The sequence below is a fragment of the Lygodium microphyllum genome, chromosome 19 (assembly GCF_053477565.2).
Source record: "Lygodium microphyllum isolate KBCC chromosome 19, Lygodium_microphyllum_v1.1.10, whole genome shotgun sequence".
Lineage (NCBI taxonomy): Eukaryota > Viridiplantae > Streptophyta > Polypodiopsida > Schizaeales > Lygodiaceae > Lygodium > Lygodium microphyllum.
The window spans coordinates 72,537,789-72,609,877 of NC_141153.1; the positions used below are offsets into that span (position 1 = coordinate 72,537,789).

At 40.4% G+C, this 72,089-nt stretch overlaps 1 protein-coding gene across 1 annotated transcript; it reads left to right on the plus strand.

Annotated features, from left to right (window-relative positions):
- The first annotated feature begins 19,708 nt into the window (after nucleotides 1-19,708).
- Nucleotides 19,709-56,185, plus strand: ABCD1 (peroxisomal ABC transporter 1). Its single transcript, XM_087700296.1, has 26 exons — nucleotides 19,709-20,091; nucleotides 24,700-24,821; nucleotides 25,010-25,128; nucleotides 26,605-26,878; nucleotides 27,040-27,264; nucleotides 27,374-27,571; nucleotides 27,689-28,143; nucleotides 28,232-28,449; nucleotides 28,536-28,774; nucleotides 28,883-29,187; nucleotides 29,279-29,378; nucleotides 29,543-29,704; nucleotides 29,813-29,912; nucleotides 30,042-30,150; nucleotides 30,243-30,333; nucleotides 30,823-30,947; nucleotides 31,551-31,700; nucleotides 31,810-31,882; nucleotides 53,586-53,766; nucleotides 53,873-54,031; nucleotides 54,264-54,449; nucleotides 54,590-54,832; nucleotides 54,915-55,072; nucleotides 55,160-55,212; nucleotides 55,298-55,376; nucleotides 55,456-56,185. Exons 3-26 carry the CDS (start codon nucleotides 25,067-25,069, stop codon nucleotides 55,567-55,569), a joined length of 4,059 nt encoding a protein of 1,352 aa, XP_087556422.1. The 5' UTR covers nucleotides 19,709-20,091; nucleotides 24,700-24,821; nucleotides 25,010-25,066; the 3' UTR covers nucleotides 55,570-56,185.
- Nucleotides 56,186-72,089: the final 15,904 nt, after the last annotated feature.

A 72,089-nucleotide genomic window follows, 5' to 3' on the forward strand; every position in this document is an offset into this window, starting at 1 on the left:
ACTCAACGTGGTTGTCGAGTGGTAGAAATTAAGGTTCTAAATGCTAGAAAAGATTCTATTATAAGTGTCCTTCCCATCTTGTTTTTACCTTTGAATGCTTGTAAGTCATACGAAAAATCTAGTGGCATATTTCATGCCTTTTTGCAGCCTTTAAATACTGAGCTAGAAGACCTTTATGTTAATGGTTTTGATTTTTTTATAATTACTCACTAAAATGTATATTTGGAGATCCGATAGGCCATTCTAAAACATGTAGAATTGGTGCAATGTTAATGATGGTTTTACTAGGGGACCATCCTATACAATGTAAAATAGGTTCAATTAAAGATGGTGGTCAATTCTTTTGTCATAGAGACAAAGTTCATGCAAGTTTGGATGTTAGCAATCCATCCTTTCAAGGTAGATACATGTACGATTTAAATAGGTACCAGGTTAGATACCCACCAATCAAAGGAAAAGCTAGTGATATGCTCATAGCCTTATCTAAAGCAAAGAGAGCTTCAACAATAGGTGAGAGGGAGAATATACTAAAGATAGAAGGGTTGTCTAGAGAGTCATCACTTTGGAGATTATACAACTTACGTGGATTAGATTTATCATTGGATTTAGTACATGATACAATGCATATTCTATCACTTAATTTATTTATATAGCAAATATGTATTATCTCTAATGAAAATGTTATCAAACAAGACAAAGAAAGCCATTGACAACTATACAAAAATTATCTATAAGCTTGCTCCTCATTCTATTTGATATGGACGGTAGCCACATACTCCAAGTAAATACTATGAAAGCTTTAAAGCACAAGAGAATCAACTTTTTATACAATGGTGCTTGCTATGCATCATAAGCAATGTAGAGGGTATTCCAAAGGAATTTAATGATTTAGGTATTCTTTTAGTGGATATAGCACATGCATTTTATAATTATAATAAAGAAAAATATTGGTCTAAGAAAAGCATAGAAGTAGTCTGCACTTTGCTTGCAGCTTGGCATATTCAAAAATATGAATATTTTGGTCCAACCTTTTCAACACTAGAGCATGTAGTAGGAAATTGCGAGTTATTAGATGATGCTTTGAGACATGGCTCACAAGACATTTTTTGGTGTTATACTTTTGAGCGCATGGTATCGTCATATATAGGGATTAAAACAAATGGCCCAAAAAATGAGATATCTTATGTATCTCTTCATACCATAAAGTTATTTACATTGGCATTTAAAGTGCTACATGAGAAAAGTGATGGCCTTTTACTAATAGAAAAAATACTTGTTCAATGTCACCAATGTATTTCACTTTCTGATGGTCTTGTGATTGCTAATCGTGAAAGTTCTATTTGGCATCCACTATATGAGGATGGAATATTAGAGCTTTCATGTGTTGCAAAGGCAAATAAATTTTGGAAAGTATTATGTAGGGAACATGATAGATCATTGTGTTTCAACATGATTAAACACGAAGGAGTTTTAATATCTCCAAAAAAAAAAAGGATACATAGAGGACTTTCATATGAAGAGAAAAGGTATGTTCTACAATTTTTGTCCTTAGAAGATGGTTGCTTTGATGAGACTATAGCTACATGTTACCAAAAAAGTACTTTATAATGGAGAAATTTACAAAGTTGCAGATTATGTAGTAGTTAAAATAGATAATACGTGTGAAGATGTCCCAAGCATAGGTCAATGGAAGGCTCGAATAACTAATTTCTTCTCTATACAATTGAAAGCGGTGAACTTTAGTTTTGTAAGTGGAGACTATTACAAGCAATGCATAATAAGAAAAGATAATATAGAGGAGCTATTAGTCGATGTTAATACAACGATGAGTGTGTTACAACCAGAAAGGCTTAGGTTTGATTGGAATTGCATACAACCCACAAGCTCATTGCTACACAAGTTTAATCCTATTTGTAAGGTTAATAAAATTATAGCTTATGAGACAAAAGATTTATCCCAATGCACTAGATCACTAGAGTTAGGGCAACTTAGCTATGTACCTCCTTGGTTATAGAAAGATGATATCGTCATATGTTAAAATAAAATTGACAAAAATACATATAAAAAGTATTTTCATACTGTAGTTAGAAAGTAATTGTGGAAACAAGGGAGTGTAGGCTAGCTATGTTAAAACGTGATTGTATACGCCCAAATATTCGAAGAGTAGATGTTGAAGAAATAACATTGAGACAATGGGACACTTGTATAGCATTAGTCTTAGGCTTTGAAGTTACAAGTAGAAGAAAAGTAATCTTGCCGAATGGTGAATTGTGTTCTCTTCCTATGACATGGAGTTTCTTAAACTAGAATTATTGTCATGTTCTTTTGATTAAGTCTTTGATGCATATATCACATCTTTTGGATTGAGTCAATTATATGCATATGCATTGCATTGTTCTTAAATGAGTAGAGTTTTTGAAAGCATTTCATGTTACATGTCAATCTTATCAAGTCATACACATGTTTAGGCAACATCTTTGAGATGGCATCTTCTAAGAAGAAAAAAATGATTGCCAACCACCTCCACATAGTGGTATAGGATCGATGAAGAATAGCAAATCACAAACATTGATTCCTAGAGGAGGCAATGTGGTTGTGTTAGAGACTCCTTCATATGAGCAAATCTTTCTCCCTCACAAGTTGGACGATTGTGACGAGCAAAAAATATAAAAATTCATTTTTTTTGGAGTCTTGTAGACACAACTAAAATGTTATTTATTGTGCAAACCATAGAATAGCTAAAAGTTGGCTAGATGGCCATAATATACATTATGATTTGCAACCCAATAAGGAAGAGAAACAAAAGCTCATGGATATAATTGATGCAAATTGTCACACTATTTTACCTCTTAAGTTTTCTAGAGCTTCTTACATATGGAAAAGAGAAAATATATATGTTTATCTTCGCAATGCTTTGGCCGTACATTGAAAGAATCAAAAGGCAAAAACAAAAGCAATGGGTCTATTTCAAGTAAGTCATTTATATTCTTACTTCTATATTGTGGTTTCATAAGAATTGAATTTCATATTTAATACACATTTTCCTTATACATGTAGGAAAAGTCTATTATGATACCCAAGGTTCCTATGTAAAAGAAAAGCTTATCAGAGAAAGTAGAGACTAATATTCATGAGAAAAATATATTAAATGATGAACTTATCCAAGAAAGTGTGAGTGATGTTTCTCATATTTAAATATATTAAATTTATTCATTCTATTAAAAAAAGTATACAAAGCAAACAATTCTCGTTATGAAGTAGTTACGTCCCATGAGACAAAGGAAGAAAAAAATATGATTGTAATGGTGTGTGCTTTCTTTTATATCTTTGAATATTCAGCTTGTAAAATGTAAACATGTCATACAATGACTTATATGAAATGATAAAAATATATAGGATGTAGAAGAGGATGGGTATCGATCACAATTTGAGGATCAAGTTGTTTATTATAATGAAGTACAACCATTTTTAAAATTCATGAGGATAATATTATTAAGAATTTGCAAAATGAGAAAAAGTAACCATACACATAAGGTAGTTTTACATTTCTAAGTTGAATATTGGCTTTTATCTTTGCAAGTCTTTTACATGAAGTGTATTTATCTAAAATATTAATGGTATTTTGAAGATGACTAAAAAAATGCAATTCAACATTGAAAGTAGAAAGATAAGTCATGAGATTAAAAAGTTAAAAAAAAGATAAAGATGTATGCTCTTGTGAAAATGTATTATTCTTTTAGTTGAGATTAGACTTATTAATCATAATGTAGGGTCTTCGTTCTATCCAAGATTCTGGAAGATCTCATTCTTTGTCACAACACAAAAAAGTTCAATTATTTCATCTTATGACTACTTCAATATATTATAAATGTTTACTATTAAATTTACTTTATAAGTAAGGATTATAACTACTAATTGCATGGATAGCATTTTGAAATTGTTTCTCATTTACACATAATGGTTATGTAGTATAATTTTATCCTTATATTAGAGCATTTATCAATTATAGATTATAAGTGATAATATTGGATTGTGTTTCTTACGCTTTATGTTTCTTCAACTTATGTAGGTGGAAACATATGATAATGAAGATCAAGAGATTATACTTATGAAGTTTTTTTACATTCAAAATATTGATGAATTATATTTATCATTAAAATCATCTTTCAACATCATAAAGAGAGATGCCACCTTTCTGCAAGGAGATTGTAGAGAGCAAAATCCTTTTGTAATTAAAAAGCTTATTGTGCAAAAAGTGCGAACAATACACTAAGTCTTGATGACGTACTCCTATTGGAGTGAAACGTTTATATAAAAACCTCTTATGAAAACTTTAATTTGTGACGTGTAAACTTGTTTGCATCATTTCTGTTCATTGATTATTTAATATTCATGCCTTATACAATTGATTGTATTGATACATTTAAACTAAGATCATTTGTATGGTGATTAATCATTTCCATGAACTTGAAAAGAGGATTTTATTAGATAGATAGAGTTATATCTAGTTAAAATCAATAAAAAAATATTGTTTTGTTGGTTTACGTAAGTAGTAAAATCTATTTAGATTTTTTTACTAAATAATAAAATTATGTTATTAAATTACTATATAGTTATTTGAAGAAGTGATAAATTGTAGGGAATTGCTAAGTAGCAATCTTTGCAATTTTGTTACTTAATCAAATAGCTATGTTGTAATTTTTCTAGATTGATTTTTCTATCTAGTAAAGATTTTACTATATATACATATCTAGCAAAACATCTATTTTTTACTAGTTGATTTGACTTTTGCTAGATATGCTCTAATTTATCTAGTAAACTTCTCTTATTTTACTATATAGCAAATGGTTTAGAGTTCCTCATGAGAATTGTGTGCGCATGCATACATCGTTAATCTGTCATATATTATGTAGTGGCTATCATCAGGATATGAGTATAGCTTGTAAAGTGTTCTTATCTCTACCGCTAGCTCACTGGGAGCTAATAGGGATAGTCTAGCATCACCGCCCTAGATGGAGTTATAGTATCTACATGCTCCTTCAATGGTAGATGAAGGGCACCATGATAGTTGTCCTTTAATTTATGCAAATGAGGCAATCAAGCAATGTGGCATTCCTTCATTCCTCACATCGTTTGTGAACGAGACCCTCAGATCTCTCAAATGGAGACTAATCTTGTATGGGTTCATTTTTTATAGCTATGGAAAACCCTAAATTACTTTTCCCTTCTAGTGTACCTTAGGAGGGAATCCAAGGTAAAAGATAAGTTTTGATTTATTTCTTTTTTTTAATCTTTGCCTTTTGAGCCAAGCCAAGACATTATGGTTGGATTCAGATTAGTGATGACAAAGACATATCAAAGGGGTATGCTTTTAACGTGGCATCCTCCAAATGGCTAAGACTTCCCTCCTCTTTACATGGAACCCACCATCTTTCGACTAACCCCTCCCCCTCGAAAGAGGCTTGGCACTCTCTTTTATACCTCCTTGTGGCACATTGTGCCTCCAACTTCACTGTTCACACAAAGGAGGCAGAAGGTTATTCATGGTTTATAGTGCTGCCACCTCCATTTGAACACAGCCTGTGGGATTGTAAGGTTTGAGGTAAAGGGGAACTTAATTTCATTGATTCAGGAGTCAAATTACAAAAGTAGCATTAAGGGGTACTATGAATTCTTGTGAGTGTGTGTGTACGCGCACGCACACATGTACGAATGTGTGTGATGTCTTGTTGTCCTTTTTTTTTTTAAATTAAAGAAAATTTATTCTTCAATGCGTGTGTTAGATCAAAGTGGTAGCAATTATAAGAACTAGAATTAAAAGTACATCGCAAATAAAAAACCTATATTTGAATGGCATGAATACTTTGAGTAATACTACACAAAGCTGAAAATTACATCCATATAAAAGAGGGCCTATGAAGAGGGGCACATGAGAAACCATATTGACTAAATCATTGTTGTCATGGAAGGAGCAACATAGCAAATAAAAACATGTGTAGATGTTGGGCTTGGTACCTATTGCAAAATCAGCTAATTGTTCAAGTCATGGTGATGGTGATGATGATGATAATTAGTCGTCTCAACCACAAGGCCTTTCTACAACAATTCTGGCAAAGAGAAGCGTGTCTACACAGAAGCAATGTAAAGCATTCGGTGCCATGCAGGTTGGCACATGAGGCGAAAGCTGCCGCCAATAGGTGTTAGGGTTTCCCTTCATGAACCATGCACAGGACACCACCATCGCATGCTCCATGAGGGAGGCGACTCAAGAAGGCAACACCAAGCAGCTTGAGCCATTACATAAGGTGTCACAGGGCAACCCATAGCTATGAGCTGTACACGGCCTATCCATACCAGCACATGCCTCGAGCATCAATATACGAAGAATTATGGATCGATGCTTGCTTCACTTGTTTAGTACCAGGCTGCATGTGGACCTTCAGACATGACCTTCGAAGGAGGCATGGTATGAATCCTCCACGCTAAATGAGCCACAGGCCTTATACGTGATTGCATATTATGGCCAGAAGCGCCGACATGGAAGCGCTGACGATGTCCGGGAAAGGAGAGCCACGACTGAGAGTTTTAGAGGATGTGGCGGGAGTATAAGAGACTTGCCCCGTACGGCGGGATGCCGGGCTGCTACTGTGGATGCGGCCATGGCGGACTGGGAACTAGCTGGACGGGCTGCTACTGTGGATACGGCCATGGCGGACTAGGAGCTAGCTGGACGACGGGCCAGCGATGAGACACAGTACGACGGCCAGCAGTGAGAGAATTAGCATGGCCGTGCGTTGCTCCTGGAGGCTCATATATCGCATGCGGGCGGACATAGAGAAGGCGTGTTTCTTGCTGTGTGGAGCCGCTTGGCCGACGCCATGATTGCAGTACTGGTGGAGTCGTAAAGCCGCCTGATATGATAGGAGTACGTACTAGTAGAAGACACACACTCGTGGCATGAGAGGAGACTGAGTGTTGCAGCCTTACTAGGGAAGGTGCATTTATGAAAGATGTGGGTTGGTGTTTGGGTACGCCAGCGGGGAATACACATGTCACACTTGCTATTGACCATGGAATGATTGAATCCCTTTCTTTAGATTATAGCAGCATCGTAGAAGTATAGAGCTAGGAGAGCTTGTAAGAGCTCGGTTGCACCCAAGGTTAGTAGTGTGAGTGGGGTGAGCTTAACCCCACACTCACCCTACTAGCACCAGTGAAAAGCAAGGTGCTAGCACAGGGTTAGCAGGGTGAATTCCATTTGCTTGGATGGCATGAGAAGGTGGACAGATGTAGAGCCAATGAGATTATCGTATTTTTCCATTTGCAATAATTAATACCGATTGTCGGCATTGTCTTTCTAAGCACATCTATCATCTTTCTACATTCCATCTTCCGTTTTGGAGCCATGGTGTGACCTTAGGATTAAGATAGGAAATGTGTTAGCCATTCGCCCCACTCACCCTAGGACGACTCGGCTCTAAAGTAGGAACTTGTAGTGATTTTGGGGGAGAACCTACGGGATAGCTACAGCATGCACATTCTAAACATGCCCCAAAAGGAGTGTTACATGGCAAAGTAGTGTATGGCAAAAGATACCTTTGTGCGTGCGTGCGTGCGTGTGTGTGTGTGTGTGTGTGTGTGTGTGTGTGTGTGTGAGGGAAAACAAGTTCTCAATAATCGAGCGATCTAGAGGTGGATAAAAGTTGAGGGGCATGAGTAGGTAGGAGGAGAAGGAGGAGATGGGGGAAAGTTGAAGACAAAGCAAATGTCTGGAACCTAACTCCACATCTAAATGTAATTTTGTTTCATTCAAAAGGGAGATAAATCAAAATCAAAGTTGCACCGATGTCATCACCTATAAGGTGTTTTTTAAGTAAAAAATGCAAGCATGCCATCATAAAACTCGATTACATTAAAGAATTCTTCTTTTCTTTTTTCCACTTTTTCTTTTCAATTTCCTTTTTTTTCACAAATGAAAACGAGCCCCTGCACTACACAAACACAATGGTGCTACTTTTGCAGACCCAATAAAATAGCGATATTAGAGCTTTTATATAGCTAGAATATTCTTAAAGCTTGCTATAAATGCTAAATAGTACATATATGCCCTGGTCCATTTTTTAGTACAATGTATAGTTTAACTAACTTCCATTTTTTAGTATAGTTTATAGTTTAAGTAACAAATAATACCTTTGTATAGAGTTTCAATAAACTAAACTCAATGACTTTTCATCTAGAATTGAATTTTGATTTAAAACATTAAAAAGCACTACATATCTTATGATCATTTAAAATTTGCTCCATTATATATATTGAGTAATATGTAGTTTGGCCAAGCCAATAAACATTTATCCTATGAGTTAGATGTGTATGTGTTTTATGCATGCAAATGGAGAGCACATGGTTTCAATGTCAAATTTGTTTTGGGAAGATGCAAAAGATTTGATTTTATTCTAGATATAAATAAGGCAAACTAATTTGCTTATAAGTTCTTCTATACAATTTTATGTGAGATCTTTGTATGTCAAGATGGATGTATGTATGCATATGTGTGAGAAACATGAATCATGACAATCAAAATGTACATTTGTATGTCCATACTAGGATAGACATGCTAGTAAAAATATTTTTACCAATGAGATTAATATAAGTTTGTCTTCTTCACGCATATAACATTTTATCAAAAGTTTGAGATTGGGTTTAGAAAGGTGAGGTGTCAAAAGTTTTAGGAAGCATGAGAAGAAAAGAAGACAATTGCATAGTAGAATGCACTTGTCTCAAGATGGAGGTGTGAGTTAGTACACACAAGTACAATGTGGTGAGAGTGGGTGTGTACTAAGTGCATGCTAGTGCACTAGGTGAAGGTTCGATGCACATAGTATGCACTAGGCAAGTGTAGGGCAATGGGCACACAAGAATGAGTGGAGCCATTATGACCTCTAAGATGTGTGTGCACTAAGTGGGCATAATACAAAGTGTAGACTGCTCAAATATAGGGCATTGGTGCAAGGTTGGTTTGAGAGAACTGTCCAATGTAGAGTGCACGGTGCACGGTACATGGGTGCATGATGCACATGTGCAAGGGTAGTGCACTAGGGCACCTTGCAAAGTAGACCAAGCGGACAAGGGAGGATGCTTCTCAAGTATTGTTTGCATAGCCCAAGGTGTATAAGGTAGGAATTGATGGGGAAATGGAGGTTGATTCATATGCTTCTCAAGTAAAGGGGAGAGCTCTCAATCTACAATATGTAGTCTAAGCTTTTGCCTTTGATATGCTCAAGGTTAATGATGCAAAGCACTAGGCTTTTCTTTTGACTTCAAAGAAGGTTCACAAAGTTGAAACGAAGCTTCCAATACAAAGCTATCTGGTAGAGACACTAAATTTTGCCCACAAATGAAGAGCCCTCTAAATAGTTTCCTGATATGTATCATGCACATTGTAGTATGGTTTACTATAGGTTCGTTGGGAAAGGCTTTCATTAAGCATTGGTTGCTCAAAAGCTAAGAGGAATTGGATCCTCTCTTGCTCAATTAATTTTAAAAGCAACCTTGCAAATAGTATGCCATGGTCAAGTGTTGCTCTTAAAATGTCCTATATCAGTTTATTTTCCCAATTTGGATATGATTTTGAAGCTAAGGTATGTGCTACTTTGCTGTTCTTGCTAAGGTTCTTTTTGTTTCTCCTCTCTCTTCCAACCATGACAAAGAGAGGAGAGCCTACATTTTATGGGATAGCAGGATCAAACCTCTTGAGATACTTGAGATTCATGACAAGTGAAGCCTTAGTTTGCTATGTGAAGTATGCTCTTCCAATTTCCCTAATGTATGCTATCGTTGCCAACAATGTGATCATTTTGCCAAGGCCTGTCCTCAGAATATGTAAAAAAAATGAGCCTTGCAACTTAACTATAATTGTGAAGTAAGATGGAGATGATATGCAAAAAGACAAGGCAAGTACTTCCAATGACATGCAATCCATTATCCAAAGTGCCCAAGTAGCATAGTTGCAATGGAAAAGAAAGAAGTTATTGTTCAATTGGATAGTAAAAGAGGTAATAAACTTGATGTGCCTAGTAACTCTACTAGAATGATTTACCCTATTGACTGAAATAAATGTAGAAATACTAAAGCACACAATAGAGGTATTAGTAAGAAGAATATTAATACAAAATGCCTTGGTGACAAATGTAAATGATCCAAGAGCAATAAATTCTCCATTAAGAAGTTGGTCAAAGATATACACGCTTTCATGAACATTTATGCGCCTCTAGCTAGTTTTGTTGATTCACAAAAAAATAGTTATAAGGGAATGTAGCAAATCTCTAGCAAAGTTTCAATTCTTACGTCGAATGATTGTGGCTTGTATTCAAAGGAGAGGCAAGTAGAGTTGCAAACATTGTTTTGAAGAAGCGAGACTAATGTTACATACATTCAAGAAATCAAGCTAGGCTTTGATTTAGAATTTAGCTTACTTGGTTATTGCTCTTTCTTCAATCCATGTCCTTTGAGGCAAGGAGATATGCAACTATTGGTTAAGGAAAGATGGAAAACTTTGCTTGTTAATGATGATGATGATGGCTTTGTCATTGATATTAAGATTGTTGTGAGTAGGGAGATGCTGGATTACTTTACTATCGATGTAATGTATGTGTCATGCATGTGGGTTAAGAAATGGAATTGGATGAGATCCTATGTTTCTAGTGAGGCCACCATCCTTTTTGGTGATTAGAATATAGCATGATATCCAAATGATCAATAACATGGTTATGGCAATATGCTTGAATGCGAGAAGGATGCATGGAAAGTTACTTGTGATCATTTGAAGTTAGTGGATGTATCTTCTATGATTGTTGACAATTCATGTAGAAATATCACTTGGCATAACTAGCACTCTTGATAGTTCTTAGAGAGATGCTCAAATTGACATGTTTTATTTTTCTAATGAAGCCTTGCGGGCTTCTCCTGATCTCAAGATCACCTTTTTGCAATTTTTTGTGCATGTCATAATCATGATCACTTGTAGACTAATCTGTGTTAGCAAAGAACTCTAAAGCTTGCCCTCCCTTTAAATTGAAGGTTAGTTTTCTTAATTATCCTAGATTCATTGATGGTGTCTAAAATAGGTTGATCATCGATAGAGGCTACAGAAGAGGATTTGGTAGTCAGCTGGGATAAGAACATGCAACAAATTACTAGGTGTTATAAGAACTATGAGAGAAATCTAGCTAAAATGGAGAGAAGACAACTTGATTACACTACAAGATATAGGCCTCATACCAATGTTCAAAGCGACGAAAATGTTCATCAAAAAAATTGCCCATCTTGTCGCTAAACACATCGATATTAGCGTCTCCATAGAATCATCGCTATTTGCGTTGTTGTTAGCATCGCTATTTAGCAATGTTTTGTGATGCACATTGCGATGACAATAGCGAAGTGTGCAGTAAATTTGTGACACTAATAGAGATGGTTACAAAGAAAAAAAAATTGTGGCAGGGCAAGTAGCACTATGTGTTGTATTTACATTCTACAAATGGATTACATGTAAAGTGTACAATGTCATCAAAATGAAGGCAAAATGTACTTGAATCCACAATACTTATACATAAAATAAATATAAAATCGTTGAATGAAAGCTCATGGAATCATTGCAAGATACAAAGGATGGTAATAACATAGTGCATAGAAAATGCCTACATAAATCACAGGACCGAAAAAGAAGAGGATGTGCGCTTTACGAATCCAAGTGCGAGCCATAGATCCTTGCCATCCGAAAACATCCCAATGCAAAGGAGCATCGAATGAACTTTGCAAAAAAAAAAACTACACATCAGTCCACCATACATAATGCATTGTAATAAAAAATGGTAACTACAGACAAGAAAGATGAGTAACTTACTGGGCCGCCGCGTGCATACAGTTTATTGATCAATGTAGTGAGACCGTGTCTCTCTGCATATCGAGTCTCTAGGTTAGTGGGATCATGGTTTGTAATGGAGTGCTCCAAAGAAAACGAAATATAACTGTTAGAAACACGATTATCAGTAGAAGCGATATTGCCAAAAAAAAGAAGCAAGAAGAACAAAAGAAAAACTTACAAAGTCCTCCAAATAAGTCATGTGGCCGCCACTCCCAAGGTGGTGGACCACCCCTGCCTCTAGTTGTGCCCTCGCTGCTTCTTACTGTTGTCTCCAACATCTTAGAGAATTGGTAGCCTCCTCCCTAAGTCTGCGCTGCGCGCCAGTCATCTACGTCTAGCTGCTCAAGCTTTGAGGCGCCACTCTTAAGTGCCTTGCATACGTCCAATCATCTGTGTGACATGTATGTACGCATGCACTCCATCATCCAGTCTGTGAAAAACCTATATATCGCAGTGGGTACTAGAAACTCCTCATGCAAGGATGCTACTATGTACTCCTTCTCCCCTTAGGTATGTTCTTCCAACGGTCCAAGATGTTGTGCCGAAAAACTTGTTAGCACAACTCTCTCATACAAGCCATCACTCTCCTCCCCTCATCATTCATGATCACGGCTCCTGTCCTATCATCTAAAAGGTATCTATACCCCTCCGGGGTATGTCTAAGATGTGCCCTCTCCCACATGCGACCGTGCTTCTAGGTGTATCCAGGAGACCTCTATACATATGGTGTGCCCACGAGGGTGGTATCTCTCAGAGTAGCACCCATAGGGGTGCCACTTACGAACGGCTAAGCAAAAGCTGGAGTCACTGGAGTAGACATTTCCACAAGTGTGACAAATTCTACAGGTGACGCAACTCCACCAAAATGACGAGACAGAGACACTGCATTGATACCTCCATAACAACCACTTGAGCCACCCTCTCTCGAACTTGCACAAAAGCGAGGAGTAGCACTTGTATCTCGAGCCGACCGTAGGCTCCCCCAGAACCACTCCCTCTAACTGGCCCAAGTCTGGAGCGTCGACCTCGTCCTACTGGAAATCGAAGCATCAAAGTGTGCCGATGTAGATCTAACGGAACGGCTTGATGGTGTCTAAGACAGCTCCCACCATATCTTTGAATCAAGCCATCTGATCTAGAGACATACGTATAAATATATCCTACAACTCCTTGTCGCTCATCCCTCGACTCATCGTGCTCTCCAAAATATCGTCAAAGGTAACCTGCACAAACAAAAAGTGATGTTAGCATAGTCAATATAAAGATTCAAGCAAAGCATGGTAATACAACTCTGGAAAAAATGATGTTACTTAAAATGCATATTCTAGAGTACCCTTATAAGTGATTCATCAATGAATTGTGTAGGTAGATGTTGCAAGTATGACATAGCCTATGGTCCCATGTCAATCTCCTGGCACAACTCCGCATAGACTAGAAGCTCGATAGACATGTCACCACAAAAGGATGAGTCCACCTCATTCTCAAAGAATTCTTATCCTCCCGTCTCTCCGTCATCCTTACCTAATTCTCTCTCCTCTACATGTACCAAGCCATCTTCAACCTCCACCCCTTGCAATATCGACCCCTCCATCTACATACTGTCCTCATCTACGCTGGGAATATTTCTTTCATCATACACTCTCGCACTTCGGGAAGTTGAAGGCACAACATACCACCATCGAGGCTGTCGGGGGTTTGGATAGAAAATTACATGTTCAAAATTACATACAATAGAGATTCAACATTTGTGACGTGTACCATCTCGTAATAAAATTTAAAAAAATAGTTCATGCACCTATTCACAATAGGCCGGCAAGACAAACGTGTCGTGTAGATCCGTTTATCTTTTTTCAGAATCTATTTCGAGAAATTCGGATGGACCTCGTCGAACGGTTGCCCCAACTCCTTCCAGTACCACTTTAAAGCACTGTACATTGAATATGATCACGGAGAAGGTACGGTAATCCATCATGATAACACTTTGCAAGTTTCCAAAATACTCCATCTCATCTATAATGGTGTTTGGATCTGTGGCTCACTGTTGGCTCTCTTGCTTGAACTTTGCCATGACACCACAATCCATTGTGGAGTGCATTTTGTCAATGTGCTTGACGCGGAAATGCCGCTTGTGGTGCAACCATGCTGCACTGTATATTTTGTAATGTATATTGAGACGGTTAGATTATTTATCACATATAAAATCTAGATACGACAACTTATAAAACATGTGATCACCTTTGGACTACATCCCCTCGAGAATTCCCACTCCTCAGTAGAGATCTTCACCCCTTTGCGAGAGGCTGCGATCAAAGCTCCATGTAACCATCGCATAGACATAAACTATGGCATCTCCTCCATGCCCTCGGGATATCGAATCGGTCGATGGCGCGTACTATTGAAATTCCGATCATGTTTCTTTCCGATCTTTCATGGCTTACTCGTGCTTAGTAAGCCATGTCTCCATGGATGCATGGTGCAACATACAAAAACGATTCACTTTCTCCTCCATTGCAGCATCCATTCTTTTTCCTACCCAATTTCCAACCACCACATCTCCAATTAGTCTATCATCATCATTTAGCGACCATAGCATACTATTGTCTAAATCGACCGTTGGTATCCACTGTGAAATATGCACTAATGCTTTAAACACCAACCAACCTTTAGCCATGCTACCTTCTAGCCGAGATTGTTGTCGCACAAAGCCTTTCAAGGTTTTCATGAAGTGCTCCAAGAAGGATATCCATCGTGTATGGATAGGTCCCGCAATCTCCACTTCATCTACAAAATGCACCAGGAGGTGGGTTTGTATCGTGAGCATGCTAGTGGGCAGGTACTTCAAAGAGACAAACCATCTCCACTACTCCCCACCTTGCAGATTCAATAGAGGATGTCTTGATCTCTTCTATGAGATCCATTACACTAAATTTGACAACCTGTAAATCGCCCCACATATTTCTAGAGTGAGGCATCCTGCGATCGCGATCGGTAATATAAACTGCCACAAATGAAGAAGCATTACAAACACCGACTAGGCTCCAAATAGCAAAATATGCAGGCCACTTCTCAAAAGTAGGATGGCTTTTGCCTACGGTCTCTCTAATAGGTTGCTCATGCTCAAATAAGTCTTTTCTAATGCTTTTGAAGGGTGTTCATTGCAATAAATTTCCCTTTCACTTTAGGATAATGGAACAAAATTGATTCAATATTCAGGTATTGTTTGTGGATCCTTGATGATGCTAAAGGTTGGCCTCTAATCTTTTGGGACTGATTAGCCTCCCCTATCCCAGAAATTGGAGACATCCTTGGACCTCAAGTCATGATTGGTTTTTTAAACTATGAAGAAGATGGCTAAGGGATAGCCTTGGGTAATTATTTTAGAGTTTTGGATCTCTAACACCAAGATCTTTGATAAGATTTAGCCTACTACAGATGGTTTGATATTATTTACTTGATTGGACAATTACAGGTTGCACAACAACTAATTGATGCATGGATAGATGTTGTTCCTCTTTCACATTGGTAGGGTGTTGATAGAAACAAAATAGGCTACACAATTTGGCTTAATGATATGGCCTATGATAACAACTTCATTTCAATTGTTGTTAATTCTATGTCACTCTGTCACAAGCTCCACTTAAAAGAGGTTGCATACGACATATATATTTGGTATAGAGGACAATGTTTATTCCTTCCAATTGAACAAATATTGGCACAATTTGGTTTGAATGCTTAGGAAGCTACATGGATACAATTATATCTTTCAAAGCTCAAACATAAATGGCCCACCACCTAGATTATAGAACGAAACAACGTGCTAGAGCACTCGGTTAATCTGGGCCATAAGCCTCTTACTTTCCTAAAGAAACGGGTGACTTTAGAAAAGCTAAAGTTTGATGGTTTCATACAAAAGCACACTTATGGCCAAAGGAGATCCCAAGGGCACAATGAAAACATGAAGAAAACATTTAAAGAAAGTGGAAAAAGAATTTGAAGAAAGCTATCATAGTCCCACAAGCTAAATATTTTAATATGGAGAGTGGAAACTGATAAATTGGCCACTTGGAACAATAGTGTAAGTTTGGGAGAATCTCCCAAATGTATGTTCTCTACAAGAAGGAAGAGAGAGTATTAACGACTTATTTTGAGATTGCATTGAGGTTCAAGCCCCATGGAAGTGCATCAAGAAAGGATTTTGCACCACTTTGTCAACTAGAAGCGGATGATTTTAGGTGATAGGGCAATCAACTTAATTAAAAATTTGAAAATATTTTGATTATTCGTAAAGGTTTGATTGCTATGCAATTTGGACTTTCAGAGATGATGTAGTCTTTGGTTGGATTAGAATAGCTAAATGTACACTAGCTAATTATAGCACTAGCATCTTTGCTAATTCTTATGCTTTGTTTAAGAAGCTTGCTAAAAAGGATAAGGCTTTTTTGCCAATATGCTAGCTAGTAAAAGCCTTGACTGAAAGATCTATAGATAGATCTTGCTTTACCCTCTCTTTTTTGGGTGATATGAAGATGTATTTCAATACAACATGCATGCATTACAATTTTTAAAAATCAAAAGGTCAAGTTCAAATTCTAGTACATACATTGATTATATAATTTGTGAATATATTAAAACCTATGTCCTTTTAAAAGATTTGTAATATCAATATTGAATGTGTGTGTGTGTGTGTGAGAGAGAGAGAGAGAGAGAGAGAGAGAGAGAGAGAGAGAGAGAGAGAGAGAGAGAGAGAGAGAGAGAGAGAGAGAGAGAGAGAGAGAGAGAGAGAGAGAAGTACATTGAAACTCCCAAACTATCCTATTTATATGCAATACATGTATAAATGTTTAAGCACATACATCACAAAATTCAATCTAATTGATTGAAAGGTTCTACTAAGAGGATTTGTTCACCATCAATCCCTTGTGTGGAGTGATGGTTTGTTTGCCTAGTAATCAATAGTCGCCTATAGAGAGAGGGAAACAGAGAGTTAATGTTCTTGAAATGAATGGAGCTAATAAGTACTATGTAACAATATAAATAATAAATGTTCATTTTACAAGTGAAGGTCAGAAGTACTATACAAAAATATATATATTCTTTTAAAGAGTGGAGATAAGAAGTATTGCATAATAATCTTATTACTATATTATTTTAATTATAGGTTCAAAAAGCCCCAAACCTCGAGAGGGCTTCCCAAACTTACCCCCTTTTCCAAACCTCCTTTTCTCAATCAAAACCCCCTCCCCTCCCCTCTTTCTCACATGTAATCTCTCCTTTTCTCTTCCTCCTCCCTTTTTTCATTAAAAGCCCCATTCTCCCCCTCTCTCACACTTATAATCTCTCTCTTTCTTCCTCCCTCCCTTTTTAATTAAATTCCTTCCCCCTCCCCCTCCTCTCTCTCTCTCTCTCTCATGTGTAGGGCCTAGGTTCTCTCTCTCTCTCTCTCTCCTAGTTAAATAAAACTTCTTTTTAAATCAAAAGTTTCTCTCTCTCTCTCTCTCTGTGTGTGTTAGATCAAACATTTTAATTTAAACTTTGTTTTAGTTAAACATTTTTAAAAGATTTTTTAAATTTAAATTTTTTCGAACATAATTTTTCACACACTTTGAGAGAGAGAGAGAGAGAGAGAGAGAGAGAGAGAGAGAGAGAGAGAAGAAGAAGAAGAAGAAGAAGAAGAAAAAGAAGAAGAATGACAAAAAAAGAAGATGGAGGGGGGGAAAGAGGAAAGATAATTTTTAAATTAAATATTTTTATTCTCCCTCTCCCCCCTCTCTCTCATATATAGGGCCTAGGTTTTCTCTCTCTCTCTCTCTCTGTGTTAGATTAAAATTTTTAATTTAAAGTATTCTTATTTTTTTAATTTAAAGTTTTTTGGACATAGTTTTTTACACACTTTGAGAGGGAGATAGAAGAAGAAGAAGAAAAGCATAAAAAGAAGAAGAAGAAGAAAGAGAAAAAGATGGAGAGAGGGGAAAAAGAGAAAACAAAGAGAGACATAGAGAAAATGCATAATTTGAAAGAGAGAGAAAATAGGGGGAGAGAAAGAGAAAGAGAGAAAAGAGAAAAATAGAGAGAAGAAAAAATATATAGAGAGAAAAGAGAGCAAGAGAAAGAGAGAGGAAAAGAAAAATGAGAGAGAGAGAGAGAGAGAGAGAGAGAGAGAGAGAGAGAGAGAGAGAGAGAGAGAGAGAGAGAGAGAGAGAGAGAGAGAGAGAGAGAGAATATAAAAATTAGAAACAAAGAGGAAAAAGAAGAGAAATGGATTGTTGAGCGAATTAACTTTGCTTGTCGCTTCAGGGCAGCGAAGCGAGTATACATAAAAGAAGGAGCATTAGGAAAAGAATCGAATGGAAAAAAGGAGGTGAACAAGAAGACAACTTAAGACCTTTAGAGAGACTATAACACTTATGTCCATAACTCATCAAAAGACTAGGTAAAAGTAATGTTTGCACCCATTCTCAATAAGAATGGGCTATAGAGAAATGTTGTGAATAAAATATGCAAAAAATAACCCCAAGAGAGCCTAGAAAGAGATGGAAAAAACTTTAAATATTTTTAATCTTAAAATTGAGCCAATCATATTATGCTACATAATTGTTTAAGTCTTAGTTATAGTTAATGTTAATGAATGTGGTGACTTTGGTCCATGTAGAGGCAAGTGATGCCTCTCTCTTGCTTTTTGGAAGAATCAACACACTACACTTCCACCATCACATTTTTTCACTACAAAGGTGAGAAATAACCAATCCATACCTTACATGTGAATAAAAAGAGAAGCTACGAAGAATCAATTAATAAGCATTATAATCGTGGAGTATTACATGGTCCCCTTGTATACAAAAAGCCTTCAAAGTATCAACACCTACAAATCGCACTTTGTAATGAAAATAAATCATAAGTATACTTGCAACATATAGAAAACTTGTTCTTAAAGCACATTGCAAATTTTGAGTTGAGTTTAATGTTTTCAAGATGTTTGTGATGCAAAATATATATTTGAAAGATTTGATTAAGCTAATCATGAGAGAGAGAGAGAGAGAGAGAGAGAGAGAGAGAGAGAGAGAGAGAGAGAGAGAGAGAGAGAGAGAGAGAGAGAGAGAGAGAGAGAGAGAGAGAGAGAGAGAGAGAGAGAGAGCCTTGGTTAACTTTCAAATTTGTACATTGAGTGGTTAGGGCAAGGAGGCCAAAGATGGCCCCTTATTTTGTGAGAAAGGTTATGTCTCTTCAACACTAAGTTTGAAATGGAGCATGAATTATTCTAATGCAAGCTCAAAGCAACCTTACATAAAAAACTAGGTATACCATTGGTCACCACAATATGTTGGATGAGTGCATGTATTGCTGGAGGCAAAAAGCTTGCCACCAATTGGTCGAGTGTTCCATGTGACCTAACTAACTATTGTTGGAAAGGCCAAAACTATGAAAGCACCTAATGTGACCCAACTGATTGTTGTGAGGCTATCATCTAGGGACGAGACTCGACTGAGGAAAGAACTTATGTATGGAAACTTTTAATATTATCACGATGGTTTTGTAAGGATGCTAGGCTTCTTAGTCCGGCCTCTCTCAGGAGCAAGGCTGGAGTCTATGTATTTGGGGTGAGAAACCCAAGAGAGAAAGAAAGAGGAAGGAGATACAACAAACAAACGATTAACATTAATAATGATCGTTAATCATGCCTAATCTCCTGCTAAAATAATTGTCACGTTTTGTTATAAATGTTAAAAAACGCAAGCCAAAAATACCGAAAATTACGAGAGAGAGCGAGAGAGAAAACAAGTCGGCTGTGATTTTGGAAAACACAAAGCTAAATTCAGCTATAATTGAACGTTCTTTTAGAAAAATTCACGGGGCCTGAAGAAGCAGCTAGCAGCCTGGTCGGCCAAGCCGGGGAGAGAACAGTGTCTCTCTCTGTCACACACACACACACACACACACACACAGATATATGCACACATTCTCAGATATTTTCCTTTCCTCTCTGCCATTAGAGATTCTCTACAATTCTCCATTCCGAGAGAGAGAAAAAGAGCAGTCCCCTGCTTCAGCGCGCCTTCCATAATGGATCGATTTCACTGTACAAACACGTTCGCCTTGATCCCGATTGATCTGCTGTAGAAGGAAGTCTTTTGGATGAGAATTGTCTCCCTCACTGGCTGTATCAGTTGCCGCAGGTAAGAGCTCTCTCTCTCTCTCTCTCACGGATGCCCACGCCCTCACACACAGACGAAGGCAGGATCTTGTATGATCAGTTGATTGAAGTGGATTCCTTAGCATTGTCTTGTCAGTTTGGCTTCTCTTGCCTCTTAATTTAACATGTGCGTTGTTATAGAGCAAACGCAAGGTGCTGGTAATTGTGTGGAACAGCATAAAAACTGAAGTTTATGTATGATGGTTCCCCTCCTTGTGAGTTTTTTCTTTAAAAAAAAAAAGCTAAGTCATCAATAATAGATTCCTGAAGATTGAGAGGCAAGTAGATCTTGAGCTGTTGGTGAGCTATCAATAAAACGATGCAAAAACAAAGACAATTTGAGGGAAAGGCACTTCTGTCTACAATTGAAACGAGGGAGCACACAAAGGTGTGTGATGATGTCGAGTAATGAAAGGTTTTGATCGAGGGGAGATTGCATAGTTGGGATGCTGCCCCCAGAGACTGAGGTTTCATGTCAAAACTCATTGTTGGACACAAGCTTTGCAATAGATAAATATCCTTCCCAACACTTACACCCACACATCAACTTGTTTTTTCTTACTCTCCTGCAAGGAAACAAAAAAGAGCTGGGAAAGAGCTTGGTTACCAATGATAACAAGTTTTGGGTTCTAGTTCATGGCATTGGCTTCATATCACTCCTAGGTTGAGTGTGTTGCAGGTCCATGTTGGAGGTTCTTCATGTTTCCAAATCTTGTTTTGATGTTTTATTTGTATATGATGATACTTTGTCTAAATACAAAATTTACCTTCAACAAGGAGGAAGTGAGACACGCAAACTAGGGTCTAGCAAGCCACATTAGAGTGGTTGTGGACAGGTGCATTGTAAAGCCTTGTAACCTAGTTCCATAGTCTTGACCTTTTTCGAAGGTGCTTTAGCATGCACGGAGGCTAGCAGAAGCTGTATGGTGCAAGGTTTGGCTCATTGCCCTAATTGCTTATGGGGCAACTGCTGTCATGAATCTTTTTCTTAGGAGGCCATCTAGATTCCACAGAGCCACTTCCTCTTTAGAGTTTGTTCACATGAACCTTTATGGCTGCAGTTCTCTCAATTATTGGGCAAGGTGGCTCAATGGAGTGGCCATAGGAAGGTGTATTGTATACCCTTATAAACCTTGTTTCTTGGTCTTGATTGTTTTGAAGTCGCTTTAGCTTGATTGTTTTGAAGGTGCTTCAGCATGCTTACTATTCTTTTTGAGACCTTGCAAAAGGCTAGTGGAAGCTGTTCGGTGAGGGGTTATCACATGCATTGAAATATCATATTTGGACAAAACCAGTTTTGCAGGTGTGATAGTTGGCTGAGTCTTGTAAGTATTTTCTCAAGTTGAAGACTACAGCAAAACATAGGGGTTGAAACACAGATCTATAAGGAAGCTACCATCCATCCAAGAGTAGGGATGTCACTGTTTTTGTTGTTTTCCCAGCCTTCATCTGATCAAGGTGAGGCTGTCTATGGCTTCTCCTTCTATGGATGAGATCATCTACTACCATAACAATTATCAGGGGATCTCTACATTGCTATTCCTTCGCCAGCCATGACTTGTGCAGCAGTATTTTGATGTTGTGTAGTAATATTGGGCATGGTTTTTGCTAGAAGAGGCTGTTTAGAGCGTTGTTTTTGATGTTGCAAATCCATCCTATTTGCTTTTGGACAAGGTGGGCTAGTTTGTTCGCAGTTTCAAACATTCTGCTACAGCACTTCGCCATAATTCTTTTCCAAAGGTTGTTTGGAGGTTGTCCAAGCTTTGTTATTCAAGGCAAGGTTATTTTGCTCCATTTCCAGCCTTTTTGGTTCCATCTCAAGCCCTTCTAGGCTGATTGTTTGCTAGAGATATCTTCCGTGAGCTGTCTAGAGTCTGAATTCTGTGTTCTTATTCATTTGACATTTATTTGATCTATTTGTGGATGTAGGTTGATTGTGCTGAAGGTAATTCACTCATATTGAAGCATGTGTGATTGGAAAGCTTCAGATAGCTGTAAATGCCGTAATGAGTCTGTATTGCTGAGTTATGAGATGAAATCCTTGTATGGATGAGAGCATTGATTAAAGGGGGCTTGCCCAAGAGGGATGGGGTTGTGGAAAAAGAAGGATTTATCAAAGATTTAAAAAGGTTTTATACTATTGAAATTATACTCAAAATGTGACCTTTTTAGTCTAATTGTACTTGGACCAAAAACTTTTAAATAGAGGAAGTTGATCTCAAGTTAGAGAGAGAGAGAGAGAGAGACAGAGAGACAGAGAGAGAGTTCAAAATGGTGAAAAAAAATGGGGCTAGTGTTGCCCATTTAGTCATATGATACACATGAGACACAAGAACATATGAAGGGCCAAAGTGGCCGGCCAAAGATAATTTCCTGATCTGTAAGAGTTGACAGAGCTCCTAATATTCCCAATCTGATAGGGTTCACAGACTAAGAGATGACTACACAAAATAAACATTAAAAAACTCCTTTTGCATAGCAATGAATGAATCTGTATGGAATCTTGATACAAATTTGAAGATACAATGGCCATATGAGGGCACTTGCCACTGATGAGGGAGGGAAACGAATCAAGAGCCTGAAATGGGCAGTGAATAATGGGGCTATGGTTGCATATAGAACACATGGACGGCCAAACTAGCTGACCCAAAAGAGGCATACTTCTAAAAATGAATAGAGCTCTTTTATCAATGATAAGGCTCAGGCAAGACATGATCATGCATCTATACCCTGTTACATCCAGGATGTTAGTATTGATGCATCTTTAGGCGATGCTCGACAGATTTGAAGATAGAGTTGATGACCAGGATGAATGGGGGAGCCATGTGTCATAGCTACTTGGAAACAAATCTATTCAAAAGGTTTGTCCTTTCAAAGCAAAATGTCCCCTTCAGATGAGGGAGTTCTTAGGGAGAAATGGATGGCACAGGTGAGAGAGAGAGAGAGAGAGAGAGAGAGAGAGAGAGAGAAGGCACTGCAAAACGCAGGTTAAAGTGAGCCACCTGCAGGTTGCTGCAGAAAACACTTTTTTTTAAAACTGTGTGCATATGCTTAAACGTGCTAGAGTGGTTGTCACACCTTGATCAGTGAACTAAGTTATAATAGTGCTCCCAGACAGCAAAAATGCAGCAGTTTATTGCCACCATGAACAGGCCCTGAAGTCTTGGGAATTGCCGAAGGTTGCTCCACATGTAAAATTGCAAACACGATCAGTTGGGTGAGCACTCCCCCCAATAGTGAAGCTCTACCTTTTGGATGAGCTGCAATGGCAAGGATAGGGTTTGTGCTTTGATACCATAATGGGAATGGAGACTTGTCACATAGAATAGTACACAGTAGTAAAAGATGAACACAAACAGAGTGGGGGCAGGAGGAAGATTCACGACAAAAATGAGAACTATTAAACAGTATAACCAGAGTCCAACAAATAGGGCGAAAATGCTGAACTGGTCCAACCTGGATACTGGCTGATGAGAAAACTGATCAGTTCGCCCAGAAAAATAACTAGTGGCTGAAAAACAGGGTCCAAAGAGCATCAGGAAAATACCTAGAAAGGTCCCCAAAAATGGAGCTGGACCCAACAAACAGTAGACAGATATGCTGAATATACCTCTGCAGAGAGCTCCTAAGCAGCCTCATTTAGAGACCATAGAGGGATATAGTTGTGTTTTGCCAATGAAGGAGATGGGCCTCATGTACCTTAGTACCTTGTTCCTGTGTCCACACTGTTCACATGTATGTCCTTTCTTTAGTTTGACTTAAAAATTTAAAAACCTGTCATGCAACCTCTGTGGTGTAGTGGCTGGACTCTTCTTTTGCAGAGGCAGTTCATGGGGCCATATTTATCTCTGAGATGGCTGCATCTAGCTAGTTTATGAAAGACCTGTTGCAGTTTCTTCCATGAGAGCAAAAGGAGGATTCAGCAACTAGACAAAGGATGGCAATCGTTAAGTTTTTCAAATCGACAATACGAAGTGATTCTTTTGAGCTTTTTTGGCATCTCTAGAAGTTTAATCCTCTAGGCCAGAGCTTTTACAAAAAGCAAGGATGGATATGCTTGGCTTGGTACTGATAACTTTATTTGTCATAGTGACACCAACCAAGCCACTTGTGAAGGAGTGTATGGATTCTGCCCTTAATTCTGAGTTAGAGACAGAGAAGCAGCAGGCAAGGACAGAGGAGTCTTAAGTAAACTAGCTTCCTTTGGATCATTAGGAAGAGTTGCTGAAGAACAGTGAACAACTTACTCCTTAGCAGATGCACGAGTACATCCAAGAAGGAAAATGTTTCCAGTCTGGGGATAACACACATGTAGCTTGTTCTTATCTCACAATCAAGGGTAAAAACTGGATAATTGATGTACATGTTGCTGAATGGCTAATCTAACACCGTGGTAGACCAATTACACATGCTTTTCAATGGTTCTACCTCTATGCTGGATTGCTGTGACTTAAGCACCCTATCCTTGGGTGAGTCCATGGCAATGACCTTTAGTATAGAGAGTGGATTTGGAGGGAGCAGAGGCAGGGAGAAACTGGAGTGTGGAAGGATAGGACACGTATAATAACTATTTTGTTTGATGTTGCTGCAGGTTGTTGAAGCAATTTACAAGCATTACATGCAAGTATTATTACACTGGCGCATTCAGCCTATTAAGGCTTTGACATGCTTTCCTTTTAACGTAGAAAAGACATTTATGTTCACATTTTAACGGTACCTCCTCACCAAACATTATCTATCCCACCAGCTCGTTCCACTTTATTTACAAGTATCGTTATTTGAGCACAACTTTGAATATTAACACTTCACTGTAGGAAGACATTTTGCCATTTATCACACTTTTTGAAAAACTGCAAGGTAATGAGAACTTCTGGAATGCACATATTTTGCATCTGTGACAGGGCCCAGTAAAGCAAGTTCACTGAGACCAAGGTTGGATTTTTTGCAAGGACATAGGCATGGCGTCTGCTCAGCTTTCAAAAGTGTTTCAGCCGGGTGGGCTTCTGTCCACTCGCAAAAGGTAAATTGACACTATTCAACAAGTTGGTACTTTCTTCAGAATATGTTCCTTTGGTATTGTCAAAACATTATGGGGGTCTTCCGACCATTATCATATCAGCCAATAGATGGAAGTTTATTTTCAAGCACAGAGCTGAAAGCATCAGGTCTCACATCATTCATGCAGCTAATCTCTGACATTTCTTCATGATAATATGCGATGTTGCATGGGATTCAAAGCCTGCAACATAGAGAGGTTGCAATTCAGAATCTCTAGTATATAGCTTCTACTAACACCACAAGAATCATATGTGAACAGCTCTTAAGGAAGGGGTGGTCCCTATCTATGCCACTAGATAGAGTTGAATTTACAATCTTCAAGCCTTGACCACTAAGCTATCACTTTAAACAGCAACAAATGCATGGTACTATCCATTTATTTTGGTGTAGAAAAAAATGTGGACTACAGAGAGTCAGAAATGGAATAGACAGAGAGTCAGAAATGGAATAGATAGAAGTGATGCTGTAAGATAGCAGGTGAATATATAAATTGTTCCAACTTGTGTTTTCTCTGTTTTCATGCTCCCATCTGGCCGGTTGTTGTTCGCCAAAGTAGTTCACATCCCCGTTCCAATGCCACTATTCATTCCATTTAACGTGTATTTCTTACAGTTCAAACCCAGTTCTATCACCTTAACTAATGGAAGGATTATATTTTTCAGAAAAAGAACCTCCTTGAAATCTTTTTCTTGATCGCCAATTCTTTCCTTGATGACATGGGCAATTTGGGTTTCCTGAGAAATCTTTGTGGAGGTTAACTTTCTTCATGTCTTTTTGGGGATTTGCAATTATCTTTGGTCAGTGTCATACTTCTGGCTGGATAAACTGTCCTTGCCATCTTTTTATTGAGCAGCTCTTTGGTGAGTAATTTCCGATGCACTCATTCTGCTGATACCCTACGGCACATTTGTTCTCTGTTTATGCACACCACAGGAAATAAGGGAGGTTTGAAGATGGCTGAATGCAGATGCCTCATTGTCTATCAAAGTAACCATGGGAGATATCTTTCACTTTAGGAGTTGATTACAAAATTGGTAGGTACTAGGCTTCCGTGGACATGCCTCACAGCTAGAGTATGCACCTGGTTAGCAAGTCACCTTGGATTTGTAGGACTTTGGATTCAACTTCCAAGGAGCAAGGGAGAGCAATGGAGGAGCCATAATGATGAAAAGATGAAGATTGGCCGGGTTGCACAGAATTTATAGGGGATTGGTGCATCTGGTTGATCAAAAGTCTTACTTTAGTGATGGTGCCCACTGGCGTGATCTGCTTTTTGTATAAGAGTATCGGAAAGAGGATATAAAGTTTCTATTGTTTGTTGTTGTGACATCTTTTCTTTGGATATCACATGCTTGGTGTTACCACTTTTAATTTATGTAATGGTGTTTCTTTTTTTTTTTTGGTAATTAAGGGAATCTAATGCCTTTGTTGGCAACAGGAGGGCCCTGATGATGGCAGCGGCTGTTCTGGTTGCTGGGAATGGCCTTGCATATGTACACTCATCTGTAAATAGAAGAAGGCAGGTAGCTCCATCATCTTCTTCTAATGCTGAGAATGGGAAAACTTCAGAGAAGTCAAAGGGCATCAAAGGTGCTGGTGGGCAAGCACAAAGAAAAAGTGGATTGAAATCAGTTAATGCACTGGCTCGTATTCTGATTGCCCAGCTGGGTAGCAGGGGGATGAAGACATTGTTATCTATGGCTGCTATAACGGTATGGTTTATCCCACTCATGATGCACCCCAGGGACCATTATGGATCGTGTGCTTCAGTGTGCATGCTGTGTATAAAAATGCCTTCATCATCAGATGTTTCTACATTCTTAGCCATTTCACTAACTGCTTGAGTTCTCACTTCCGATGCTCTTTTCTGCAGGTTCTGAGAACAGCATTAAGTAATAGATTAGCAAGAGTTCAAGGTTTCCTTTTCAGAGCTGCATTCTTGAGACGTGCCCCACTTTTTATTCGCCTTATAGTGGAGAATTTGATTCTTTGTCTAGCTCAATCAGCCTTATTTTCAACAACAAAATTTCTTGTGGGGACCCTAAGCTTGCAGTTTCGAAAGATCTTGACTGATCGAGTTCATTCTGATTATTTTCAGGTGCATGATCCCACTCCTTTCAGGGTCTAAGATTGGATTTTTTTTTTTGCTTATATAAGGAAAAATCTACATCATGGAAATTTGTTTATTGAGACAAGTCATAATGCAGAACATGACTTTCTACAAGCTGTCCCATGTGGATAGACGAATTAGCAACCCAGAGCAGCGTATTGCAAGTGATATACCAAGGTTCTCATCTGAGCTAAGTGAGGTTATTCAAGATAATATGGCAGCGTTTTTTGATGGAATTCTTTATACATGGCGTCTTTGCTCCTATGCCAGTCCCAAATATGCACTCTGGATACTGGTACTACAACTAGAGAGATTTCTTTCCCTTTGCTTTATGTGTATGCATCTTTATGATCCAGAGAATGTCTGGTTTGTGATTCTAATTGTTCTAAATTTTCTGCATGTTTGTTTTTAGGCATATGTTTTTGGTGCGGGTTTTGTTACTGGTTCTCTTTCTCCTCCTTTTGGAAAGTTGATGTCCAAGGAGCAGCAGCTTGAAGGAGAGTACAAACAAATTCATGCAAGACTCCGGACACATTCAGAGAGCATAGCATTTTATGGAGGACAAGATAGAGAATCCTCACTTGTTGAGAATCGATTCAGAGCCCTGGTCAAACATTTGAGTAGAGTGATACACACACAGTGGTGGTTTGGAATGATTCAAGATTTCACACTAAAGTACTTGGGAGCTACAGTGGGAGTGGTTTTAATCATTGAACCTTTTTTCTCTGGAAGTCTTAAGCCAGACCATTCCGTATCAGGGCGTGCACAAATGTTGAGCAATATGCGTTATCATACCAGTGTTATCATAGCCTTATTCCAAGCACTTGGTACTTTTGCTTTCAATTCACGCAAACTGCACAGGATCAGGTTTGCTGTTCTGGACTTTCACTTCTCTGTGTATCAATTGGTTGTCTGTTTTGAGAAGTACTTTTGCTTACTCGTATAGGCTGTGCAGTGGCTATGCAGATCGCATTAGAGAGCTGATGTTAGTTTCTAGAGAGTTGCGAAAAGCTGGGGATAGCTGTGCAATGCAAAACAAAGATAACGGGGGCTTTTTTGTTGAGGCAAACCACATTGAATTTAAGGGGGTGAAGGTAGTGACTCCTACTGGGAATACATTGGTTGAGAACTTGACTCTCAAGGTGGAACCTGGATCAAATCTGCTGATTACAGGTGATCTGCAGTTCAAACTGTTTGGATTTCAACATGATGGCCCAGGTTTTCATGGTTCATTTTTGGCTGTTATTCATGTATTTTAGGTCCAAATGGGAGCGGGAAGAGTTCCTTGTTCCGAGTTCTCGGAGGCCTTTGGCCACTCGTTGCTGGGTGCATTGCAAAACCAGGAGTTGGATCATCTCTGAACAAGGAAATATTCTATGTTCCTCAACGTCCTTATACTGCAGTGGGAACCTTACGTGACCAACTTATCTATCCTTTAACAGCTGCTGAAGAAACAGAGCCACTTACTGAAGATGGCATGAGAGAGTTGCTTAGAAATGTGTGTATTCATCTTTTTGTGCTTGCAAGTTAGATTTGTCAAATTTTTTGCTGATAGATCATACCATGTTGACTGCCCTGATGACTCTTGCTGCTTATGCATGTGCAGGTAGATCTTGAATATCTTTTAGATCGTTATCCTATGGAAACGGAAGTCAATTGGGGTGATGAGTTATCACTTGGGGAGCAGCAAAGGTTAGGAATGGCTAGGCTGTTTTATCATAAGCCGGCATTTGCCATATTGGACGAGTGCACTAGTGCTGTGACCACTGACATGGAAGAGCGTTTCTGTGCCAAAGTGCGGGCAATGGGAACTTCCTGCATTACTATATCTCACAGACCTGCTCTTGTTGCATTTCATGATGTGGTACTTTCTTTGGATGGGGAAGGCTCTGCGACCTTGCACTACAAAGGGTATAGATCTATTATTGGCTTGTGTGTGCTATATGTTTTAACTCATTAATGCTTTGCCTGGTGGGTTTTGACAAAGAAACTTTTGTCTTAGGACTGGGATTCCAGTTGAGGAAACTGAAAAAGAACAAACATTTTCTTCACGCCAGAGTGATGCACTGACCGTGCAAAAAGCTTTTCATTCTGCAAAAGAGGTATATTGTTCTTGGGGAATGCAGTTTCAATAATGTCAGTATCTTGTCTTTTTTAAAGCTGTCACTTTGAAGTGGGGCCAGGTTACATGAAGGTTCCAAGAGTGTCTATTCTAATGTCAGATTGAACATATTCTGAACTATAAGATGACTTGTTCCTTCTTTAGGATGATCCTTATCAAGCATCTGAAGCAGGAGAATCCTATATTGAAGCCATTGTTGCAAGGTCCCCACCACCTGATTTATCTGCACCTATTGCAAAGGTTCCGAGGTTAAGAAGTGACCCTCAGAGTATGGCTGTCAGAGTTGCTGCCTTAACAAAAGTACTGGTATGCTTAGTAGCTGTCTGTCCACTATTATTTTGAGGTTAATGCTAGTAATAGCTATATTGGCATCAACTTATTTAAGTCTGATAAGTGATTTGTATGTCTTTTAAGGTGCCAAGCCTATATGGTAAGCATGGTGGGCAGTTACTAGCTGTTGCCCTGCTTGTAGCCGCACGTACATGGATCTCTGACAGGATTGCGCACCTTAATGGTGGGGTTCACTGCCTGATGAAAAGTCAATGTTATGGAAACGCAAACTGTTGTACATTGGATTAAATTATACTATGTATGCTTCTGTTGTTACTCCTCTTACATGTAGGCCTCTTGTGTCTGTGGTCAGGGACAAGTGTGAAGTACGTGCTTGAACAGGATAAGGGTGCTTTCATTCGCCTGACTGGTATCAGTGTCCTTCAAAGTGCAGCCTCAGCAGTTGTTGCTCCCTCCATTAGGTCTGTATTTAGGACATTTGATTTTTTCAGTTTCCTCAGTAAACTAAGTGGTCAGCTTCCTTGTAATCAAGCTGTTTTGGTTCTGCAAACAGGTACTTGACAGCAATGTTAGCTCTGGGATGGCGTAGAAGAATGACACAGAATTTATCAAGGCTGTATTTCAGAAACAATGCTTTTTATAAAGTATGGCTTCATGTGTCGTACTTCTATTTGCTTGCTACATGGTTGTGCAAAAGCTTTCAAAAACTTGCTTTCAGGAAGCCATTTAATAATTTTGATCAGTATGAGTACTAGGACGGGGAATGTGGAAAAGAAATGGGTGTGAGCCTAGCTGAATAGAGCCGGTAGGATTATGCGTGCTGGACTGAGCTGGTAGATAGCGCAGGCAGTTTTGGTGTTGGGTATTTTTTGTTTTGGATATCTGATGGAACCTTGTGTTGGTGTTCATTCTATGGGTTCTCTCTTTTTCAATAATACTCCCTCGGTCAGTTCATCTGGTTTAGATGGTGCTTGAGTGCTTTATTTGGAGGTTTTAATGCTGTTTGACTGCTTATTGATTCAATTAACATGTGCTCATGCATGCACATTTCTCTTCATGTATACCTGAATTATTGTGGATGTTCACTAAAAACTAAAAAATTAAAATTAAAATTCTTTATGTATTTTTTTCAGGTATTTCATTTATCAGAGACGAGAATGGATGCAGACCAGAGGATTACTCAAGATGTAGAGAAGCTAGGTCTTGATTTGTCAGGTCTTGTAACAGGGATGGTGAAACCTCTGGTAGATATTTTATGGTAGGGGTTCCATTATAAAGCCACTTTTGTTTATGTTGATTATCTGTCTTTCTATACAGGGACATTTGTGCATTAGACATAAATATGCAAAAATAGCTTCAACATTGGAGATTGTTCATAGCATGGTCAGTCCTCCAAACCATGTGTTTTACTATGGAGATGCATCTTTAGATGCATCCATGGTTTACTACGGAGATGCATCCTTGAGCCACTCCATGTGGAGAAGGATTGGATTCTAGTAGGTTTTTGTTAGAGCCGGTGATTGATCGCATGTTTCCAACTGGGTCATCAAAAATACTTGCGCTTCTCAGTCAGAAAGCTTTGGGATGTTGATCTAGCTGTGAACATGCACAGATTTCCGTGATGTTGTGGAGGAAATTGCATGCTTGGTCTAGGTCCTCTCTTTCCCAGGACATTCAACTGAATAGTGCATCTACTGTCTGTCACAAATAGAGTGCTGGCATCTATTGTGAAGTTTTTAGCAAAGTTATCTTGGGTTTACTCTATTACGGTGAAGTATGTATTCCTGAGTTTAGTACACAGAGAATTGGTGAACACAGCTATGTGCTCCAGTTGGGTTACAGTAGGTCGTCGTTTTTGCAGGTTTACCTGGCGCATGAAGATGCTTACAGGAAAGAGGGGTGTTGCAATTTTGTATGCATACATGCTTCTTGGGTTGGGGTTTTTGCGCTCAATCACACCAAATTTTGGAGCTCTCACAAGCCAAGAACAGCAACTGGAAGGGTTATTTAGGTGCTGCTTGCAGCCTCCAACTATTGTAAAATGAACGTTGGAGTATTTGACAATAAACTTTTATTGTTTGGTTATTCTAGACTTTCTAAGGTGTTAAATATTGTTCCAGGTACATGCACTTCAGATTGCATACCCATGCAGAATCGGTTGCCTTCTTTGGAGGTGGTTTACGTGAACAAGCAGTATGTTTTCTCCATTATTACCTTGTTATGAAGCCATACAATGAATTCTGAATCTTGGATATTAAGATCAATACTCCTTTTATTTACAGCCTAGGAACTAAGCCACTCACTTCTATTTGGTTAGTTTTATGGTGTTTTTCATTGGAGCAACAGTAAAGTTGTTTTAGAAGCTAGAAAAAACACTATTAGGCCAAAAGTGGTGTTAACATCACGTGGAGTTATGAGGTTACGATCAAGTTTGATCTAGCCATATAGAAACCAATGAAGCCTGTATGTTCAAGGAGTTAGGATGTTATGACCAAAGTTTGATGTAACCATATAGGAACCAATGGAGCCTAAGTGAGGCTTGATATAAGCATCCACTTTTGTGGACCTTCTTTTAAATGATGTTGCAAGTAATGAGATGTCTGGCTTAGGCTGAGATTGTAGACAGATTTCCGTTTGACATGGCTTGATCACTGTATGTTCCGCTTCATTTGGTTGACTTAGCGTGTTGGGCATCTCCACTGCCACCCTAACTTGGGTGGATTAGGAATACTGCAGAGTTGGCATGCACACATGGAGCATTAACAGTGCCTAAAAAGCTGAAAGGCTGAACACAAAAGTTGGAAAGAAGAATTCAGGATTAAATCATTGTCCCTGAACTGAACTAGCCATTGTTTCAACAGCAATCTCCTGCGTTCCTCCACACCAAGCAAAGCTTTAACACTAGCCTAGGGCAACACTATTTTTCACTATTGCCATGATCTAGAGAATCCTGTTCTGTTCTCAAGACAGTTGTGCTTCATTTTTGCCAACAAACCTGTCCTTCCATTGTCCAGGATTTTCTGCATCAGGATTTCTCATCCCCAATGTACGGATCTGTAGTTTGATGCATTAAAATCTCATGATCAATGGCTTTGTTTTATCAGGAAATAGGCATTTAAGATCAGTCTCAGCCATACCAGGTTGACAATTCATTGTAAGACTCGAGATGGCAGCTCTCAGCTGGAAGCACACAGTAGAGAGAGAGAGAGAGAGAGAGAGAGAGAGAGAGAGAGAGAGAGAGAGAGTGTGTGTGTGTGAAGACACATGCATGACTCATGATGCAATTTCCAAGTGTGTTTGTGAAAGTACAAAGTACAACCCTTAGACCTTAGGGTTGTTAAGGTGCGTTCGTTCACACCCGAAAGGTGTAAAGTATAGTAGGTGGTCAAACTGTGTGACGTAAACACACAAAACAGATAATAATGTGATTGGGGGAAAAAACCTCTCGTATAGAGGGTAAAAAGTGCCTGAGTGTCCTACTGCAGATCATCAACACTCCCTTGTGAGCGTAGGCGTGAGTAAAACCCAACAAACCTCCCTGGAGTGAAAAGTGATCAAGATACAAGGATCATCCACCAAAGGAGATCAAATTTAAAGCATTGCGAAATGCTTCCAATTTGTCGCAAGGAAGAGCTTTGGTAAAGATGTCTACCACATTGCTGTCGGTAGGACAACAGACAAGGCTGATATCTCTTGTGTTGAGAAACTCTTCACCCTTTACCCGCAGTTTGCGTTTTTGGGTTTTTGCATTTTGTGTTTAGGGTTTGCAGCCCCAAAAAGGGGCACCATCCTAGACTGACCGTGCCTATTCATAGGCCACTCTCTCATTCATTCCTTATGGTTGATTCATTCAGTCTGTCACCTTTTCTCTCCAGCCTCTCCACTACCCTCACACCCCTTCAAGAGGACATTGCGGTTCGTGGTTCGTTGCTGTCTTCATCATCTTCCTTGTGCTACGGCACCCTTGTTCCCTTGTATCACATTCACTCCATGATTCAGATCTTCATCATTCCATTCATCAGAGTTTCTTCTCTCTTCTCTTCTCTTCTCCATGTTTCTCCCGGCAAACCCTATTGTCTCACTGGTACGCCATCTTTTGACATGGTATTAGAGCTAGATCTGCCCAAACAGCGGCAAAGATTATCCACTCCAGTGAATCCACTTCTCTTCTTCTTCCGCTGTATCAAAATCTCTTTTTCGCAGGTTTCAGGTGTTTTGAGCTTGCTGCCCACACTCCTTTCGTAGAGGACATCGCAATCTCAGCTATCCCTTGCTCTCATCTACAGTTTGGTGCCTATTTCCAGCCTTCCACCCGTAGTTTGCATTTGTTTACAGCAAACCGACTATTGCTGATCACTCTCCATTCAGAAAACAATCTCATTTTTGCAGATTTCAGGTATTTCAGCTTGCTGCCCACACCTCGGACATCGCGGTCCAAGCTGGCCATTGCTGTCTACAATAGTTTGGCGCCTGTTTCCAGCCTACCACACACTGTTTGGAGCTGATTTCAGCATATTGATTGCTGCTGTTGTTTTTTCGTGTGTTTTTAGTCTTTCTCTCTCCTGCAGCTTACATTTTTAGTACTTCTCTCTCCTCACCTGCGTTTTTCTATTGTTTGCAACTTCTTATTACTGGTTGCATCCTCCTCCCACTGGCAGCTCACTTCCAACCCTTCCACTGCCCTCCCATCCCTTGAGGCGGACATTGCGGTTTGTGCTTTACACTGCCCTCACACCCCTTGAGGAGGAGGACATTGCGGTTTGTGGTTCACGGTGGCTAAACTCTTCCTTCTTCAGCAAGACACACTGGTATCCATGGCTTCTTTACCAACATATGACTAGACTACTGGGTGCTCCTACTGTGGCATCACCGGACACACCACTGATGCTTGCCGACTTCGACCTTTGCTCCCCACCCCCCCAGAGTATATGCATCTTCCACTAGGCACTTTCTGTGCCACCTCTCCTTTTTGGGCCACAGAGATCTTTCTGCATTGGCTATCAGAGTACTATGCTCAAGGCAATAAGACGCATCCGATGTGCACTAAGTTCTTTTGAGCACATGGAGGATCGATTGGCGCTACGACCTCCTGGAGATCGTTGCAATGCTAACGGCAGTCTTCTCCCACTTATTTTCAGATACAATGACTTCCATAACCTACGGATTTGCAGTCCGCTCCATCGAGAGACAGTGATTGCTTGATACTGTCTCCTCATCCATCCGCTCCTTGGAGAGACGGTGGCTGCTCTACTTCTTCCTCTTCTTTGGCTACCTAGTCTGCTCCACTGAGAGACAACGACTGTTTCCCACCTCTTGCTTATTCTGAGCCCCACTCTTCCCCACCCTCGACTACTAAGTTCGAGAGGCTACCTCTGGGAGCTCTTTGGCACCCCAAATACCTTCTTCGGCACGGCCGGCGGCACTTCCTTCATCATCAGAAATTTCAAAGTCCGTGATCCATAAGTTTTTGGATTCTCTATCTACTTTAGAGGGGGTTGCTATTTCTTTGCCCTCAGAGGGGGCATCTACTTCTTCTTCGACTTCAACGGGGGCCCCTCCACCTCCCACCTTAGAGGGGGAACCTTCTCCACATGAAGTTCTTCACCCATCCTCTACTTTCTTGGGGTGGCTGTCTTTGACCAGTCATCTCTTCTACTGATACCCAGGATCTTCAGGTACCACCTAGATCGAAACCTTGGAGGTTCAGTTGTGACTTGGTGACGAGGCCTTCATATATCTTCTAGCATGGATGCACGGAGCTAGTGGCTTCTCTCCCGAGGTTGAGTTTCGGATTCTCTAGTTCACTCTGTCTATTGTTCTTTATTGCAGGTTCCCTTTCCGGTGGAAATCTTGGATCTTAGGGATCCTCTACATCTTCTTTCTCCTCTTCTCTTCTTGCCTTGGTCAATTCGTCAACATGGAGCCACCTCTCGAGATCAAGTATGGGCATGTTCCTTATGGTTCTTGGTACCACACAAAGTCTGACATTCCTCCTATGCATTGCATGTTTTCATCATCTTTGTACTAGGGCTCTTGGGCAAGTAAACAATTTTCCCACAAGGGACACTGTCCAAGTGGCACCTGCTGCATGAGCATTCTTTAGCATGTAGCATTGCATCTCCACCTCACTTTTCTCTTCTTTGCCTTTTTGGGTTTGAGAGGGGATGTTGAGAAACCCTTTACCCTTTACTCGCAATTTGCATTTTTTGCATTTCTGCGCTTTGCGTTTAGGATTTGTAGCCCTAAAAAGGGCCGCCATCCTAGACTGACAATGCCTATTTATAGGCCCCTCTCTCATTCATTCCTTACGGCTGATTCATTCAGTCGGTCACCTCTTCTCTCCAGCCTCTCCACTACCCTCAAATCCCTTCAGGAGGACATTGCGGTTTGTGGTTCGTAGTTGTCTTCATCATCTTCCTTATGCTACAACACCCTTGTTCCCTTGTATCACATTCACTTCATGATTCAGATCTTCATCATTCCATTCATCAAAGTTTCTTCTCTCTTCTCTTCTCTTCTCCATGTTTGCCGAGTTCACTTCGTGTTCCTCTCTACAAACTCTACTATCTCGCTGGTATGTCATCTTTTGACATCTTGCATGTAGCCTCTCTCTGACAAAGTGATAGTGGAACTCTATGTGTTTTATGCATGCATGAAACACTAGATTATGTGTCACTGGAATGGCTTTCTGACTATCAGTAAACAAAGGAGTAGGCTCCGTGATAGATACATCAAGATCAGCCAACAAACATTTGAGCTGAACACATTCAATTGTAGTAGTGAAAGCTGCCTTGTATTCAGCTTCACAAGACGATGTGGCAACAATGAATTATTTTTTATTAAGCCAAGAAATGCAAGATGAGCCAATAAAGAAACCGTTTCCACTTGTAGAGTGACGTGAATCAAAATCACTAGCCCAATCCAAATCATTGTAAGCATGTAATTGTAGTGGTCTCCCCTTGGCATAAATAAAGCAATCCAAGAGTCGTAGTACCTTGCAAGTAGCGAAAAACATACTTCACAGCTTGCCAATGTGATATGTGTGGGCTATGCATATATCTACTGAGGGCTAAAACTGCAAATTGAATATCTGGTCTTGTGTTGCATAAATAAATGAGACATCCGACTACTGGAGCATATGTATGAATGTCAAACACATCACTGTTATTATGCAAAGATAGCTTGAGCCCAGTCTCCATCAGTGTACTATTGGCTTGCAATTCTGGAAGCCAAACCTCTCAAGGAGTTTACCAATACATCTGGACTGTGACAATTCAATGCCTCTATCATCGTGAATAAACTGAATAATCAAATAGTAATACGAAGGCCCCAAATCTGATATTTCAAAAGTTTGCTGTAAAATTTTTTGAATGCTGAAATCTGATTAGCATGTGTCCTTGTGAACAGAAGATCAGCTACATAAAGGCACATGACCAGCAAGAATCCCCCCTCTTTGTATACGTAAAGAGTAGACTTTGATGGGCTATTAATGAACCCTTGGCTGAGTAAGCAGGCATCAATTTTTGCATACCAAGCTTGTGGAGCTTTCTTCAAACCATACAAAGCCTTTTTTAGCTTGCATACAAAGTGTTCGGATCCTTCAATTGCAAAACCAATGGGCTGCCATACATACACTTCTCCTTGAAGTTCCCCATGTAAAACTGTAGTTTTAATATTAAGCTGGTGCACAATCCAACCATAATGGGCAGCCAAAGCAACCATACATCTAATGGTAGTCATACAAGATGTAGGAGCAAATGTCTCCTGATAATCAATGCCCTTCTTTTGCGCATAGTCTTTTGCCAAAGCCTAGCTTTGTACTTATCAATAGATCCATCCGCTTTTCTTTTTAGCTTATAGACCTATTTAGTACCAATGGCTTTCTTTTCGACAGACAATGTCACTAAATCCCATGTTTGATTCTTCATGATAGAATCAAATTCAACGTGCATTGCTGCCATCCAATGTACGCGTTATCTTCGCGTTAAGGGCTGAAGGTCTACCACCGGGGCTTTAGTGCAGAAGAGGAGTTTAGGATTCAAAGTTCAGGAAGGGAAAATAGATTGGGGTTTAATAAGATTCGGGATTTAGAAATGATTTAGGTACGGAAGAAGAATTCAAGCTTTTTCTCTATGTATTTAGCATACATGAACGGAAGAAATAACTCTATCTTGATTACATCAAATGCCTCTGGATACATACATCATATCATAAAGGATATTTTGAGATTCTCAATTCAATTATGAATATCAAATGCAAGTTCTAATGGATTTTATTTCAAGTACATAGATGGATTTCAACCCTTTGGAATAAGTATTATGTTGATAGACTCACATACATTCAAGATTTGGGCCAATGATACATGAAATGAATTGAAGAAGCATAATTTTAGCTTCAGCCCTGTTTTAAAACAGAAAATTCTAGCCCATAATCAAGCTCAAAATGAGTGCATAAACTCATGAAGAAGCTCCTCTAATCATTAATGAACAAATTCCTGATGAAAAGAAGTCATTTCCTTCTATTACAACCACATAAATCTCTTGTTTGCTCATAAAAATGGACAATAACAGTGGGCTGCCCTGTTTATTACTGGTTATTTCAGCCCATAACAGCCCATATACTTTCAAAATCCTCACCCTTTGCTTGCCCCAAAGTCACTCAAGTACTTGGGTACAAGTCGGGCTTCATTGGACCAAGAATGAGGCAGAAAAAATGAGAGAAGTGGTGCATAAGAGCAGGCTGAATACTTTTCTCTCAGATTTCCCCCTTTTATAGACTGTTTCAATATGCATTTTCGTCAGACCAAATGGGCAGAGAAGTGGAGCTCTCACCGTGTTTACATCTTCAGCTTCTGGGCCTATTGATCTTTAGTTTGCATGCTCCAAAGCATGCACCATAGCTTCAGCTTTCTCCAGTCGTGCTCAGACTGTGCAGCCCGCATTTTGCGCCGAAAAATGCGGGCTGCTCCCTGCTCAGGCCCAGGTCACTTTTTGACCTATCCAGGTCACTTGCTGGTCACTTAAGTCTATTACTTCAGGTCCCCTGTAAACTTAGTGGACTTTTGACAACTTTTAGCATTTTTCTTGAGTTCTAACCATATTTTTGCACCTGAATCAATGTGATTTATCCTGCAAACTGTCAATTACTTCCAGTTGACCAAGTTGTAGGTTCCCATAGACTTATTTTTCATCAATTTACATGGTATAACTGAAAATTATATGCTAAATACAAAAGAACTTATGTAACTAAGTTGGTTATTGGATAACAATGTCTGAATTTTGTATGCAAATTCCTCATATAACTCCCAGTGAAGTTCTTCTGTGTTCATAAGAATCCCATGATTTATATTATGAACAGTAAACTCTTTGACAGCGTTGTTGTGCATTCTCAAAATAGTCAAGCTCCTCAGCATCAAGTGTGTGTGCTGCCATAACAAACTCCATTGTATTAGCATGATCATGCAGGTGTGTTTGTCTTCTAGTATGACCAGCAAGGGGGGCATCCAAATGACTATCTTTTATAGTTTGCAAGTACCATCTAGGCATTTGCCTAGCATCGTGATTATGTACATGCTCTCGATGAATCTCAAATTCGACATCTTGCTGAATATTCAGATTAGCCATAGGGTGAATTTTTGCATTACTTAATGGAGCAGCTGGCTGAACATTTTGTTCATTTAGTGAGGCTTCAGCTGTATCACCAAAATAAATAGGCAATAGTTGTTGGGGGTAAAGGCGCTTGTGCCTAGCCGCCCCTGTATTATTGCATTGATAGTACCCACACCTACACACTGCAGGTGGCGGGCACCCATCACTCTCACTTCATTTTTTATTCTTTCAGTGACATTTGAATAAAGGGAAGGCCGGTCACACATCATGACTGTTGGAGTTCCCACATCTTGAGTCTCTCCCTCTTGCTCTCTTGCTCCATCCCCTATATTCACACCTCTCTTACTTCCACTTGCTCGTGTTTCCACTTGGGCTTCTCCCTTCAAAATGTATCAGAGCCTTCTTCTCCATGAGCTCGAGCTCAATCCGGCATTGCTTTAGCTCTCATTCGAGTTACCTACAGTAGGGTTTTACGATTGGCAGCCATAGCTCCACCTCTTGAGGTTCATATTGAGCTCTCATTACTCTAGGACTTCTTAGGATGTATTGGGGCTATCTCAGGTATTCTTGAGCCTACATTGAGCTTATTTCAAGAAGTATTCAACTCAATATTCAGGGCTAGAAATACAAATACGTTTTTTCAGCTATGGCCATTTTCAAGCACTTGTGCTTGCTTAACCACTCTTCGGCATTGGACAAAGGCTTTGGCATTATTTACCACTCCTCCCGGCATTGACAATTAACATTGAACATTGGTTTTGAGTCATTGAGCTTTAGCTATTAATTGTGCAAACAAGGCAGCATGCTGTCATAAAACATGGATAGCCATATCTTCAATGTTTGGGAGTCGTATATGCTGCTCAGGATGCCCATATACATATGTTTTGTTGCTGGATACTTGAGGGATCACATGTCATTGGTTTGAGATACTATTGGATTGCTTCAAGTACTCTTTTAGCTCGGTTTTCTCATCTGTCATAGTAGGTCTAAATACTATTTGTTTGGGAAATGTCATGCTCTTGGCTTATGTGATGCTCCCGGGATGCTCATTTGATGTTGGACACTTGAGGAATGTTTGACCAATGTATTGGAATGCTTTTGGACTGATTTGACTCATATTTGGCTCAATTTTATTGTCATTTTTACTACTGTAATAAGCAAGGCTTAAGGCTATTTTATTAGTGAAAGCATATGCCTATTGCTTGTTGATGCTTCCCGGCTACTTGGGATGATACATTGATGTCTATGGTTGATGCCATGAGTGCTTTTGGGCTTTGATTAAGCTCACTTTTGCTCAAACTTGACTGTCATTTTACTATTGTACATACAGTGGATAGCAAGCTTTTAACAGGGACAATCTATGCCTAATACTCTTTCATGCTATTCGGGCATTCTATTGGATGTATTGATGCATGACATTGAAGCTCTATGCTTGGTTATGCTATTGAATGCATTTGAGCTTAGGACATTTGACATTGGTTGTCGGTTACTTCATTAGATGCTTCAGAGGCCTATGACCTTACGGCCTTGAAGCTTTTATTGGGTCTTATGCTCCCGACTATGTACTTGATGTATCTTGGGTGCTTGGATGCCATTCACATGAGGATTTGAGCTTTGTTTGCTCGTTTGGCATCTGACTTTCGTTCTAGTGGGAGCCGCTTGGTTGACACTTGATGTTACATTGAGCTTTGGATTTTATTTGCAGTTGATCTTGAGCTACTTCACCTTCTGCTCGTGTGCTGTAGGCTGTTGTATTATTTATGAGACCAGTCCCCTCCATTTGATGCTATTTTGGTCATAATTTGTGGACATTTCATTATTTGGTCCATACCTCATGTTTTTAGCTTGTTTTGGCAGTGGGTTTGGGGCTGTTTGTAGGTATTACAACAGCATGTTTGGTCTATAATATGCCTTTTTTTCTTACAGTATGGCTAGTCATTCAAATGACAGTGCCATCTTCAATATTGAAAATGGTAGCAATTATGGCTATTGGAAAATCCAAATTTGGTAGGTTTTGGTGTAGAAATCTCAGATTAAGCCAATCAAATGTAAGAGCATTAAGCCTGAAGGTCAAGATCAAGATGTATGGGATGATTTAGATGAGCTCTGTAGGTCCACGATTATCTCATCTCTCAACAAGCAGGTTTATTACGATGTTGTCACAGATTGACAGTTTGCATGGCATCTTTGGTAGAAAATCCGTAATCTCTATGATAAGCAGAGCCCTGTCTCTCAAATGTATTGGTTGAAGTAGCTTATGGACCTTTGTATTCGTATGAAGGAAGGTACCAATGTTTCTCAGCATTAGAGCGAGTTTCATACTATCATTGGCCAGCTGTCATCGCATGGTATTGACTTCAAAGACAATCTTCCACCTTTGTTCTTGTTGGTTATACTACCCGAGTCTTGGGATATATTCCGTTGTCACATGGGATTCGCATGGGAAGTTCGTGAAAGTCGCTCGCTGCAGGGACGCTTTGAGATGGGAGAACTCAACATAAAATAATTATCTAGAAGAGTTTAGTTTCAAGTCGAGTGAGAAAAAGAAATTCTTGAATTAAAATATAGACAAGATACATGTTCAAAAGACTTTTCGGATATGATCAAAATCAATTTGAGAAAGAAGAGAAGAAGGTGGAATTGAGGAAGACAAGGGGCATTAAGCTTCATAGCGACTCGCGATGATGAAACTTCGATGTAGGCGAGGGCTTAAAGCTTGTCCTCAAGCCTTCTCTCCAAAATTCGATGACGGTCTTCAAAGAAGGTGAGGGATACAAGCTCAATCTCTAGTCCCTCTCCCTTGATTTGATGGCCTTTTCTCCTTGTCCTCTCTTTTATAGTTTTTCTCCACTTCCTTTCAATCATAAAAGCTTAAGGCGTTCAGCTTTGAAGCTTATGCTTTTTTTATTTCTTTTCACTATTTTCTTTTTTTTTTTGCCCTATTCTTGTCTGCAACTTGTTTGGATCATAACTTCGTCATATGAACTTCGAATATAGCCGTCTAGGTACTCAAATTGATAAGAACGCATCTAGTCGACAAGCGTACACGGGCAGAATTGCGAAAACCATAAAAAATAGGCGAAAATAACGATTTTCGTAAATCGCGTCACTTTTCTCCATCTTTTGTCTTGGACGACTTATTCCCTTCAAAATAAGTCACAATATATGTTTGGATCCATCTAAAGTGGGAATTAAGTCATCTAAATGTGATACTAGAGATTTTAGACTATTTTAGTAAACCAGTCTTGCTTCCTGTAAATCTTGTAGAGATTTTGCAGTTTTTCCATGTGTGAATGTGCAACACCACGACATCTGCCCACTCCTAACGTGCACATCCTCCGACATGTGCCAACTTGTTTACACTTACAACATTGTTCCCACCAGGATCATATGGGTAATAATTTGGGTAATTTGACACATAGGCAAGATAACATAGGTTAACACAACATCCTCCTGGATCATATGGATGAATCAAAGTAGGCATGTCTTCGTATATTATCTCTGCATCCAGTGGCTTGTCGTAGATCATCACAGCATCCACTGGCTTGTCGTAGATCATCACAGCATTCATATCTTCTTTGGCTGGTTGATCATTAGACCATCTCGTGACTCCAATCTTATCCATATCTATCTCCATAAATGGTGTAAACTTTGGCAAATCATCAACACTATCCAAAGGTAATTTAACCTTATTGTCAATTGTCTTATATTGTTGCTGTACTTTGGCTTCTTTGCTACAACCTGCAAATTTCAGCTTTTGTTGTAAATACCTTGGTGAACACAAATTTTGCTGTGTATAAACAATACCCAACTCTTTTTGCTGAAATATTTCAGCAAAGAACACTTTTTGCTGAGATTTCTCAGCACCCAAATTTTCTTGTTGCATGAAATCAGTAATCTTGCAATTCATCGCCAGAGAATTGATCTGTAAGACATATGGCATCTCTTGATTTTCAATTTTCAGCAATGCTGAAAGATCCTCCATAGTATGCAAGTATAATAGGCCGTCATAATAAAGACCATCAGTAATCTCCTCATCAGAATCAATCTCCTCAGTCTTCTTCAAGTTTATAGTCATCTCAATGTTAGAAAGCAACTTAAATCTAGGTTGCTTTTCCGGCTTCGAATCCTTTGTCTTCGGGGCTTTTTGATCTTCTTGTACTTTCGATTTTTGAACATCAGCCATACTTTGCTCTGGTTTTGAAGAAGAAGGCTGAGAAATTGGATCACTCCTCCTAGTCACCCTCTTTGAATCTTCAGACTGATCATCATCTCTTTTCCGCTTCTCCTCAACAAGCGTTTTGACTCCTTTAGAGTTCACCATTCTGAAAGAATTTGCAAGGGTAGATGAAATTGGGACTAATATTGGAGCTGGCTACTGCACCCTTCTAGTTCTTGTTTTGAAGGTCTTTTAGGTTCTTTAATATCTTCTCCATCATATCATTGATAGTCGGTATTGCAGTTGGTTTGGCAATGGCAGCAGGAATAGGCATAGACATAGGTATAGAAGTAGGCATAGACATAGGATAAGAAATAGGAGTAGTGGAAGGAGCAATAGAAGTAGGAGAAGTCGAGGTAGGAGAAGACATCGCTAGAGGTGTTTGCATGCCGTTCTGCAACAAGCGAGCCTTCCATCTCTGCCTCATTGTTAATGTGGAAACCGCATCAATAGCATCTTGTCAATATGTCTTCAATCCCATGGGCTGCGTACGGTCTTCAAGAAGCTCTCCCAACTTATCCTGAAGTGTAGGATCAGCCACTTGCAAGAATAGCTCCACTTTCTCCGAGTTTAGAGCTCTTTGCTCTAGTGCATCCAACTGGTTATATCGCTATTCAAACTCCTGCAACAACTCAGAAGCAACAAGTCCTTTGTTGGTCTGATAGACCCACTCTCTAAATGTCTTCCACGTAGCAATACCATAATCCCCTAGAAAATATTCGTCTTTGAGTGCTTTCTTGAAAACATTCCAGTTAGAGTCTTGCACAAACAAATCAGTCACTCTAACCCGCAAAGCAGGCGTGACAAGCCGTAGAAAATAGTTGCTCCAATTGGATGAAACCTCGAAGAAGCGCATTTGGCTTTCAAAGACTTTAAGAAAGGTTGAAACATTCCGGCCATTAAATAATTTATGCTCACTTACCACAGCCTCGATCGCCTTGGTTGCACCATGTGTATGCTCTTGTTCTTGATGTAGCATTCGTTGTTGATCCAATTGTTGTTGATGTAACTGCTGCTGCTGCTGCTACATAGATAACTGCATTTGCTGATTCTACATCATAATGGCTGAAGAAAGAGGTTGTAATAATGTCTTCATCTCATCGATCGAAAAGGTAGAAGCACTCGATGATGAAGTGGGTGGAGTCTTCGAAGAGTCTCCCATCTTTACAATCAGAAGCGACGCTTTCACGTTGGGTTCACCAGGTGTCGTACGGAATTCGCATGGGGAGTTCGTAAAAGTCGCTCACCATAGGGACACTTTAAGATGGAAGAACTCAACATAAAATAATTATCCAAAAGAGTTTAGTTTCAAGTCGAATGAGAAAAAGAAATTCTTGAATTAAGATATAGACAAGATACATGTTTTAAAGACTTTTCGGATATGATCAAAATCAATTTGAGAAAGAAGAGAAGAAGGTGGAATCGAGGAAGATAAGGGGCACCGAGCTTCATAGCGACTCGCGATGAAGAAACTTTGATGTAGGCGAGGGCTTAAAGCTCGTCCTCAAGCCTTTTCTCAAAAATTCGATGACGGTCTTCAAAGAAGGCGAGGGATACAAGCTCAACCTCTAGTCTCTCTCCCTTGATTTGATGATGGCGTTTTCTCCTTGTCCTCTCTTTTATAGTTTTTCTCCACTTCCTTTCACTCATAAAAGCTTTTTTCTGCCTTGTTCTTGTCTGCAACTTGTTTGGATTATAACTTCGTCATATGAACTCCAAATATAGTTGTTTGGGTACTCAAAACGATCGGAATGCATTTGTTTGACAAGCGCTCGCGGGCAGAATTGCGAAAATCCATCAAAAATAGGCGAAAATAATGATTTTCGTAAATCACGTCACTTTTTTCCATCTTTTGTCTTGGATGACTTATTTCCTTAAAAATAAGTCACAGTATATGTTTGGATCCATCTAAGGTGAGAATTAAGTCATCTAAACTTGATACTAGAGATTTTAGACTATTCTAGTAAACCAGTCTTGCTTCTTGTAAATCTTGTAGAGATTTTCCAGTTTTTCCATATGTGAACGTGCAACACCACGACATCGTATTGCTATGTGTGCAAATATTCCCGAGAATGGGCTGAAATCGTCTGATGTAGAGGGTGCACTCTTGAGACAGGAGATCAATAGGAAGAATGTGGATGCTTCTTGTACTTCTCATACTTTGGCTGTTCGGGGTCGCCATGATGGCAAGAGCGGGAATGACCACCATGGTAGAGACTCACACAAGTCTTATTTTAAGTCTTGTGGATAGTCTTAGAGTAAGTTTTGTGGACGTAAGTCCGATTTGATATGCCATTATTATGGGAAAGTAGGACATATTAGGTCGCAGTGCCATAAAATACATGTTGATAAGCACAAGCAAAAGGGCAAAGGGAAAGTGTAGGACAAGTCTGATGATCACATCATTGTCCCTGCTAAGTCCAATGTTAAGATTGAAGAGATCAATGTAGTGTTGTAACGTGACTCGGATGATGATTACATACTTGCAGCTTTTTCTTTGGATGAGTCACAACTGATTGATGCCTCGCCTAGTTTTACTTAGTGTTGGTTGATGGATTAAGGGGCTTCCTTTTATGTGACCCCTCATAGAGAGTGGTTCCACTCCTATCGCAGTATGACTAGATCTGTCCGTTTGGGAAATGACTTGGCATTGCAGATAGTTGGTATTGGTGATATCCCGCTGCAGTTTGGTTTAGGCAGTATGTTTACTTTGCATAATGTTAACATATACCGGCTTTCACGAAGAGTCGTATCTCTTCTGGCATACTGGATGCTGAGGGTTATTTTGTTTCCTTTGGGGGATTCTTCTTGGAAGATTACCCATGGGAGCCTTGTTTTGGCATGTGGTGCCAAGTTTGGCACTTTATATCCCTTGGTTGTATGTGGATTCGTAGATCATGTTTTGTTTGTGGTTGTAGTTCCACATGTATTTCTTTGGTATCGTCGCCTTGGGCACATGTTCTTAAAGGGAATGAAAATGCTTACTCATTTGCAGTATCTTCTGCCCCTTGACTATAAGCATTTTGAGTCGTAATCATTGTTTGTATGGCAAGCAGACATATAGTACACATAAGAAGTTTGGCACTTTGCGCATGGGTGAGCCTTTGGCTCTTGTTCATTTTGATGTCTGTGAATCTATGCCTTGTCAGTTGTTAGGAGGCGTGAAGTACTTTGTCACATTCATTGATGATTACTCACATAAGGTCTGGGCATATCCCATAAAGCTGAAATATGATGTTTTGGCTACCTTTTAGTGCTTGCATTGGTTGAGAACTAGTTTGGGTATAGGTTGAAATGGCTACGGTTTGATAATGGGGGTGAGTATGTCTTTGAAGCCTTTGAGTAGTTTTGTGATGTGAGGGGTATTAAGCATCGGTTGACTGCTTCGTACACCCCACCCCAGAATGGTATGGCTGAGTGCATGAACATGACAATACAGGAAAGGGTCCGTAGTATGGTGCTAGGCATGTTTACCATAATAGTTTTAGGTTGAGGCAGTGACTACTGCCGTACACTTGATCAATCGATCTCTTTGCAATACTATTAACTTTTAGGTTGCAGAGGAGGTGTGGTCAGGAAAACCTCCCTCGTATGCTCATTTGTGTGTTTGGTTGTGAGACATTTTGCCATGTATCCAAGGACAAGGGCACAAAGTTGGATCCTAAGTCCATGAAATGCATCTTTCTTGGTTATGGAGATACATGTGAGATGGGCTATTGCCTATGGGATCTACAGGCTCGGAAAGTCATCCGTAGCCATGATGTAGTTTTCCATGAGGAAAATGTTGGGTGTAAAGCCCCTTCGGGTGTAAACTCCCTCGTGTATAAACTTACGGTGTGAATACACCCTTTACTATGTACCATAACATATAAATACATTTTTATTCTTTGTGTACTGTGCAACACACTGGTACACTCTAATACGATTCTTTAAGCTCTTTGTTCTATCTCTACTCACTCTGAGCTTGCATTCTGATCAACATTCAAGTGCAACAAACTGGTATCAGAGCTGACGGTGCAAGGCAGTAGCCACTGCAAACAGTGCTCTCTCTTCATCATTGGGATCAATGGTCAACAGCTGAGGTAACTCTTGCTGTAGGCATAACAATCTGGCGGGCTGTTGAAGAGCAGGCGACACGAGTGCAGGTCAATCGAAGTTTCCACGACAGGACAAGCACGTGGGGCTGGGCTGACAACCAGCGTGGGTGAGAGCAGACGGACGTGAGGTAGGCAGTCGACGGGGACCAGCGTAACGGGCACTCGGGGTAATTGGCCAAGTGACGGGACTGTTGTGTGACGGGCGACGGGGGGCTGGACGAGTGACAGGCTGTCACGCGACATGACTGCACGGACGCAGGTCAATGGTCCAATATCTTTTTTTAAAATTAGAAAATTTCAGTCTGATTTATTTTCCCTCATGCGGGTGTTCATGTGAGCAAGCATAGAGCACAAATTTGTGCCAATTTGCTCCATAAAATTTGGGGCTTTTCCCAAATTTGGTGCCTAACACATATTTCAGCGATTCTCGATCCACAAATTGCAGACATTGAGTGCACGGGCCTCGGAAATTTTGGGAATTTTCAGATGCAAGTGAAATTTTTGCTTGACTGAGCCAATTTCTTGGAAATTTGTGCACTCTTGAACCTTGAAATTTAGGGCTTTTGCAGAATTCGTGAAATTTCTGCAACATTTGCCCGCACTTGATGCTCCGGATGATGTACTAATGCAATCAGTTCAAATTTGTCAGTAAAATTTTGAGGGTTTTGCTGAAATTTTAGAATTTTGGCAAAAATGATGTTTGAAATGTACACTAGAAACACTGTTGGTGCAATCTTGGTGCTGTAAGCAGTGAGATTCATTCCCACTTATGAAACATTGAAGAAATTGCAGAGCATATTGCAGAGAATCTTGTTTTCTTTTGTGTATCAGAAATACTTGGTTACATATGTATGTAGTACATATGTTGGGCAGCTTCCATTGAGCTGATGTATTGCTGAACAGTCATTTTGCAGCAGTCTTAGTGATTATTTGCAGATCTAGGATTATTGCAGATGTACTTTTGGTGATACTGCTGAAGTGGGAGTCACCTGGGTGATGTATGCCTTGAGTATGTGCTGAAATTTCAGTTATACTGCTGAAAATCATCAGTCCTACTGCTGTACATGTACTTGGACTAAACCTTGCACTCATTTTCTGAAAATCTGGGCTGAAATTAGCTGAATATTCAGCTCATTGTTTGTTGTCATAAATTGCAGTATAGCTTTTTGGTGCATTGCTGAAAAATGGCTGCAAATTTGTCTTTGATTTGTGGAAGGACAGGATGTAGGGCATTTTGTTTCTCAAGGACTGTGAAGATGCTCTCTTGGAAAGTAATCCTGCAACTATGATAGATGTGGATTGGGCTAGACTCAACAAGAAGGCCATTGCATACATTAAGATGGCCGTGTCTGATGATGCACGTACAGACATTAAGCATCTTGATGCGGGTTATGCTATATGGAAAAAGTTAGAGGACACTTGTGAAAATACAACTCTAGTGAATCGAGTGCATCTTATGCGCAAGCTTGTGAACATGGAGTTGAACGAGTCTAAGCCAGCAGTTGAGCATTTGAGTACTTTTACAGGGATTTTGAGTCAATTACAGGACTCTGGTTTGCCGGCCTTCGATGATAAATTAAAGGCTATTTTCTTGCTGATGACTTTGCTTGATAGCTGGGAATCTTTGGTTGTTTCACTTAGTAACAACCCTGCTTTAACCTTTGATGGTGTTCTCAATGAGGAGATCATAAGAAAATCTAATGGTGAAAGCAGTGGGGCTGAGCTTGTCATCTTAGAGGTAGGTTAGAAAAGAGGGGTAATGTAGAAAATAAAGGCAAAAGTAGGAGTAAAAGCAAGGGCAAACGGCAGGATGTTACTTGCTATCAGTGTGGGCGTGAAGGGAATAAAAAGCCCGATTGCCGGCTCTTCAAGAAAGAGCAAGAAAGAAAGAAACAACAGGGTAAGAAAAAGAAGGATGGCAAGAAAGATGATGACAGCTCTTCCTCAAAAGTAGCAAAGGCAAATGTTGCATCCAAGTGTAGTCATTGAAGAGCTTCCTGACATTGAAGAGATACTTGTTGTAGCCTCATTTCATGATGCAGATATTATGGCAGCAGCAAGTGAATATGCACATCACCAAAAAGGAGGTAATTGTGCCTTAGCTCATGATGGGCTGTCACAATTGTGGATAGTGGATAGTGGTGTCTCTTTTCATGTTACTCCCTCTTCGGAGTCATTTTCTGTATACACTGCAGGCTGCCTAGGCAAGGTTTACTTGGGCAACAACTATGCATGTGAGATAGAGGGTGTAGGTACCATTCACTTGGCTCTTGAAAATGTCTAAGAACTGATTTTGCATGATGTCAGATATGTACTTGGCATAAAGAAAAGTCTACTGTTAGTTGGGCAGCTTGATGCAAGAGAGTATTTTACTACCTTTGGTGGTGGATCTTGGAAGGTCCACAAAGGCTCTATGCTGATTATTGAAGGCAACAAAAGGGGGACTTTGTATTATTTGCATTATAAAGCATTACCTGGCAAATTCTTGGCTATGGCCGAAGTCCACTCACAGATGGAACCTTGGCACAAAAGACTTGGCCATATGAGCCATAAAGGCCTTCAGGTTCTCTCCTCTTTAGGAAAATTTGATGTAAAAGGCTTTGGTCTCGAATTTTGTAATGGTTGCATATATGGAAAACATGTGAGGTCTCCTTATTACTCTGGTGTTGTTAAGAAGTCCAGATTAGTACACTCCGATGTGTGCACTATGCCTGTTAATTCATATGGAGGTGCACGGTACTTTGTTACTTTTATTGATGATTTCAGTAGAAAGTCATGGATATATGTGATAAAGAGCAAAAAGGAAGTGTTGGATGCTTTTAAAAGGTTTCATGTTTTTGTTACTACACAGAAAGGGCTTAAGTTGAAAGCTATAAGAACGGATAATGGGGGTGAGTATGTCTCTAATAGGTTCAAAAAGTTTTGTGAGATGCATGGTATTAAGAGGGAGTTAACAATCCCTTATAATCCTACATCAAATGGCATGGCTGAAAGACTTAATCGTACACTTTGTGAGAGAGTTAGATGCATGCTGTCCATAGCTAATCTCCCACAACAGTTCTGGGGAGCTCTTAAAATTGCAGTTCATGTATGTAATCGCTCTCCCAATCGTGCATTGGAAAATGGTATTCCTGAAGAGGTTTGGTTTGGCAAATCTACTTCACATGACCATTTGCGTGTCTTTGGTTGTGATGCCTTTGCGCATGCTTCCTCGGGACAGGAAGATAGTACGCAGCTGAGACGTAGTATTTAATGAGGCAAAGTTGCTGAAAAATGCTACACATGGTGATCTTGACAAAAAGAAGGTCAAATTTCAGCATGAATAGCCAGCCATTCAGCAGCCATTAGCTGAAGATTTTGTTCCTTTTGATGCTGAAAATGAGCAGCAACCTATTGTGTTACAGCCAGAAGATAATGGACAGCAAATAGATGCATAGGATGGAACAGGACAGCAAGAAGAACGTGCTGAAAACAGGTTACAGCAGTAAGGAAATGCTGAAAATCAGCCACCAAGTAATGGTGTGCACATACTTGAGGATGTAGGCCCAGTGCCTGACAATACAGATCATTGGGTAAGGTCTACACGTGTCAGAAGGCAGCCACAGAGGTTTCAGCCATCTTTGGACTGCATTTTGTTGACTGATGAGGGTAAGCCTTTGACATTTAGAGAGGCACAGTCATGTGAAAACAATAGAAAGTGGGAGTTTGCTATGCAAGAAGAGTTGAAGTCTCTGTATGCAAATAACACATGGGAGCTTGTATCTTTGCCCAAGGATAGGAAAGCTATCCCTAATAAATGGGTTTACAAGGTGAAATGTGTTGATGGGAAGCCCAAGTACAAGGCACGGTTGGTTGCTAAACAGAAGGAAGGGATAGACTTCTAGGAGGTCTTTTCACTAGTGGTGAAGATGACTATGTTGTGTGTTTTGTTTGTTCTCATTGCATTCTTGGATTTACAATTGGATGAGATGGATGTGAATGTTGGGAATAAAGGCCTCGTGCCTTTAAATGTGCTCAGGTGTGAACACATACTTAGCACTTGTACTTACACATATATATCTATCTAAAAACCTGAAGGTACACACTCGTCATTGTACCTACAAACGTGCTCACTCTCTACTCTGCTCTCTCTCACTCTCTCTGTCTCTCCGAACGCAATGAATACTTGCTGTCTTGATCTTCGTGCCTCTCCCGTCACTACAAACTGGTATCAGAGCCATCAGGTTTTGTGTGCTTTCCGAGATTTGACAAGACCAGCATTCTTGATGACTTGTGTGTCGGGCTGAGGCAGAAGGCACGTGCACAGAGGGTGACCAGTGTGGTGACTAGGCAATGTGTGGCGTCAGGCAGGCGTAGATCGCCAAAGGTTTAGGCGGGCAGGACCAACGGGCAGCACCAATCGATAGGTTCTTTGATACCAAATGTGAGAGTGGAGATGGTAGCTCTCAGCTGGAAGCACACAGTAGAGAGAGTGAGAGTGAAGACATAGGCACGACTCATGATATACGACTCGTGTAGCATGAGGCTAGCCCTCACATCTTATGCCATTTTTAGTTTATCTTGGTTAACCTGATAATATGCACTGCACATACTAAGAAGACACTGTATTTGATAGATCAGAATGACCTATTCTCTTGAGGCCAAGAGGGCCATGGTTCTGTTTGGTGCAGTTGTGTTTAATGGATTTTTTTTTGTAGTTGTTGCAATAGATAAGTTTGAAGGAGCACCAAGAGGGAGCCAATTGCTGAATGTAAGCTTTTTGTAGCTAGTTCAAGTGATATCTTTCGAAGTTATTCTTCCTTAAGTAGAATGTGTTATGTGTATTTTGGGAAATTTTCTTTTTTGTATCGGGGGACTGACAGTCAAGTCATGAAGTCCCAGCATTAGGTTAGGCATGCCTGGGGAGATTTGTCTGCCTCCCCGATGCAATTCCCAAGTGTGTTTGTGAAAGTACAAAGTACAACCCTTAGACCGAATTGTGTAACATAAACACACAAAAATAATGTGACTGGGGGGGAAAGAACCTCTTGCACGGAGAGTAAAAAGTGCCCCGGTGTCCTAGTGTAGATCATTGACACTCCTTTGTAAGTGTAGGCGTGAGTGAAACCCAACATTCATGACAGATTTCTCCAAGAGCTGACTACCACCTGAAGCAATGTCTCAGACCTATTTCCAGGACGTGAGATCTTGAGAGGAGGACATTTTTGTAGGCTGATCAGACCAAACGAGATTTGTCTTGATCAGATCATGTTGTGCTTTTCTTGCTTCTGGCAGAAAAATTTGCCAGGGAGTTGCCCATCTGACTTGGGAGACTTTTTGTGAGGGAAATGGGTCTCTTCCACTTTCCTTGTATCTGTAATTGATTAAATGTATTTGAATTGTAGAATACATGTCATACAACCCTCACCAAGTTGCCACACTCGACTAGATTGTGTAATGGCTACATAGATCATCAATCTTAGGCAATATTTAACTGAGAAATCATAGGAAATTACCCCCTCATTCTTTGAGCATCTTTATCAGCAAGTCAAATGTGCAATTAAAGCTCGTGAGATTACTGTGCTTTTGGCAATTGTATTGTGTCTCCTAGATGCATCAACTTACAAAGTACAAGGTTGATCATGGTTGTTTTCTAGTGTGAGGCTCCCTATTATGGAGCTACAAGGAGATTTTGTTGGGGTTAACCATCATGCAACTGCAATGGGTGTTGGCAATTAGGACTGCATTTCCACTTATGAGCCCTCTGGAGGTTTGGTGGATTTTGAGAGAGAATTGAGGATGTGTCTGAACACGATTGCTGTATTTATTGTCATTTTAGACACGTGTGGATATTAACAAATCTTTGGCATTTATAACTAATGTGAGCAGTTGTCGCTATAAAAAATTACTTTCAACCTTCTGTTGATTGAAATTTATTGAGTGCTTGTTTTTCTCAAATCATCACCATAAATCTAATGCTGTTTTATTTCCAGATGATTGAAGCACGCTTCAATGCTCTTCTCAACCACTCCAAAACCCTCATGAAGAAGAGATGGATTTTCGGTATTGCAGATGAGTTCATTACCAAACAGCTTCCGCATAACGTAACTTGGGGTTTGAGTCTCATGTATGCCATGGATCACCAAGGGGATCGTTCTTCCACTTCTGTGCAAGGTAGAAAGGAGTGCTACTGGTTGGTTATGTGATGATGGTAATATTCTGAAGCGGTCTGATTAGTGGCCTTGGATTGAGATAAGTATGATGTTGTTGTTTATTCTAGGGGAGTTGGCACATGCCCTGCGGTTCTTGGCTTCAGTTGTATCACAAAGCTTTTTGGCATTCGGTGATCTGTTGGAACTTTACCGGAAGTTTCTGGAATTGTCTGGTGGCATAACCAGAATCTCAGAGCTCGACGAGTTGTTGCATGCAGCTCAAGAAGGTGGTCCCTGCTCATGTGCACCACCTGCATACTATGCCTTTTCTTATGAGCATCAGTTCACATATGTATATGTATCCTAGTGAATAGATGGATTGAAGGTGCAGTTAAGCGTTTGTTTGGCTTATGCATTTTTCTTCAAGCATTTTACTGTCCTGGTTGTGATGCTGAGACAAATTTAAAGGTAGTTGATATCATGTTAAGGAGTAAATTATCGATGAATTGTTGATTTCAGAACCTAAAGTCCCTTCAAAAAAGCCACTTTCCAGTGAAGCCGCAAATGGTGGTGTTGGTTCGATGGCACTTAAAAACAGTGAGAACATTGTATTCTCAGAAGTAGATGTTGTAACGCCAGCACAGAAGCTACTTGCCAGGAAATTAACATTTATGGTTTCCCCTGGGAAAAGTTTATTAGTAACAGGTAAGTTTCACTTCCCTTGGTCTAATTGTGCAACTAAAACTTTGTCTATCCTTATCTGGACTTGTACTTTGAGAGAGAGCAGTCTAATTTGTCTGGACATTGTACTTGAAGAGATTGACTCTATAGTTTTGTTTTGACAGGTCCTAATGGGGCTGGCAAAAGCTCTTTGTTTCGTGTACTTGGTGAATTATGGCCTATTGCAAGTGGCCGAATTGCAAAACCAAGCAATTCAGCCAATGACCATTCTAAGATGGGGCTGAGTCGAGAAATATTTTATGTACCGCAGCATCCTTACACTGCTCTTGGAACACTTCGGGATCAAATCATTTATCCATTGACATTAGATGAAGCCATCTTGAAGGTTTCACAAACATATGGAGAAGGTGAGTTATTGATCATCTGCCCTCTTGACAGTTTGATTCATAAGATCCACCAAGTGTAATCATGATTTTTGTGGTGATACAGGAGACAAACATCAAGCATTGCAGTTATTGGATAGGAGGTTGTTATCCACATTGCAGGATGTGCGGCTTGTATATCTGTTAGAACGTGAAGGGGGGTGGGATGCAGCTGTAAATTGGGAAGATATGCTATCCTTGGGGGAGCAGCAAAGGCTTGGCATGGCAAGTGCACAACTTTAATTAAAAAGCAGCAAAAAATGAGTTTTGTGTTTGTGCAGCTAAGTTTTGATTTTTCTTGCTTAATGACAGGCACGTTTATTTTTCCACCAACCGAAGTATGGCATATTAGATGAGTGTACCAAGTAAGGCCTATGAGTACAGCAGGATCTTTTGCGATTTGAAATTGTTGAGCTACTCCTCAATACTTTCATGTCTTTTTTTTGACAGTGCAACAAGTGTGGATGTGGAAGAACACCTGTATAAGCTAGCAAAAAGAATGGGCATAACAGTGGTCACCATCTCACAGGTGATCATCAATGCATCCTCACATTAAGAATTGCTTGGGTATTTGCATGGTAATCTAACACTTAGTTATATATTTTCAGAGACCTGCGCTTATCCCTTTTCATGCTATGGAACTTAACTTAGTTGATGGGGAAGGTGGATGGGAATTGCGTGCGTTGAAGTCAACTGGCAACAAAATAAGTGAAATTGCATGAAGCAGTTAACAACAGTTCCCTAAACAAGGGCAACATGGATGCTGGAGGTGGCATGGTCCCCCCAGCAATGTGTGTGGGTGTTCCTACACACGTTCAACTGAGCCATTTGTGCCTCAAGATTAAATTTCTTGGGCATATGGTTAAATACCAAGAGAGCAGTAGGCTGGTTAAAAATTTTAATGCAAAATTGATCTGTAAAGTATCTCATACTCTGCTTAGGAGCTTCATGCAGCAAAATGTAAATACTAGAGCTGTAAAATATCTCTTGCTACTTACGGGCTCCATGCAGTGTAAATTCCTGAGATTATTCTTTTAGAGTTCAAAGCATGTGCATGGTAGTAATTCACTGCCTTCCTCAAAAGGAATGACATCCTTGGCCCCAATCTTCAAGAAGCAAGGATACACGGGTTGGATTACAAGCTACTCTCAGAGTAATATGTGAGTCATGCATATGCTTGGAAAGCCTGCCTGTGTGCACTCACAGGTGCTACAGTGCGATTTTTGAGGAATGCCATCCTTGAACTCTGTTCATTAAGAAATGAAATCAAAAGCTACATTCAGACTCATATGCTGCTACATTCAAGTAACTCCTTGGGGCATTGATTTGTTCAACCAAGTTCTTTGTTCTGGGGTAGGACCATGTCTTCAACCTCTTACCCTCACAGCCATGGTTTTAATCAATGAATACCTTAATTTGAGATCAACAATCGACTTTGATTGACTTCATGGATCTAAACATTCTTTAAAGATAACGAGTTCCTTTGTGATCTAGACCACATTGTGTGGTACTGTTACATTTCCCTCTGCATCACTTTTTGTAAATGATGCTTTGTTTTCCATTCTCCAGTAATTAGTGATGCTAAGTGCTAGTGAGTTTTTACAAGACTTGATAATAAAGTGATCCAGAAGTGCATTGGTCAAAGACCTAAAGATCTTTCTACCATTTTTGTCCACCTTATCCATAAACCGTTGAAAATGTTGCTTCATAGTGGCTCACACACCAAAGAGTTGAGATACTTGAAAGTTTTGCCTAGCTCAATCAGCTTGAATCTCGAATTCGGAGACCAAGAGGGGACATCCTTTGACCTAAGCAAGTCCAATTCAAATTGGGAGCTAATGATCGTCCCAGAAATTTGAGTGAAGATTTTATAGTCGATGTACCAGTGCTAAAGCAGTGATCCTGTTGGACTATGAGATTTCCCAAGTGTAAGCTGTTGATAGCTCTCTTTTTCTGCACAGGGTGTGGATTGATTGTTGGGAAACTGCTGTTGGAAGTGCTAAATGCAATTTATAAAGACCATGAATGGAAGGAATATCCTCCTCTTTATCTTTGCAGTTTTCTTATATTTATAACCATGCTTCTGCACGTGAGAACTGATCAGTAAATCTTATTCAACTAGAGGAGAGAAAAAAAAGTAGAAGAGGATATGTACTGTATTAAGGCAACAAATTAACCTGCAAAGCAAGCAAAAAGAAGAAGAAGAAGAGAGCCAATTTTGGCCACACACAAGAATGAGCTTCTCATTCACTTTTCAACTTTATATACAAAACCCTAAATTCCTTTTGGGCGGTCATCCCCTTATCCCCTTTTTTACATGGCTAGCCATGGTCTAGGCCCTTTTTCCCATTGTCATTCTATCTTCCTAGCTTCTTTCCTACCGCCCATCTACCTTTACAAATTGTATGGGTGAGAGCCCAGTTCTCTTTAAATTAAATCATGATGTGCTTGCGCTCTTTTACAAAAGTATTGACTTACATTTTTTCTTGTGCGCCTTTTTCCTTTATTTAGGACCTTTCTGCACTTCTTGTGCTTCCATATTTTTATTGCCGTGCCTTCGTCTTCCATTTCACGTTTGCCTTGGCCTTTGTCTTCTGCTTTAGATTTTATAGATTTTCACCTTGTTCGTCTGACGGTTAATATTAACCCCCTCCTAGACGAGTGCCAGTCCCATGGCATGCACTGTCATAGGTAGCAGGCTTTAACATGCACTGAAGACGTGGGTGGCAAGGATATCTATGGTTGCCTTGGAGGATTTCTGGTGGTGGGCAGATGAAGGTTGTTGGGGCCACATTGTTGGCGTGGGTGGCTGGTGGTAGGATGGTTGGAGTTGGGGGTAGGGTTGTTCGTTGTTGGGAATTGCACTTGGCTGGCGCAGGTATTGGTTTTTGGAGATTCTACACTTGACGATTCTTGGCGGGCTTGCAAGATGATAAAGGATAAGAATTCAGAGTTGAGTGTCGATAAAGAGCGAATGACACTTTTGTTGGAGTCTTCAATACCTGCAATTGAAAACCTCTCATATATGGTCTCTCCCTCGGGGTAGTACTAGTCTTCTTTATCGTGCACAAGACGTAGTTCAATTAGTTTGGGAGACAAGTTGAACTCTAAGAAAGCTGAGAGTATTGTCTTGCACTTGAGGACCCAAATTGTGTATATGTTTCGGTGTAGATATTATGTGAGTGCTCGTGCATACTTAGATATTATGTAGTTAGAAGACCGCGGGCTGGAATCTTGTAACGTGTGGATGAAGCAAAGTTATCCATGTTGAGAAGAAGTACACATGAAGGTGTATGAGACATCCTTTGCATTGTGATTGCACGAGGTAGCGTAATTGAACACAGGGACACCGCACTTTCGGTAGTTGGTAGCTATTGGACTTGCCTGATGAGGACAGTGTACTTTTCATGGCCATTCGTGCGGTGCTTACCACAATTGATTGCAATGGTATTAAGGCAGAGTGCAAGAGAAAATTGTGCGAATGGGTCAGGGTGACAGGTCTAACCATAGGCGAGACAAGCTTCCGGGGTATGGTCTGCCCTTGATGTACCTTGAACAATTGTGGGTGATGTGAAAGGGTGAGGAGACTAGGGACATAGCCATCCGACCAAGGTCACTAGAGCATTCTAGTGGGGGTGCTAGTGCCTTATGCTCCCTTCGATGGTGGAGAGCTTCCTTGTAGGCCAGCTGCACTACGTGGTCCATGACTGCTACCATAGGGGAACTTGCAAAATGCGAACCAAGGGTTAGGCCCTGAGGCAGGATAAAACTATTCTCATGGAAGGGATTACACAGTGGGTTATCAAGCGTATATGATGAGGAGAGGTGAGATGAGGCATGCAATGTTTGTTGTAGAGGGACGACCCCCGTGATGATGTTCGTTTTGCCTCCAGCCATTAGCAGATCTTGTCTTATGCTAAGTTGCGTGGACTGGTTGTCATGGAGTGGGGCAGGGCTTATCCTCAGAAGGATAGACCGAATGGGGAAAGGTGTATAGAAAGGGATGATGCCTCGTCTACACCATCAGAGATGTTGGTCAGGGCTTCCTATGGTGGTAATGAGGGTTGCATGCCCTCCACCTTGAGGCGGGAATGGTCACACAACTTCTAAATGTGTGGTGAGAGGAGGACCTGAGGAGCTCAACCTGTCAAACCCAACTCTTCTCCCTGTGCTTGACTATCATTTCTTGTGTGTTGATATTATCTATACAGGGTCACAAAATTCATTATTTATTTATGTACATATTTACGAATCCATGTCACTTCATGAGGATAAAAACCAATTGTAGAACTCTAGATTGTACTGGAGTGTGGCACACTCATCCAGTACTCGTGGCAGCTTACTCAATAACGATAGATATTTTGCAATATCGAGTAGCATGGTACCTTGTCTGAGTCTACTAGCAACATGTAACTCCTCCTTAGTGAGAACCTTATCAGCCAAAGAGTTCTCTTGGCTAGTTCCAGCTAAGTTCGTACCCCGAATGGTAGTTAGCACTCGAAAGGAAGTTGGTGCCACATAGGTCGGGTCTCTTTGAGACCGCCATTTGGCCAATTGCTCCTCTGAGACTGTCATAATTTGGGCTCCTAGTTCGGCCATTGAAACACGGTTTTCAAACCAACATTTTTCAAATTGACTTCGACCCTCTAATTGTCACTTTAGTTGCTCTATCTCTAAGAGATTTGGTTGGTAGAGCACACCATTGAATGTTATAGTTAAGCATAGTTCGTCGGCTTCCTCGTCAGAGGTGAGTTGCATGCATTCATGTAGAAGCCTGTCATAGTGCTTGTCAAGATGTTCTTGCTCTTTCCAGGATAGGGGAAATGGCAAGTATTCTTCAAGCTACTCCTTAGGGATTGCGCCCATGTCTGCAAGGACATAGACACGTGTAAACACCTTGAGCTTAGCATCCAACTCAGTTAAGCATTCTGGACACTTCTATATTCAACGAGGGCCTGCTCGGTTGCCATCTCATGCAAGGTTCGAGGAGTTTCCCTAGGCTTTAGCATAGCTGGGGGCTCAGGCATAGATGAGCAAGATTGATCAATGCTAGGATTGCTTATGCTCTCAGGATTTGTGCATTTTTCCTGAGGTTTTGTTGCTATTGTGTCATGGTTCTCCTCGGATGCGACTGGTATAGATTTGTCACCCTGTTGTGACAATGTTGTATCCACTCTTGGTTGGCCAATGTGAGTTCTGTTGTCAGTGGATTAAGTGTTGTGAGTAACTGTGCTGATGATGATGGTTTCTTTGACTTATCAAAACACACGGATGTGTCTGAGGTTTCACCAATGTTAGGGGAGATGGAAATGGGTTCATTGGTGGATGGGTATGATGTTTTATTCCTTAGCTCTTCAGTGCTCTTGGTCTCGATCTTATTGGCATCTACCACCACTTGCAACTGCCGTTGTTTTTGTTGTGTTGTTCTCTTTTTCTTGGGCAATTGCAGTGTCTCCTTTAAGGACTCAGGACTCTAAGCCAGGTCAGTCGTTGATGTGCTTGGCTGGGCCTTAACACTCTCTTTCTTTGGTGTGATCTCATGGGATTTAGCTGCGACTTGCTGAACAGCCTTGCTAGGTTGATTGGTCAGATGCGTCCTCTCCTTGGCCACCTCTTTGAGAGATTTCTCCTCAAGCCTAGGCTTTAGGTGCTTTGGAAGTGTTGGAGGTGTTAAGGATGTTGGTTGCAACGTCTCTTCCATAGGTGAATTGCTAAGGACATATTCCGCAAGGGGTGTTGTCACGGCCAAAGGCTGGCTGTTGTGATCCCTGATTGGAAGTAGTAGCAGCTAGTTCAGTGGACCGACTACTATTAGTAGATTGTAGTGTTAGGTCCTTAGGCAGATCAGAAGTGGTTGTGTCTTTTGTTGTCCTTTGAGCATTCACTTGTGTAGATTGAGCATCAGTTGATCTAGTCACATTAGGTTGCACAGGCATATCCTTGGGCCGAGAGTTAGGGGTGGTGTCATGTCTCACCTCTTGGACATTTGAAAGCTTAGATGGAGATAGAGGTTGGGATTGAGTAGCTGTACTTGACGGCTACTGTTGTGCTTCCTGTGTCCATTTAGGAAAGGAGGGTGTAGGAGATCTGGGACTCTTAAGTGTCTTTGACACTGGCTGGAAGATTTGCTCGAGGCTGTTAGATGATTTTGCCATTTGCTTTGTTGAGCATTTAACCTTGCCATGAGCAATGTTGTGCTTATGATGCCTGTTATCCTCTTGGGAAATCAAAGGCTCCTCCGACACTAGTGGATTTTTGTTACCCTCAATGATTACATCTAATATCTGCTCGTCAAGCATGCTAGGCTGCGGATCTACCCTTCGAATAGTCCCATTTGGTTTCTTGATTTCGATCGTAAGGGGCTTGGTCACTCCAATGTTTTTGACTCAAGACTTGGTTTTTCATCTAGATTTTCTCCTACGCTTCTTTGCTCTTGATGCGATCTGGTCTTTAGCTAATAGAGGAGGTTTAGCAGGGGGTTTTGGTACCCAAATCCATCGGTTACCTGCATAATACCCTTGAGCACGTAGTGACGCTTTGGATATCCATTGAGGTGTTGTGCTAGCTCTCCATCGGTGCCTTCGTCTATAAGGCTTGGGCTTCTTTCGTGGTCTCCTATGATGTTTGTGAGTCCCAAGCCTACCCTTGGCATTTTCTCCTGACTTTATTGTTTCAAGCATGGCCTCACTCACTGGTTCTCGTTGTTCAACCTGTGATTGTATCAACTCTTTGAATAGGTCCTTGCTCTCATTACTAGGCTTGCATGTTATGTCAGCACCTTACTTGCCTTTCCCTCGAGGTTCGATGAGGTCACCCTTGCTAAAGGTTATGACTATCCTCACACTTGGTAGTGTCAAGTGTATCCTCTGTGCTACATAATCGGCCTCACACTTGGCCGCCCTTTTGAAAGGTTGTCCAAGGAGGGTTTCCTTTCCACAATTAGCACTATTTGGAGGGACATGGAATAGGATAGGCAAGCTTTTCGTTTCAATGGTTACAAGGATTTTGCACTTCCCCACGAGTGCTTGTGAGTGTCCCCCATAAGGATTAAGAGTTGCATTAGTCGGTGAGCTCTGGTTGGCCTAGTAGGGTCCATGCTTCATAGGTCAAGCTATTAAAATCTGCTCCATCATCAATCAGAGCATCGATAGTGTGCTCTCTTTTCGTGGTGAGTTTGCCCCTAAGATAAGTAGGCGTTACTATGTTTTCATCTTTCGGGTCTTGGCTTATAAATTTAAGCCTTCTGACAAATGCCCTTGAGCCCCCAACTACATGACCAGATGTGGATTCCCCACTAATGTCTTGGATCATCTGTGCAGTGCTATTCAAGGTACATCTATTGTTAGAACTGTCATATCTAGTCATCCTCGCAGTTGTAGCTTGATGTTGTTGATTTTCGCTTTGACTAGATGCAGTCTGAATGCAACACATACGTGTTTTTGCGGTGTGGCCTTTTTGCCCTTGTTGGCTAGATTGGCCCATTGAGGTTCTAGGGTCTCTGTTTGTCTTTGTTCGGGTGTGGGCTTTCAGTTGCTCTTTTGCAAGTGAGAATCCATGCTCGTGTAGAGCCATTACTACACTAGGTCTGATTTGGAGGACTTGTCACGGTGCGCGTTTTCTCTCCAACCTACTTGGGGGAGGTGCGGAAGGGGCAGCCCCCTCTGCGGGGGTCCGAGGGGGGGGCAATCCCCCCTGTTATGATAAATGCCATGTGCGATTTGAAGGACCGTTTGTAGCTAAATTTTGAACTACTTGCTCTAAATTTCAGCCCAGTGATCGATCTATGATATGGTTTCGGCTCTATATGGTCTCTCAGTCAGTTTTAGGGTCTACAGGTTAAAATTTGAAGAATCTAAATTCGACCCAACAGGTCCGAATTGCAGGGGCCGAATGCCTGATTCGGCCCGTTCGAGGGCCGAGGGCCGAATGACAAAGGGCCGAATGTAACTGGTCCGAATGCCAAATTCAGCCCGTTCGAGTGTGGTTGTCCGAGGGCCGAGTGGCTGAGTGGGCCGAGGACTGAGTCAAGTGGGATGAGTTGGCCGGGCCGAGGGCCAAATATTAAGTTGGCCCGAATGGTTGATTTGGACAGGCCAAGCAGTGGGTGTCCAAGTAAGATGGGCCGAATGGTTGATTCGGCCGAGGCCGAGGGCCAATTCTGGGACTCGGTCCAGAATCACAATCACTCGGATGGGCCGAACGCGGTGCGATTTTGGCCAACGCAGCAATGAATCACTCGAATCACATGATTTAGGTTATGGCCTGTTGCACACACCTCCAGATCAAAGCTATGGGTGGAGGGGAAGAGTTGTATATACCTAGAATAGCCAATAAACTCCAAAATACAAATCGCCAAATGAATCAAACCCTCACGCCCTGTTATGACAGCAGAAACCCTGGTGCTTCTTTTTCTTATTTTTCTTTGTTTTTCCCTACCCTAATGCATCCAAATCACAAAGCAAATACCTACACTACTCCAACATGCTTTTCCAAGTCCAAAAACCAAAAACCTACTTGCTAAGGAGATCGAATACCTCTTCAAACTCCCTCGCTTCCTACCTACCTAGCTCAAGCACTGGTTCAGGAAAAACGCTACTTCAATGCTCGATTCGAAGCGTACAAGTGCTCAAGGCTCTAATCCATTGGTCCCGGCAATGGAACCAAAATGTGGGAGATTTTGCTCGACCGCCAAGACCCACAGACCACTTATTGCTACATGCGTTCCAAGCCGAGCACTAATGGCTACCTCTCACATAGCCGACGTGCCTTCCATATCTACAAGTGTAGTGAGCTTATCTCCATGCCGATCGAGTTATCTCCTCTCCCGCACACTCCTTGGTAGCTCACGATCCAAGTGCAAGCTTCAAGCAAGCTCCATCTTCAAGCTCCGTGCTCCAAGCTCCATTGGCACAAGTAAGAGAAGAGAAGAGAAGAGAAGAGAAGAGAAGAAGAGAGGAGAAGATGGAGAGCTTCTCCTCCCCGGTCCCTCACCCTCACACACTCACTCCCTCACACTCTCACACTCCCTCTCTCAAGCACAAGCTCAAGCAAGCAAGAAGAAGAAGAAGAAGAAGAAGAATAAGAAGAAGAAGAAGAAGAGAGCCACTTTTGGCCACACATAAGAATGAGTTTCTCATTCACTTTTCAACTTTATATACAAAACCCTAAATCCCTTTTGGGCGATCATCCCCTTATCCCCTTTTTTACATGGCCAGCCATGGCCTAGGCCATTTTTCCCATTGTCCTTTTATCTTCCTAGTTTTCTTCCTACCACCCATCTACCTTTACAAATTGCACGGGTGAGAGCTCGACACTCTTTAAATTAAACCATGATGCGCTTGCGCTCTTTTACAAAAGTTTGGTCTTGCACTTTTTCTTGTGCGCCGTTTTCCTTTATTTAGGACTTTTATACACTTCTTGTGCTTCTATATTTTTCTTGGCGTGCCTTCGTCTTCCGTTTCACTTTTGCCTTGGCCTTTGTCTTCTGCTTTATATTTTCCACCTTATTTGTCTGATGGTTAACACTGAGAGAATGGAAGAAGAAGTGATATAGAAGAAGATGAACAAGATAAATGCTTGAGCCCCCATATCCGATGTGGACTACTCTCCATTGCGCATCTCTCCCCCTCTCTTGTTAGTTGGTATTAAAGCAAAGTGAAGTTTGTCATTGTTGCTGTCTGATGACACTAATCGGCTAGCTTCCTTTTCTTTTTCCAGAGGGAATGCATCATTTTCTGCTATCAGGCTGCTTTCACTTCCACTAAGGCAAGTTCTACTTTCCTTCTATTCTTGACCTCCAGATCAAGGAGTGCCTACAGCTCGGCGACATTTTCTGCAATTCGCTGAGCTTCATGTCATGCTGTTTTTGAGGCTGCTCGCTCGGAAAGAAGCCATGCTCTCAAGAACTGGATAGTCATGGTGGAAGCATCACTATGGAGGACCTGATTTCTCTCTGAAGATTGACCATCAATGTCCGCCATAGCTTGACAATTGACTGTCATCAGTTTGTGCTCTCTAGCCCCAACGAATCAGGCTGTTTTTGTCGTTACCCTTACCGTACTTGTAAGCAATGAAGCAGTTTAGTTATAGAGTGTAAGGTGAATACGTTAACAGGTGGCAAAGGCTGAAGTAGCTTGAGGCAGTAATACAGTTCACAACCTCTACAAGAGAAGTATCTTCGTTCAGGTCAGGATGGGCCAATTTTTTAAGGGGAATGCAGACATGATGAGCTGCAGCAACAACTGTCAAATGTGAGCTACATCAATTACTGTCAAATGTGGCAAGAAGGCATAAGACAACAACAAACCGACTCAGCAGACTGATATGATGAGTTGCAGCAAACAACAACTGTCAAATGTGAGCTGCATCAATGACTGTCAAATGTGGCAAGAAGGCATAAGACAACAACGAGAACCGACTCAGTAGACTGATATGAAACCATTCTAATTCTTATCAAAAACCTTGAAAGCCTCTTTCAGTTCTTCCTGAGAGTCTGTATCCTTCATTTTGTGAGCCATGAGGATCAAGAACACTGGAAAGTCAACAACTCCTTTGCTAGCCGCATCTACTTCGTTAATCATATCTTGTAAATCGGATTCTGTCCCAAAGACCACATGACAATACCAAGCTCCTTAGTGGTAATGGTTCCATCTCTCTTCTTGTTGAAAAGGTCAAAAGCCTCTTTGAACTCCTGAATTTGCGTCTGTTGTGTTGTCTTTTTGCGACTTGTGAGGGGGCCTTGACATGGCATAAGCCTTAACACTGGAGGAGATTGATTTTTGCTCTCTTTTTTTTTTGGCAAAATTTTTGTAGCTTCAATTTGATATGTACTTCTAGCTTGGCACAAAAAATTGCATAAAAATTACAAGAAAAATGGTCAAATTTACACCCGTGTTTTGATGCATTTTGGGTCATACAGACATCGTGTGGGATCCGATTTGGATGTTTCTTGTTGGGAACTGAATGTATGACATGTTGGCATCATGGATGGATGCATATGATAGTTTTTGGACACATGTATGATAGTCATATTATTGGGAGCTATTTTTACATGCATTTTTGGGCTATTTTTGATGTTTTTTGGGATTTTTTTGGTCTCACATTGGACCATTGATGTTCTGGATTGGGGCATGCTATTGAATACCATTTGTGGATAGTTTATATTGCTGTTTTTTCTAAATTGGTAGTAGCCATAATGTCTAACACGGCACAGATCGCTCAGATTGTAGGAGACAAATTGACCAAAGACAATTAAAGTGTTTGGTCTTACAGGATGGAGAATTTTTTGATTGGGTAGAGGTCAATGGGACCTCATAACAGGTGATGATGAATGTCCAAAAGTGCTTGAACATCCAAGTAAAGAGCAAAAGAAAGCATACAAGGATTGGACAGGGAAGAACATGAAGGTTTTGCATTGGATCTCCATATGTATTTCAAAAACCTTGATTCCTCATATAAAAAAGGCAAGTACTTGTAATGAGGCATGGGAAATCATAGAAAAAATGTATGGAACATGTACAGAGGCTCATAAGATACAACTCAAGTAGAGATTACATGGTGCATGGAGAGGCAATCACAGTATCAGTGACTATGTGGCAGAAATCAAGCAAATTGCAGAAGACCTTGCATCCATTAATGCACCTGTTGTTGATGATGATTTAGTGTCAGTGACACCAAATGGACTTGGACTAGCTTTCAAATCTTTGGATACCTCTATTTCAGTTGAGAAGGCTCTATGCTTGACTTTGAGGAGCTTATTGGATTGCTACTTGTAGAAGAAATCAAGTTGGGATTGAATGCATCTAGAAGTGGCAAAAATGTAGGTGGAGAGAGTGTTTTCTATCACCAGAGAGGTCGTGGTAGCTCATCTAGAGCTAGAGGCTCGTGGTAATTATGGTTTTGCTCAAGAAAGAGGTAACTTTGGTCATGGCGACTTCATGCATAGAGACAAGGGGAGATCTTTTCCTAGAGGTAGAGGATGGTCTAGTCCTTCACGGAGAGATGGCACTTGTCATTATTGTGGGCAGTTCAGTAATTTTGTGAGGGATTGTTATCATAAACAGAATTCCAGGTCTACTAGGGATCGTGGAAGGGCCCAATATGGCAATTATGCAGGCACTTATGGTGGTACAGGTTATGGACCTAGAGGTGGATCGCCTAGAGGTCGCCTATTTGCTATGGAGCACGTACTTGGGAGCATGACTCACTCTCCTCGTGAGAATGATTGGTTTTTGGATTCAGGAGCTACAAACCACATGACTCATCATGTTGAGTGGTTTGATAGCAAGAAGTAGATGCAGAATGAGGAATATGTTGCCATTAGTGATGATACTTTACATAAAATTACTCATGTTGGTAGTGTGCCACTTGTGACTAAAGATGGGATTGAGAATAAGCTTGGTGATGTACTTTATGTGCCCACAATAACTAAGAACTTAGCATCGATTGGTCAAATGACAGATCAAGGATTGCAAGTGAGATTCAATAAGTTTGGATGTTTCATTGAGGAGTTCCATAATGGAAGACCTGGCAGGGTGATTGCTCGTGGTAGAAATAAAGGGAGATTATTTGCTTTGGATGCATGTACTCCAGTGATTCAAAACTGTATGTATGTTGAGAGAGGACATGGGCAAGATAAGGATGTAGAATTATGGCATACAAGGATTGGTCATGTCAATTTGCAAAGATTGAAGCAAATGCAATCAAGACAGATAGTCCGTGGTCTTCCACATTTTGGATATGTGACTTTTGATCATGTATATGAGGCTTGTCAATTTGGCAAGCAATCCAGATTTCCATTTCCAAAGAGGGGGAGAATAAACAGCTATCCTTTGGAAATTGTACACTCAGATATTTGGGGCCCAAGTCAGAATGTTTTCATGAGCAGAAGATGTAGATTCTATATCACCTTCATTGATGATTTTAGTAGAGTGACTTGGGTGTACTTTATGTAGCATAAAAGTGAAGCATTTGAAAAGTTTTTGGAATTTAAATCTATGGCTGAAAAGCAGTTTGGATGCTACATAAAATGTTTGAGGTCAGATAATGGTGGAGAGTACATGTCATATGAGTTTTGTGACTTCTTGAGAGATCATGGTATCAAAAGGCAATTGACATGCAGGTACACACCTCAACAAAATGGTGTGGTTGAAAGGAAGAATCGGATCATTGTAGAGGTTGTAAGGGAAATGATGAACCAAATGAACATGCCATTGTCATATTGGGCAGAAGTAGTGCATACTGCAGTTCACATTATGAATAGAACACCTACAGCCTTGACTCATAATATGTCACCATATGAGAAAATGTATGGCAGGACACCCACTGTTGCATATCTTAGAGTCTTTGGATGTGTATGTTATGTTCATGTTCCAGATGATTTGAGAAAGAAGATGGAACCAAAGGTTGTAAAATGCATTTTCCTTGGATATCCTGATGAGAAGAAGGGATACAAATGCTATGATCCAGTGAGTAAGGAAGTATACATAAGCAGGGATGTCAGATTTAGTGAATATGAATCATGGTATATGCCCAAAATTGTAGTGGATGTTGATTCCTATGAAAGCAGTGATGATGATGGCTATGGAAGGAAAATTTCAGCAAACAACAAGGCTGAAAATCACCATGTGGAAGATGCTTCAGGACCTCAAGAGAATGTGGAAAGCAATGGCAGTTACAGTCCATGGAGTGGTAGGTTAAAAAGTATACAAAGGAGTGGAGAAGTTGCGAAAGGAAAGAGATCTATGGCTGAAAGTTCAGAAAATGAATCTATAGATGATGAGTATGGCATTCCGCATGTTAAAACACTTGGCACTAGAAGTGCAGGAAAGTATATTCAACCACACACTAGATCAATTGAGACACATGGTAGTGCACCTCAATTGAGAAGGTCAGAAAGGGTAAGGTATCCAGTTGATAGATTCACTTATAATGGGTTCATGAATATGCATTATGCATACATGGTTTCTTATGTACAACATGTGGAGTCTACTTGCTTTGAAGAAGTAGTAGAGAGCAAAGAGTGGAGACAAGCAATGGATGAAGAGATAGATGCACTAAGGAAAACTTGGGATTTGGTGAAATTACCTCATGGCAAGAAATCCATTGGATGTAAATGGGTTTATAAGGTCAAATGTAAGTCGGATGGTTCCCTTGAGAGGTATAAAGCAAGGCTGGTTGCAAAAGGATATGCACAAACTTATGGTTTGGACTATGAAGAAACATTCAGTCCAGTGGCTAAAATGACGACAATGAGATCAGTGATTGCTTTGGGTTCTATCTATGGTTGGAAGCTTTATCAAATGGATGTGAAAAATGCATTTTTGAATGGCAACTTAGAAGAAGTGTACATGGATCATCCAGAGGGCTATGTAGATCCAAAATATCCACAGTATGTATGCGGGTTGAAGAAGGCTTTATATGTATTGAAGCAAGCACCAAGAGCATGGTGTGATAGAATCATCAAATTCTTATGCAGTATGGGATTTTAGCAGAGTAAAGCTGATTATTCACTTTATGTGAGGCATACAGAAGATGGTATGGTTGTTGTTGTTGTCATCTATGTTGATGATCTCATTATTACAGGTACACTTGAGAAGGAGATTGCTGAAGTCAAGCATGGGTTACATAAAGAGTTTGATATAAAGGACTTTGATTTGTTAACATACTTCTTGGGTATTGAGGTTATTGACACCCCTCATGGTATATGGCTGATACAAAGGCAATATGCATTGGAGATGTTGGAAAAATATGGCGTGATAGGATGAAAACTAGTTGATACACCATTGGATCAAAATGTTAAGTTGATGGATAATGGATCTTATGTTAAGGATGTCACTATGTTCAGAAAGATGGTTGGTAGTGTTATCTACTTGACCATTACAAGACTAGACTTGAGTTATGCTGTTGGATTGATAAGTTAGTTTATGCAAAAACCATGCAAATCACATTTGGATGTAGTGAGAAGAGTTCTTAGGTATGTGAAGAAGACACTTGGTTATGGCTTGTTTTATGAAAAAGGAATCAAGTCTACATTGTTTGGATACTCAGATGCAGACACGGGTAGGTAGCTCTATGGATAGAAGATCTACTAGTGGCTATGCATTCTCATTTGGTTTAGCAGCCATGGTAAGTTGGAGCAGTAAGAAGCAACCTACAATTGCTCTATCAAGCACTGAAGCAGAGTATAGAACCCAATCTACCATGCAAGGACAAAACACATAGAAGTGCACTATCACTTCATTAGAGAAAAAGTCATTGATGGAGAGATTGACTTGGTCCATGTGAAAACAAATGACCAAGTTGTTGATATCTTTACCAAAGCATTAGGTAAAGATAAGTTTGAGTACTTCAAGAGTGCACTTGGAGTCTTATGTGTGCAAGCTCATTCTGAGCTTGAAAGGGAGTGTTGATAAATATGACATATCCTAAGTCATATCCTGTGGTTGTATGTATCTAAAGTACAAACATATGTAAAGTGTCCTTAAGTTGAGGATATCTATCACTGGAGGATACCACTTATAAGAGACTGAAAGAATGCAAGAAGAAGTGAGATAGAAGAAGATGAATAGGATAAATGCTTGAGCCTCCATATCCGATGTGGACTACTCTCCATTGTGCATCTCTCCCCCTCTCTTGTTAGGATTCCGGAGGGAAATGAATAGTAACAGGAATTGGGGAAGAAGGCAAACCACACCTCAGTGGTGATTTTGGAGCCGTGTGGGTCAAAGACCTCAATGAAGGTGGGGGGGGACTCACATCTTCTGTCCCATTGTGTATACATGCCCTTTTCTCAGGGCAAAGAATTACCATGAGAAGCAATGGGAATGCGCAGCACCTTGCCCGTAGACTTGGGCAATGCTCCAATCTCCCCATCCATCAAATCTAGCAATCTCGAGAAAGAGATCCGGACCAAGCACTCATGTGCCAGAGTATCACAACTGGAGAAAAATGGGGGGAGGGGGATCAAGGTAACATGTAAACAAACTCACCTCTAAAGCCAACTGTAGAACCAAGCATCCAATCTCTCTCCTACGTCGAGTCCACCAATACCAAGTAGATGCCCTGATCGATAAAGTGGAACTCTTGTAGGGTAGCACCAGGTGAGCACGTCTACGAAAACCACCTCTCAAACTCGTCTTCTTAGGGGATGCACCCTTTGAAAACGAAGAATGCTCCTGCCAAAGCGAAGTCACCACATCGATACTTGCATTTTCTGTAGTATTTAGTGAGCAATCAGAGCTCACTAAAGGCTACAAACCCTTTGAGTTAGCCACAAGAAAATAAGTCATAACACCCTTAGCCTTAGCCTCAAGAGCTGCCAAAGCCGAAGATCAACAAAAAGAAAAAGTCAACAAAAAGAGAGTAAAGATCCCAAATAGATTATGTGCATCTAGACCCCTTGCATCTATGATTTTTGAGATTTAGGATGTGACATGCCTTGGCTAGTTGACTTAACCCCCTTGCCTATCCTCCCCTACCTCAAGAAATCAACGAACAACAAGAGTAGGACATCTTGGGGATGTCTGCTAGATCTATCTTTCTAAATCTCAATGTACTATGCATCCAATCACCAACTCGATTCTCAAGTGTGGGAAATGTCATGCCAAGGAAAAGAGGTTTTAAGAGAAAGAAAAAGAAAAAATCAACAAAAAGAGAGTAAAGCTCCCAAATAGATTACATGCATCTAAACCCCTTGCATCTATGATTTTTTGAGATCTAGGATGTGACATGCCTTGGCTAGTTGACTTAACCCCCTTGCCTATCCTCCCCTACCTCAAGAAACCAATGAACATCAAGAGTAGGACATCTTGGGGATGTTTGCTAGATCTATCTCTCTAAATCTCAATGTACTATGCATCCAATCACCAACTCAATTCTCAAGTGTGGGAAATCTCATGCCAAGGAGTTCTTTCAACTTGTCATTAGACCAACCTCTCAATTTTACTTTCATGTGCACCTACTGCACTGTTATGTAAACATACCCTCAAGAGAACACAACTTTTATCACACCCTAGAGAGAGCACAACTTGTAAGTAAACCAAGGATGCAATCTAGCGACATTGATAGCTACTTATTCTTTACTAGAAATAACAACTTGATACATTTTTCTAGGCATTGAGTTTCACATATCTTCAAATGAAGATCACATATTGAACTTTAGGAGTCACCATGGCATACAAAAATTGACTAGTAAGGGAAGCAAATGTTAACTGCCATAAGAGAGACGTTACTTATGGGAAGC

What these genes read in the sequence shown, in the direction of transcription:
- ABCD1 (XM_087700296.1), top strand. Translation starts at nt 25,067, where the DNA reads ATGGCGTCTGCTCAGCTTTCAAAAGTGTTTCAGCCGGGTGGGCTTCTG. An exon ending in CCTCTGGTAGATATTTTATG is followed by an intron (nt 30,948 to 31,550) that starts GTAGGGGTTCCA and finishes TCGTTTTTGCAG; the next exon opens with GTTTACCTGGCGCATGAAGA. An exon ending in GAAAAGTTTATTAGTAACAG is followed by an intron (nt 54,450 to 54,589) that starts GTAAGTTTCACT and finishes TTGTTTTGACAG; the next exon opens with GTCCTAATGGGGCTGGCAAA.